The sequence below is a fragment of the Stegostoma tigrinum genome, unplaced genomic scaffold (genome assembly GCF_030684315.1).
Source record: "Stegostoma tigrinum isolate sSteTig4 unplaced genomic scaffold, sSteTig4.hap1 scaffold_67, whole genome shotgun sequence".
Classification (NCBI taxonomy): Eukaryota; Metazoa; Chordata; class Chondrichthyes; order Orectolobiformes; family Stegostomatidae; genus Stegostoma; species Stegostoma tigrinum.
This window is the reverse complement of record NW_026728611.1, coordinates 766,630-838,718: the sequence shown is the minus strand read 5'-3', so window position 1 is coordinate 838,718 and position 72,089 is coordinate 766,630. Positions and strand designations below refer to the sequence as shown.

Below are 72,089 nucleotides of genomic sequence, written 5' to 3'. Positions count from 1 at the left end.
AAAAGGCACCATCCCACTGACTGTACCTATCACTTCAATTTGTAATTGATAAATATGTACATTAAAGAGAGCCAAGCAGCAGAGTGAACTGTATTATTGTTGCTGTTCCTCCAGTTTCCGGGTGCCATCAATGTGACACTGGAGGAGGCCCAGGATGGGCATGTCGTCCGAGGAGTGGGAGGGAATGTTGAACTCGTTCGCTACTGGGACGTGCAGTCGTTTGTCACAAACCGAGCGTGGGTGTTTCACAAAAAGCGTTCTCTGGGCCTCCGTTTGGTTTCCCTGACATTGAGGAGCCCACATCGGGAACAGCGGATAAAATCGACCACATTTGGGGATGTGCAGGTGAACATCTGTTTAACGTGGACGGTATTTTGGGGCCTGGGATGGGGGTGAGGAGGGAGGTGCAGGGGCAGATGTAGCACCTCCTGCGGTTGCAGGGAAAGATGCCGGAGTTGGTGGGGTTAATGGGGGGTGTGGAGCGCACGAAGGAATCGCGGAGACAGCAGTTCCTCAAAAGGCAGATGGGGTGGAGAGGGAAGTATAACCCTCATATCCTCCACACTCCTCACCAGATCTCATCCCAAGACCAGCATCAACCCCCAATCCCTGTCTCCTTGACCGGTCCATCTTCCCTCCCACATATCCGCTCCTCCCACCTACCCGCTCCTCACAGCTATCCACTCCCTCCACCTCACTGACCATCCCCACCAACCACACTCACCTCCCCGGCTTCATCCACGCCTCTTTGACCTGTCCGTCTTCTCTCCCACCGTATCCCTCCACTATGTACCTTCTATCACCGCCGCCCCTCTATTTATTTTTCAGCCTAATTCCCCCTCCCCCATTTCTGGAGAAGGCTCCTGACCCGAAGCATCAGCTTTCCTGCTCCTCTGATGCTGCCGGCCAGCTGTGTCCCTCTTGCTCCACACTGTGTTATCTCAGACTCCAGCATCAGCAGTTCCTACTGCCTCTGAGTGAGTTATCTTCAATGTTCAGTGAAGTGATGGAAGGGAAGCGGACAGGGCTCTCAGGCATCACATTCTCAACAATAAGCTGCTCACAGACACTCAATATCTTCTAATGTTCGCTGTCTTAGTTTGTCCATCGTCCCATTTTGCTTCTCACATGAGATTTATCACCTTCCTTCCGTTCACTCACCATCACATCAAACATGAGCTTTCCTCATGGTGGGCCAAACTCGAAGGATCAGACAGAGAGAGAGAGAGGCAGAGAGAAAGGGAGGGAGGAGAGAGATGGAGTGAGAGAGCAGGAGAGGCAGAGAGAGGGGGGGCAAAGACAGAATGAGGTGGGGGATATATATATATATATATATAGAGAGAGAGAGAGAGAGAGAGAGAGAGGGGGATCTATGTCTCACTCCCGATTGCTCCAGAATCTGCAGTTCCCATGATCTCTGATACAATGTTAACCTCACTGTGAAGCCTTTTCTAACCTGAAGAAGTTACCCTCCTCCCTCCGGACCAACCTCAGGTGATCTCTCTCCCACTGCAAACCATCTTCGGTCCGCCTCCCCCCTCTCCCTATTTATTCCAGAACCCTCTCCCCATCCCACTTTTCTGATGAAGGGTCTAGGCCCGAAACGTCAGCTTTTGTGCTCCTGAGATGCTGCTTGTCCTGCTGTGTCCATCCAGCTCCACACTTTGTTATCTCCGATCCCGATTGCTCCCTTGTGTTTAAAGTGAAACAATACCCCCCTCTGCTGGCCTCGTCACGCCACTGCACAAGGATGATCGATGGTGAAAGCCAGCAGGGGCTCAGTCAAAGAGAGAGAGAGCAGCACACAGCAGCGTCAATACACACAGGCACACACACACACACACACACACACACACACACACACACAGAGACACAAACACACACACATATAGGCACAGACATGGAGACACACAGATACATTTTTACACACATATGTACATGCAGACCCAGTCATGCAAAGACAGAAGCACACAGATAGACACAGCCACACACAAACGCAGAAGCACACACCACAAACACACAGAAACACAGACACAAAGAAACAAAATGACACATACAGATTCCATGTGCAGTCGCAGGCACAGCCCTGACATTAACCAGCTTTAAGACAGTTCTTGTCAATCAGGTAATTCCCAGCTTTTACAAATGAAATGCCGATGAGAAAGTGGGACAGTGCTGTGATGCCCCTTGGCTACTGTCAGGGAGAAGGTGAATGTGTTTAAGAAACACATGATCATTTGTGCAATGTACATACGCCCAATGGTGCAACAGATCCATGGCATCACTTGATGTCCATCTGTGAAACTGATTGATGTTCATTCTCAGAAAATCATTAAAAGTAAACTCGCCAACTGTACTGGTTCAGTTCAATCCCACTCACATCTTGTGTTTGAGTGAAAGTATTGTGTTCCCCTGTGGGATAAATGTGGGTTCCCTGGCTGCAGAAAACTCTGTTCCCTTTTCTGAATGAAAGGGTGTTGTAGCTAGTTTTAAACTGCAGTTTTGTATCTGTGTGGATTTCAGGCCTGGTGTGTGTGTGTGTGTGTGTGTGTGTGTGTGTGTGTGTGTGTGTGTGTGTGTGAGAAAGAGAGAGAGAGAGAGAGAGAGAGTGTGAAGGAGTGTGAGAGAAAGGGAGTGACTGTTTAAGGGGGAGAAGGGAGAGACAGACAGGAGCCACTGGACAGAACTTTTGAGTTGTTGCTTTTTCTCACACCACCTCACATCCTGCTTTAATCTCACAAAGAAGCCTCTTACTCTGCTCTGTACCTGAGGGAGGTGTATGTCAGGTAGGGAGAGCTGGGAACTGACTGGAAGAACTGGGATCTGGGAGGACAGAAGGGATTGAGGCACGGGCCTGGGACAGAGACAGAGAGGGAGTAGAGAGCAAAAGAAACCAGCGAGAGAGACAAGACAAAACCCAAGGAAAGGAGCAGAGAGAGAACAATAAAGCCACGGGGTGAGAGAGAGAAGAGAGAGAAATGCCATTCAGAGCAAGGAAAAGGGCAGAGAGGTGGGAGTGGGGAATAAATCCAGCATACAGAGAGAAGGACTGACAGAGAGAGGGAGAGAAATCCCAGGGAGAGAACGAGAAAGGACAGGTACAGAGAGAAATCAAAGGAGAGGAGAGCAAATAGATACCATGGAGAGTGAGTGATGGAGATACAGAGTGGGGTGGTCACAGATAGGATGACCATCAGGCGGAGAGAAAGGTGTCGAGAGAGGTGGACTGGGAAGTTCAGAAATGGGAAAAGCTGGACGTTAAAACAGTTCCTGCAAAATCTGGGGAAAGGGGTGAGAGAGTTGCGGGAGAGACTTGAGGTGGGGTATTGGTGAACAGGGAGATGTGAAGGATGTGGGGGAGACAGAGATTTATAGAAAGCAGTGGGAGGTACAGGAAGCTGAGATTTGGAGGCAGAGAGAGAGGGAGGCAGTGAAATCTGTGGGATCAGACTGTGCAGCAGCCCCACATCATCTGGGGTTTCAGCTCCCAAGTCAAATCTCCTCGGGGGCAGGTGTGGAAAGACAGAGAAATGAAAATTGAATAAATAAATTATAGCATCTAAAGCACAGCAAGATCCCATTGCTGCTTGGACTTCACAACCTGACAGCTTCCCATTCCCCCAGCAGAGCCCCTGATGTTAAACTGAGAGAACGCCAAACAGGAAGGTGTCTCAACCTGTCTCAGGCCTGTCCCAGTGTTTCTGTTTGAGGGGAGGGGGCAGGAGAAATGTTTACTCCAGAGGCTGGGATTCACACCCCCATCCCCACTCCCAGACTCTGTTTGTCTCCCTCTGTCTGTGCCCAAGTTTCAGTCTCAGAAATCCCCCAGGGAGAGAGAGATGTAAATTGATCACATCAAAACCAATATATTTTGAAAAAAAAATAACAAGGATCAAAACGAGGTCCCATCACTGACTGAATTCCAAAAGCTCCCCAATTTCTCAGCACTTTCCCCTCATTTTAAATCCAGAGAATGGGAACAGATTTCATCTGGATTCGAGGGGCAAATGCTTTCTGACTGTCCCCAGGGTTGATTTTCTGAGAGGCTGGGCAATGACTCAGTGGTCGGAGTGACCCCACAGGGCCTGTGTCTCTCATTCCCTCCGTGTTTAACCTGCCCCCTCCAGCAGGTTCTCTGACATTATGGGGTGGGGGCGTGTTGAAAAACAAAACCAATCTCCCTGACCCAGGGTCCACTCCCATTCACCGGGATCAGCCCCCATGTCCATTCTGTCTGGGGTTGGTGCTGTTTCTATCTTAAATATTAGACGTGGATCTTCCACTGGTACAGTCACCTCTCTCTCTCTCTTTCCTTTCCACCCCTTCCCCTTTCTCCCTCTCTCTCTGTCCCTATCACTGTCTCTATCTCTGTTGAGCTTTCTCTTGCCCAATAATTGCTCAATGCCTCACTCTCTCCCTATTCCCTCTCTATTTGACAGCAGTGCTCTCTCCTGCCTCACATTTGCCACGTGTTCCCATCTCCCCGCTGGGTCTGGGAGGCATTTGACGAAAGGTGGTGGGGAGGGGCGTGTCTGACCTGGGGGGGCGGGGTGTGCAGTGAAAGGGACGGATGATACACCCCACCCACTATCAGACTGTCAGAAAACTCAGCCTGGGTCCCTGCAGACACCCTGAGGGTGACATGCTGCCAAAGGGGATACACAGCAAGATCCCACAGACTACAGTATGCAGGACCTCCAATGGATTCCCTTAACGACCTGTTGGAGACCATACCCCCACCACCACAGCGCCCCCACAAGGAGAGGAGCTGACATAGGAATGAAGGACATTCTGCACAGCAGGATCCCACCTGCTGTCCCCTGCAAAGCCCTAACCCCACACTGAAGAAGCCTGAACGTTTCTACATCATTACCACCCACTTTCGGAAGCCCTCCCTCCTCACCCGCCCCACCACATCTGAATTTGGAAAGTGTAGCCTCGCTACTGTAAAGAAACAGCTGCAGGCTGTCCCCACACAGCAAGATCCCACAGGCTGCAAAGTGCAAAAAGGGGCCTCCCCCACCAGCAAACACTGAACTCTCCCATTTCAACTTGGAGCTGGGCTCCGCCTGAACACTGGAGTAACCTCCTCTCCCCTATCCCCCCCACCCCAGATCCTGTACCTATCACCCCCCCACCACACCCACCTCTCCCTCTTTCAGCTGTTTCCCTTTTCCCTCCTGCATCCCCATCCTCCCCTTACCCTACTCAGCTCGGTGAGACCCCACAAGTAGCTCCCTTCAAATATGGCACCCCCTCGAGTTTACCTCGAACATAACACAGTACAGGCCCTTCGGCCCACGATGTTGTGCCAAACGTTTACCCTAAAACCAAGGCCTATCTAACCTCCACCCCTACCTGAGGTTATCATCCACATGACGATCTAATAGCCACTCAAATGTCCCTACTGAGGCCGACTCGACTCTCTGCTCCAGAAATGCATTCCACTCCCCAACCACTCTCCGAGTAAAGAACCTCCCTCTGACGTCTCCCCTCTATCTACCGCCACTCACTTTAAAACTATACCCCCTTGTAACAGCTACCTCCACCCTAGGAAAAAGTCTCTGGCAGCCCACACTATCTATATCGCTAATCATTTTGTACACCTCTATCAAGTCACCTCTCTTTGTTCTTCGTTCTAAAGAGAAAAGCCCTAGCTCTCTCAACCTTTCCTTGTAAGACCATCCTTCCATTCCAGGCAACATCCTGGTAAATCTCCTCTGCACCTTTTCCAATGATTCCACAACTTTCCTGTAATGAGGTGACCAGAACTGGACACAATACTCCAGATGTGGCCGGACCAGGCTTTTGTATAGCTGGAGCATAACTTCACGGCTCTTGAGCTCAATCCCTCTATTAATGAAAGCTAACACACCAAGTGCCTACTTAACAACTCTATCCACCTGGGTGGCAGCTCTCAGGGAGCTGTGGACATGAAGCCCAAGGTCCCTCTGCTCCTCCACACTGCCAAGAATCTTTCCGTTAACCCTTTATTCTGCTTTCAAATTTGTCCTTCCAAAATGAATCACCTCAGACTTTTCAGGGTTCAACACCATCTGTCACTTTTCTGCCCAGCTCTGCATCCTATCAATGTCCCTTTGTAACCTAGAACAGCCCTCCACACTATCCACAACTCAACGCCCCTTCATGTCGTCTGTGAACTTAATAATCCACCCTTTCACTCCTTCATCCAAATCATTCACAGCAATCACAAATAGAAGAGGACCCAGAACAGACCCTTGCGGTAAACCACTTGTAACGAGTACCATGTTGAATATTTTCCATCCACTACCATTCTTTGTCTTCTAAGGGTCAGCCAATTCTGAATCCAATCTGCCACATTTCCCCCGATCCCATGCCCCCTCACTTTCTGCATGAGCCTACCATGGGGAACCTTATCAAATGCCTTCCTGAAATGTATGCTTCCCAATACACTCCCCTGAAATGACCCCTGCCAAAATGACCCCTAGAATTTTGTGGCATGCAATTTTGAGCCATCCTCATTTCACACTCTCCTCTCCTCCATGTTCAGCCTCCTGCCCAAATCTTCCATCCAACATGTTTTACTGCCTCCACGTTTTGCCCCTTTTTACCTCCCCAGAAATGTGTCCTCCACTTTTTCCCGACCATCACAATATTGTACCCCATCTCCAAATCCTGTGTCTCCCCAAAACAGTGTTGCACTCCCCTCCGATAAGTAATTTGCCCCGACCTGTCAAATATTGTTCCCTCATATTGTTATTTCCCCATTTCAGTTACTCTCCACAATATTGCCCCCAAAGCTTGCCCTCCATCCCAATTTTGGGACTCCCCCACTTTGCATTCCTTCTGATATTGTCCCCTCAACAAATGTTTGCAACGCCTTTCAAAATTCCCCATCTTGAGTTTTACCCCACAAATATTTTGCCCTTGACAAAATGTTTCAACGCTCAGTTTGTAACTGCCACCCCCCCATAGAGCTTCTCTCCCCTCCCAGTTCCTTCGTGACCACAACTCCACTATATATAAATGGCCCTCTGCATTTCCTTCTGTGGACAATCCCCCCGCCACATCACCAAGTCATTGCCCCCACCCTGGGGGCAGAGGTCACAGGGCATAGGGCGAGACACTCAGGGGCCTTTTCACTGACTGCCTTACAGTCCAGCAAGATCCTGGTCCCTAGGCAGACCCTGCCCCCCTCATTGAGACAGGTAACCCCCACCCTTTCAGTTTAGAGAGAGCAGGCAAATGTGAAACTCAGGTGGGGCAGGGAACAGGAAGATCAGAGGGTGAGACAAGTGATGGAGAGAGAGGGCCATAGACAGAGAGGGGCAGAGCGAACCCAAGAGGAGAAAAAAGGTGCCGTTAGGCGAAGGGGCCTCTGGGGAGTGAGAGGTGGGAACCGACAGAGGGAGGGAGAGGAGTGAGAGAGAGAGAAAATCCAAGAAGAGAAAAGAGGCATAGAGTGACAGAAGAATAGTGAAGTGATGGGGAGAGGGGGACAGATAAAGAGAGAGGGACAGACGGAGAGAGAGAGGGAGAGAGGAAAACAGGGAGGACCCCACTCCAATAACTACTCACCCCTCTCCACTGTGGCTCAAGGTACAAATCCACCCTAGGGAGAGAGACAGAGAGATACAGGCAGACAGAGTGGCACACCCCGCCGGGAGGGAGAGAGACCAATGGGCAGGCAGGCAGAAAAACCCAGGGAGGGAGGGACAGTGAGGGTGGGTGGGGAGAGGGAAGGAGAGAGAGACAGAGAAAGACCCCTGGGAGTGGAAAGGGCAGGACGGAGACAGAGGGAGATGAAAAGATAGGGAGAGAGAACCAGAGGGTCAGATAGAAAGGGACAGAATGACCCCAGAGAAAGATAGAAGGACAGACAAGTGAGAAAAACACATGGACTGAGGCTGGGAAATAGACGACAGACAAAGAAAGATTGAGGAGAGAGACAGTGAAATAGAAAGGGAGAGAGACAGAGGGAGTAGAGAGAGAAAGATCCCAGGGAGAGAGACATGAAGAGAAAACCCAGGGGCAGAGGCAGAGCAAGGATACCACAGGGAGAGACAGAAGGGCAGACAGGACAGAGAGAGAAATCCCATTGAGAACAAGAAAAAGGGCAGACAGAGAGTAGGAGAGAGGGGAGAAATAAACTCAGGGAGAGAAACAGAAAGCAGCTTAGAGTGAGAGAAAACCCAGGGATAGAATGGAAAAGGACAGATAGAGAGGGGGAAATCCGAGGGAGAGAAATCCCTGGGAAAAAATAGGAAAGGATAGGGAAAGAGAGAGAGACAGAGGGACAGAGAGAAATCAAGTGAAAGTAGAGCCGGCAGAGAGATACCATCGAGAGTAGGTAACAGACAGATAGTGAGGGGTGGCATGCAGATAGAATGACCGTCAGGGAGGAACAGCAAGATCCCACAGGACAGCGAGAGAGTGAACGTGTATAGAGAGGTGAATGGGGAAGGTCAGAGTTCAGAAAGACTGTACCATGGAACAGTTCCTGAAAATCCCAGGAAGGGAGCAAGTGATTTGAAGGGGAGAGTGGATAGTGGGAGATTTGAAGGATGTGGGGGAGATGGAGATTTATAGAAAGCTGTGAGAGAGACAAGAAGATGGGAATATGGGGGCAGAGAGGAAGGCAGTGAAATCTGTGGGATCAGACTGTGCAGCAGCCCCATTTTTGCCCCTTTGTCTCCCCCAAGCCCCAGCCCAGGGCTCAGCCCCTTGTGGTCCAAACTCCAGAGACTGCCTGAGCCCCATAATTCATTTCCCCTGTGAGCATGTGTTTGTGTAAGTGAATGACAAGGACACAGGATGGTTTATTATGATTCTCTCGGTCTCTCTCTCTCTGGTCCCAGCTCCTGTCTGACGATTCCTCACTGCAGAATGATTTGATTCTCTCTGTCTCTGCATGATCCCGAGTTTCAGCTCCCCAATAAAATCTCCTTGGGGGTGGAGGTAAGACAGAGAGAAATGAAAATGGATTAACATTTTTAAAAAGCACCGAAAGCACAGCAAAATCTCACCGCTTGCTGCCTTCAGCAATCTGAGACATTCCCCACCCAGCACAGCAAGATCCCACTGCTGAACATGCCTGAACACCCACAATCTCACACTCTCCTCACCTCATCCCACCCCACCCTCCCCACCCAACCAACAGCACAGCTCCTGATTTTAAACCCAGAGAACGGGGAACAGGAAGATGTCTCAAACTGCCTCAGGGCTGTCCCAGTGTTTCTGTTTGAGGGGAAGGGCAGGAGAGATATTTACTCCAGGGCTGGGATTCACACCCCCTCACACATCCCCCATCCCCACTGCCAGAATCTGTGTGCCTCACTCTGTCAAGCTTCAGTGTCAGATATCTCCTCGCCTGCCCCAGCACAGAAAGAAAGAGACAGAGTCAGAGATGGGTGAGTGTGGGGTGCGGTGGGGGGGACGGAGAGAGAGTTGGAGGGGGGAGAGAGAGAGAAACAAACAGACAGAAATTGATCAAATCAAAGCCAAGATGTTTTGAAACAAAATAAACAGAAACAAAGGCAATCCCACCACTGACTGACCTCCAACATTTCCCCATTTTATCAGTACTTTCCCCTGGTTTTGAACCCAGAGAAATGGAAGAGATTTTGACTGGGAACAAGGGGCAGATGCTTTCTGACTGCCCCCAGGGTTTATTTCCTGAGAGGCTGGGCAGTGGCTCAGTGGTGGGGAGTCACTCCCCAGAGCCTGTGTCTCTGTCCCTCTCCATCTCCCCACTCAGTGTTTAACCTGTCCCCACCAGCTTGTTCTCTGACACTCTGGCGAGGCAGTAAAAAAACACAAAGAAATGACCAATCTTCCCCTCTGCCCACTCCCATTCACCAGGCACAAACCCCATGCACATTCCACCTGGGATTGGTGCTGTTTCTACATGAAATATTAATGATGAACCTTCCAAAGTGTCCAGTCGCCTGTCTCTCTCCCTCCCCGTCTCTGTCCCTATCCATGGATCCATCTCTGTTGACTTTCTCCTGCTCGAGAATCGATCAATGTCCCTCACTCTCTCCATTTCCTCCATGCTTCAGTAGCAATGCCCTCTCCTGCCTCACGTTTGCCATGTGTTCCCATCTCCCCACTGTGCCTTGTGGGCATTTGCAATGTCAGTGTCACATTTTGGAGGTTGCAGGGGTGAGGGGACGTGGATTGGCTCTGGGTTGCGGGAGTGGTGGGGAAAGGAAGGATGACATACCAACTGAGTACACTCACTATCAGGCCATCAGCAGACTCAGCCCAGGGCCCTTTGGACAGCCTCGCGTTGCACGTGAGGGTGACCTGCAGGCTGCAGTGGTGCACAGTAAGATCCCACCGGCAGCTATGTGTGGGACTGCTGAGGGACTCCCTCTATACCTTGTCAGAATCTGGTCCAATGCCTCCACAGGCTGCAATGTGTAAACAGGCCCCTCCCCCACTCAACCCGCCTGCAAATATTACACTCCCCCATTTCAACTTTTGAGCAGAGTCGGACTGAACACGGGAATTAGCCTCTCACCACCACCTCCCTACATCCTGTACCAAGCCCCCTCAAATATGCCCACCTCTACCTGTTCAGCTGTATTCCTTTTCGTCCCAACACTCCCATCATCACCCCAACCCCACCCCCACACTCCCTGCTGTGCAGGGTCCCACAAACAGGAAAATGTGAAAATGGCCACACGTTGATGGAGGAACTTAACTCATCCTGAACACTGGCATAGAGGGAGTTGGGGGGTGGTGTGGGGGTGTGGGATGTCAAACCCTGCAGTTTCTGCCCCTTTGTAATACTGAGCCCCTCCCCTGACCCAGAGCCTGCACTGACACTCCAACTCTCTCTCCCCCACTCCTCCCAGAGATCAGAATAAGGTCCCACTCAACGGGAACAATTCCCTCCATTCACCCCCAAACCGCACAGACAGGCTGAGAGGGGCCAAGAGTTGGGATTGGGACTTGGTGTGGTGTGGGGAGGTCATGGGATCCTAGTCTTCCTTTCCCACATCCTGGCATCCCCATCCTACCCACCCACCTCTCCATTAAAATGACAATAAGGCCCAGCGGAGTTTCTCCCAGATATTCCAAGATGAAATGCAAGAGAGAAAACAGTTTGATGGATGGACAGGATATCCAGCTCACCCCTCCCCTCCCCTCCCCTCCCCTATTGCCTTCAGCTCGCCAATACACTTCATTCGAGTGGTGCCTGTGAGATGTTATTGGGATAACATCCCATTGATGTCTATACTCCTATGAATTAAAGTATTTTATCTACCTACACATTGCTATGCAGACACTGCCCTGAAGCTTACTGCCCAGCTCGGAATTCAGTGTAATGCTTTTGTAACTCCTTATCTTCTCACACATCGGTATGCAGGCACTGTGTTAAGCTTTCTGACTGAATTAAAATCCAAATCAAACTGTTTGAAATAGGGTTAGGTGGGGAAATTTTGTAAAGGTGTGAAACCTCTGAAGCATGTAACTTCTGTAGCTGGCAAAGGGGCCAGGGCACTGATTTGGATCCAGCCAGACACACTGGCAACTAGAAATCAGAATCTGTCCCAGACAACAACTCAAAATCGCCTCCTGCCATTAGCAGCCACTTCACCAGCAATCGTTACTATATCCTGGTCTTTTATGTTGTAGATGTAATAACTGTTTGGTATCCTGTCTTTGTCTGTTGTAGTAATTGTTTCATGTATAATGTCATTGTAAGTTGTGAAATCGTTTTCTGTATCAGGGTAACAAAGTGTGAAGCTGGATGAACACAGTAGGCCAAGCAGCTCCCATTACATCTGTTTTATGTATCATGTCTTTGTAAAGTATAAAAAGCGGGGACTGTCCGCTGCTCGGGGAGAATTACTTGTGAGGCTCTGCACTCTGTGCTGGGTTGAGTACAGTAATTCTCCACAGCTTACTTGCTTGGTAATAAAAGGATTTGTGTTTTTCTAAACAGGTCAGTGTCTTGTTATTGCAGCAAGTCCGTGAGGGTCTCCGAAAACGAACCTGACACCCGCATCTTCCATTGATTGCTTGCTGCCATGTGGCCCCATCTGAAACACAGATATGACTCACAAAGCTTCACGTAGGGTTAGGATTCCTGATCTCCCCCAGCCCTCCCCTCTCCCCATCTTCATATACAACACCCAGAAGGGGCTAAAGTTGGAATGAACAAACAACTGCACAGCAAGATCCCAATGACTAGCGATCCCCACCCACAGCCCTTGTATCTATTCCCTGCCTCCCATACATCCCCACCTCCCACTCCTACAGCCCTCCGATCTCACTCCCATCCACACCTTTCTAAGCTTTTCCTCTCTGTCTCCATCTCCCTTTCCCCCCAACACTGTCTCTGAATTATACCTCTGTGACTGAAATGTTGTCACCCCTGCCATTTAGTAACGCTGGCCTGTCACACTGCAGCATTGACAGTCTAAAATGGTGGGACGGTCTGGAGAGAGTGGTGGGAATGGGGAAGGCCTAAACTGAGGAATGGCAATGGCGAGAGGGAACGGGGAAAGAGATAAAGTAAGAGAGAAAGAAAGAGCTGGAATATGATCAGAGAGAAAGGGAGGAAGACCCCAGTCTGAGGAAGGTGTGTGGAGAAGGAGATGGACAGAGTGAGACAGAGAGACAAATAAAATGTAATAGCGAAGGCTCTGTAAACAACGTTTGGACACTGGGCATCTTGTTGCAATGTAGGCCACACTGCAGGTAATTTGACACACAGCAAGATCCCACAAGCAGCAGTGTGGCTGCAGACAGATTGTGTGTCTCACTGATGCTGGTTAAGGGCTCAATTCTGGCTCCAGGCTGACAAAGAGGGACCAATCCTGCTACTTCAAAATACTTGCTTCTTTCTCTCTTCTCTCTGTGTCTCTCCCCCCTCCACCTCTTTTCATGCCGCTCTCTCTCACTCCCTTCTAAATCTCATCTTTCTGTATTTCTTCCTCTCTCACTTGTTCCTCCCCACTCCCCTCATGCCTGATCCTTTCTCTCTCTCTCTCTCTGTCCCAGATTGAATCTTGTGCATTGCAATCTTTATCATTAAAAAAGTTTTTGACCTTGATATTTAAGAATATTCTGTTTTGGCTAAACCGGGGCACTGTTTCCCAGCATTCTGTGCCAGTAATGCTGCAGGTCATTGATACACAGTGTGATCCTACAGGTCACCCCTTCCTGCTCCAAAATGTGCTGAAATTGCGATTTCCATTCAGGGAAGAGGCTATCAGTTTCTTCGGGACAAAAATCACCCCCTCCATCCCAGGATGTAATTTGGTGGATGGCACTTTCTAGAACAAAGTGATTGGAGCTGGGCAGTGAAGAGATATTGGAGACCCCAGTTCTCTCCCCCACAACATGCCCCCTCCCCCAGACCCTGTCTCCCTTTTCCAGCACAGCCACAAAGACACATCTTGTCCCTTTATCGCTCGCTCCCGCGCACTCACTGTTTTTTGTCTACATCTGTGTTTTTTGTGAAAAATATCACCTTGTATTGCACAATATTTCTAACTCCCCCATTTCAAATAATGATGGGTCATGTTGCTGTGTGTGAGATGTTTCTATTTGTTTGTCAAAAAAAAGAACAATGAGAGGAAGCTGGAGAGGTTTCAGGAGAGGAGACAGAGAGAGAAAGACAGAGATGCCTTCGCAGTTACTCAGGGGAATGAAGTAAAATAGCCAAACAATATTTTGTTTATGTCATTGTCAGTTTTGTTTCATCCTGACCTGCACACATCACACATTACTCTGACGTGAGAATGAGTCTTAGGAGAGAGTTTCACATTTATGGTTTTAATTTCCTCCGTGGGGAGTCCTGTCTGTCAGACACTCACTGGGAGGAGAAGTAACATGTTTTTGTCAAATCCCAAAGCTCCAGTTACTTTAACCCCAGGCTTCAAACTTGTTTTTAAAAGTTACCTGGAGGCTCCTAAAAGAAAACCAGGGTACACCAGAGGAATTCAGATCTTGAAGTAATAAATAAATACACCTCACATGGGCCCCGCGGTGTGCAGCCTGTTGAACAGGCCTCTGGCCAAGACCTGACCCCCTTGCCGCTCCTCACACTGGAGGAAGCTTGTGTACAAGAGGATTTCTTGTCCCATTGTAGTTTCAAAAGAAATGGACAGAGCAAGAGGGGAAAAAATATTGCAACCGGGAAGGAAGGACACTGCTAAAGAAATCGCATAGCAAGAGGCTAGGATTTGATGTCTCTCCTTCACACAAGCCATCCCTCATCAATGCCAGGCTCTGCTCAAATTGGGGAAAACTTTGGGAAATTTCAATCCCTGACCCATGAGGCAAGGTTACAAGGAGGAAATTATCGAGACAGTCACATTGCTGCAGGCCAATGAGGCACAGAAAGATCCCACTGCCAGCAATGTGTCATGAACAAGATGATGTTGGTTAAAGGGTAAATGTTTTCTGTATCCCCAGGCACGACGATGACAGATACTTAGGAATCTCAAATGCCTCTCCCTCCCTCTCTCTTCTCTCGTGCCCTTCTCCCTGTTGCAAGCCTGTCTCTCACTCACAATGTCGACTTCACATTCACACATTATTACCCTGACATCAGAACAATTTTTTTGTGAGGTTTCACATTTACAGTTTTAATTTCCTCCTTGGGGAGCCATGTTTGTGTCAAATTCCAAGGCCCCGATTAATTTAACCCCAAGCTTCAAACCCTGGGGCACAGCCTGCCCAATAAGCCTCAGGATGATGTTCCCGCTTTGGAGAAAGCCCTTGTTCAATGTTTTGTGGGCCCAAAACGCTTCCCCTTTGGATCTACGAATCACTTTGGAGAAAAAAAGAGACAGGAATGGTTGAAAGGCAAAGCAGACACAGTGCAACAAGATCCTGGGATTTCCTCTCTGTCACACGGCCAGTCTCTCGGCAACATCTGAATACAAACACATCGGGTGATGCGTTGAGTTTCCATGCCGGTCCCTTTGTAAAGCTTTGAAATGGTGAGTTACCCGATTAAAACAGTCACAGCCTGTAACAATGGAACTGGGACAATAATACACAACAAGATCCCACATGCAGCAGTGTCCCAGCAGTCAGATAATCTGATTTTATTCCCTTCTGTGATGCTGGCTCAGTTTAATTATTTCCTGTGACCCCAGAATCTGACATTACAGTTAATTCACAATCTCAAATACTCTCCCTGGCTCTCCTGTTTGTCCTACTCTTTCCATTCTTCAAATCTTTCTCTCATTGTCACATTTTATCATGTTGCCCTCCTGCATAACCCACATTAAACCTCAGGGTCAGACAGAGATATGGCTCATGCAGGCCCCTCATGGGATGCAGTGGGAACAGGCATCTGGCCAATGTTGTCCCCCTCTGGAAGCAAAGGGGGCGGCCGTGCGTATCCGCTTTGGCCAAGCTACGTCTGCCTCTCTGTCGGTTACGTGGAACAATCCCTCTCCCGAAGCTACACTGGCCCTAAACCTCACCTCTTCCTCTGTTACATTGATGATTGTATCAGCGCCACCGCATGCTCCCACGAGGTGCACGGACAGTTCATCCACTTCACCAACATCTTCCACCCCAAACTTAAGTTCACCTGCACCATCTCTAATACTTTTCTCTCCTTTCTGGGCCTCTCTGTCTCCATCTCGGGCAGCCACCTAGAAACTGATATCCATTTCAAGCCCACTGACTCCCACAGCTACCTAGAATAACCTCCTCCCCCCCCACCTTCCTGCAAAAATGCCACACCCTATTCCCAATTCCTTCACCTCTACCACAACTGCTCCGGATGAGGCATTCCACTCTCATACATCTCAGATGTCCTTGTCTTTCAAGGACAGCAACTCCCCCCACCACAGTAGTTGAGAATGCCCTCGACCGTATATCTCACATTTCCTGCGCCTCATCGCGTCCCCGCAATAACTACCAAAAGAGAAGCCCCCTCTTCCTCACATACCACCCCACCAACCTCTCGATCCAACGTATCATCCTCCGACACTTCTGCCATCTGCAATCAGAACCCACCACCAAAGACATTTTTCCATCTCCACCCTTATCTGCCTTCCGGAGGGACCACTCTCTCTGTGACTTCCTTGTCTGCTCCACACTCCCCACCACACCCAGCACCTTACCCTGCAACCGCAGGAAGTGCTACACCTGCCCCAACACATCCTCCCTCACCCCCATCCCAGGCCCCAAGAAGACTCTCCACATCACCAGGTGTTCACCTGCACATCTGCCAATGTGGTGTACTGTATCCGCTGTTCCCATTGTGGCCTCCTCTACATTGGGGAAATCAAACGGAGGCTTGGGGACCGCTTTGCAGAACACCATCTCTCAGTTCACAATAAAACAATTGCACCTCCCAGTCGTGAACCATTTCAACTCCCCCTCACATTCCGCAGACAACATGTCCATCCTGGGCCTCCTGCAGTGCCACAAAGATGGCACCCGAAGGGTGCAAGAACAGCAACTCATATTCCGCTTGGGAACCCTGCAGCCCAATGGTATCAATGTGAATTTGACAAGCTTCAAAATTTCCTCTCCCCCACTGCACCCCAAAACCAGCCCAGCTCCTTCCCTCCTCCCTAACCTGTCTTTCAACATATCTCCTCCTCCCACCTCAAGCCCCACCCCATCTCCTACATACTAACCTCATCCCACCCCCTTGACCTGTCTGTCCTCCCTGGAATGACCTATCCCCTCCCTAGCTCTCCAACTACACTCACCTTTACTGGGTCCATCCCCTCTTCTTTGACCAGTCTGTCTCCTCTCCACCGATCTTCTCCTCTATCCATCTTCTGTCTATCTCCCCCGCTTCCCTATTTATTTCAGAACGTCCTCCCCCTCCCCCATTTTTGAAGAAAGGTCTCGGCCCGAAACTTCAGCTTTCCTGCTCCTCTGATGCTGCTTGGCCTGCTGTGTTCATCCAGCTCCACATTATGTTATCTCTTAATCCCTCAGGAAGTTGTTCTTTTTAAAAGCTTTCCTGGCCCCAGACATTTTGGATCTTCACATTGTAGCTTTCCAAACCAGAAATTCCTGGGGATAAAAGAGAAAAGGTTAGTTGAAAGGGCGAACTAAAGCATTTTGCAGCAAAATTACACAACCAGAGGCCAGGCCTATCTGCACTACCCCACCTCCACGGCGCTACAAAACATCATAGCAACATCAAACTACCAAACAAATCATAAGCTGGTAATAAAACAAAGGTTTAAAAATATTAATAAACACACATACACACGCACAATCTCAACCAAACAGGGAGAGCTGCTCACTACACAGTGTAGAGAGATAATGGGAACTGTAGATGCTGGAGAATTCCAAGATAATAAAATGTGAGGCTGGATGAACACAGCAGGCCAAGCAGCATCTCAGGAGCACAAAAGCTGACGTTTCGGGCCTAGACCCTTCATCAGAGAGGGGGATGGGGAGAGGGAACTGGAATAAATAGGGAGAGAGGGGGAGGCGGACCGAAGATGGAGAGTAAAGAAGATAGGTGGAGAGGTAGGGAGGGGACTGACCTATCCCCTCCCTACCTCCCCATCTACACTCTCTCCACCTATCTTCTTTACTCTCCATCTTCGGTCCGCCTCCCCCTCTCTCCCTATTTATTCCAGTTCCCTCTCCCCATCCCCCTCTCTGATGAAGGGTCTAGGCCCGAAACGTCAGCTTTTGTGCTCCTGAGATGCTGCTTGGCCTGCTGTGTTCATCCAGCCTCACATTTTATTATCACTACACAGTGTAAACCTGATACATTTCTCAGTGAATGGTTTGCAGACTCCACCTCTGACACATTGCAATGTCCCTCAGGCTGCTCATTAGGGAGGCCTCTGTGTGATAGAGATGGTAATTCCCAGGACTGGAGTCTTTTGTTGGATTTTCCTGGTCATTGAGATGTTAATTCTAGGGCAGCAAAGCTTTACCATTCCTTGTTCTTCGAAACCTTTTTAAAGCCCTGTTGGTTCTGTCAGTGCAGTTTGAAAATATTTAACACTGGTCTCATAATAGCATCGAAGAGCCTGACTGCAGACGCCCCAAAAGGCAGGAATGGAAATATAGTGGGGATATTTGCTGAGGATCTCTCGGGATTTTCCTGCCATCAGTGTGGCTCCCAGAATCAAACTCTCTTTCTCTCTCTCTTCTGCCCCTGTCTCTCCCTGGCCTGCACCACATGCAGTTATTTCTAACATGGCTTTCAAAATTTTGTTTCTTTTCCGCCTCTTAGAGAGGAAGACGATGAGGAGGTGACCTAACAGAGACGTACAAGATGATCAGAGGATTAGATAGGGTGGACAGTGAGAGCCTTTATCCTCAGATGATGATGGCTAGCACGAGGAGACATAGCTTTAAATTGAGTGGTGATGGATGTAGGACAGAGGATGGAGGTAGGTTCTTTACTCAGAGAGTAATAAGGGCATGGAATGCCCTGCCTGCGACAGTAGTAGACTCACCAACTTTAAAGGCGTTTAATTGGTCGTTGGAAAAACATACGGACGATAACGGAATAGTGTTACAAAGTGTGGAGCTGGATGAACACAGCAGGCCAAGTAGCATCTTAGGAGCACAAAAGCTGGGTTTTTGACGTGCTTCTATTGTAAAGCAGTGAGACTGTGTTGGGATCTTGCTGTGCAGTTGTTTGTTCATCCCAATTTTAACCCCTTCTGGATGTTGTGTATGGTGATGGGGAGAGGGGAGGGCTGGGGGAGAGCAGGAATCCTAACCCTATGTGATGCTTTATGAGTCATTTCTGTGTATCAGATGGGGCCACGAGGCAGCAAGCAATAAATGGAAGGTACAGGCACCACTCGAATGAAGTGTATCGGTGAGCTGAAGGCAATAGGAGAGGGGAGGGAAGGGGTGAGCTGGATACTCCTGTCCATCCATCAAACTGTTTTCTCTCCTGCATTTCATCTTGGAATATCTGGGAGAAACTCTGCTGGGACTTATTATCATTTTAATGGAGAGGTGGGTGGGTAGGGTGGGGATGCCAGGATGTGGGAAAGCAAGAGTAGGATCCCATGACCTCGCCCCACTGCCCCATATCCCAATCCCACCTCTTGGCCCCTCTTGGCCTGTCTGTGAGGTTTGGGGGTGAATGGAGGGAATTGTTCCCATTGACTGGGACCTTATTCTGATCTCTGGTAGGGGTGGCGGGGGGTCACTCAGTGCAGGGTCTGGGACAGGGGAGAGGCTCAGCATTTGAAAGGGGCAGAAACTGCAGGTTCTAATGAACCACCCCCACTCCCTCTACATCAGTGTTCAGGATGAGTTAAGCTCCTCCATCAACGCGTGGCCATTTTCACATTTGGCTGTTTGTGGGACATTGCACAGCAGGGAGTGTGTTGGTGGGGGTGGGGTGAAGACGGGAGTGTTGGAGGGAAAAGGAATACAGCTGAAACAGAGAATATGGGAACTGCAGATGCTGGAGAATCCGAGATAACAAAGTGTAGGGTGGATGAACACAGCAGGCCAAGCAGCATCTTAGGAGCATAAAACATTGATGTTCCAGGCCTAGACCCTTCATCAGAAAAGGGAGTAGGCTCGAAACAGCAGCTTTTATGCTCCTAAGATGCTGCTTGGCCTGCTGTCTTCATCCAGGCCCACACTTTGTTATCACAGCTGAAACAGATAGAAAAGGTGGGCATGTTTAGGAGGGCTAGGTACAGGATCGAGGGAGGTGGTGGTGAGGAGTTAACTCCCATGTTCAGTCCGAGCCCAGCTCCAAGTTGAAATGGGAGAGCTTAGTATTTGCTGGTGGGGGAGGCCCTTTTTTCACACTATGCAGCCTGTGGGATCTTGCTGTGTGGGAACAGCCTGCAGCCGTTTGCTGTACAGTAGCGAGGCTACACTTTCCAAATTCAGATGAGACGGGGCGGTGGGGGAAAGGGTTTCTGAAAGTGGGTGGTAATGATACTGAAACTTTCAGGCTTCTTCAGTCTGCGGGGGGCGGTGCAGGGGCACTGCAGGGGACAGCAGGTGGGATCCTGCTGTACAGAATGTCCTTCATTCCTATGTCTGCTCCTCCTTTTGTGGGGGTGCTGTGGTGGTGGTGGGGTGGGCTCCCGCAGGTTGTTAAGGGAATCCATCAGAGATCCGGCATACCGTAGTCTGTGGGATCTTGCTGTGTATCCCTTTGGGCTCCATGTCTCCCTCAGGCTGTCTGCAGGGACATGTGGCGAATGTGAAGCAGGAGAGAGCATTACTATCAAATAGAGAGGGAATAGAGAGAGAGTGAGGCATTGAGCAATTATCGAGCAAGAGAAAGCTCAACAGAGACAGAGACAGTGATAGGGACAGAGAGAGAAAGCACAGGGCAGAAGGGAAAGAGAGAAAGAGAAACAGAGAGGTGACTGTACCAGTGGAAGGCTCATTTTTAATATTTCACGTAGAAACAGCACTAATCTGGGACAGAATAGACACGGGGCCTGAGCCCGGTGAATGGGTGTAGAGTCGGGGGGAGGGGGCATTGGTTTTGTTTTACAACACGCCCCCACCCCATAATGTCAGAGAACCAGCTGGAGGGGGCAGGTTAAACACGGAGGGAATGAGAGACACAGGCCCTGTGGGTTCACTCCTCCCACTGAGTTATAGCCCAGGCTGTCAGAAAACCAACCCTGGGGGCAGTCAGAAAGCATTTGCCCCTTGAATCCAGTTGAAATCTGTTCCCATTCTCTGGATTTAAAATGGGGATAAAGTGCTGAGAAACTGGGGAGATTTTGGAAGACAGTCAGTGATGGGTCCTTGTTTTGATCCTCTTTATTTTCGTTTTAAAAGCTATTGGCTTTGATGTGATCAATTTCCCCCTCTCTCTCTCCCTGGGGGATTTCAGAGAGACTGAAGCTTGGGCACAGACAGAGGAAGACAAACAGAGTCTGGGAGTGGGGATGGGGGTGTGAATCCCAGCCTCTGGAGTAAACATTTCTCCCGCCCCCCAACCAGAAACACTGGGACAGGCCTGAGACAGGTTGAGACACCTTCCTGTTCGCCGTTCTCTCAGTTTAACATCAGGGGCTCTGCTGGGGGACTGGGAAGCTGTCAGGTTGTGAAGTCCAACCTTCTGTGGGATCTTGCTGTGCTTTTGATGCTTTTATTTATTTGCTCAATTTTCATTTCTCTGTCTTTCCACACCTGCCCCCGAGGAGATTTGATTTTGGAGCTGAAACCTGGGATGATGTGGGGCTGCTGCACAGTCTGGTCCCACAGATCCCACTGTCTCCCTCTCTCTCTCTGCCTCCATATTCCCAGTTGCCTGTCCTTCCCACAGCTTTCTCTAAATCTCTGTCTCCCCACAGAATTCACAGCTCAGCATTCACCATCATCCCACCCCTCAGATCCCTCCCCCAACTCTCTCACCCCTTCCCCCAGTTTTTGCAGGAACTGTTTTAACGTTCAGCTTCTCCCGTTTCCGACTTTTCTTCTTCACCTCCCTCCACACCTTTCTCTCTGCCCAATGGGATCTTACTGTTTCTGCCTGATGCTCTTTCTATCTGTGACCATCCCCCTCCCCTCTCTCCATCACTCGCTGCCCGCGGTATCTATTCGCTCTCCTCTCCTTCGATTTCTCTCTGTACCTGTCCTTTCTTGTTCTCTCCCTGGGATTTCTCCTTCTCTGTCAGCCCTTCTCTTTCTACTTTTTTTTTTGAGTGCGAGCAGCAGCGGAGGCAAGACGGACCCGGAAGACTGCAACTAAGGTAAAGCAGTTTATTTTTAAAATTACTTACCAATAGCGGGCAGCGGTGTTTTTTTCCTCTTTCAGAGAAGGAGCGGGAGCACCAGAGGAAGTGACGAGGACCAGAGGGGCAGCCGGGAAGGAAAGCAGTGACCAGATATATCAGCAAGGCGGAGCTGGATGAACTACGGATCATTCGGGAGGCAGAGGGGGTAATTGAGAGGCGTTATCGGGAGTTGGTCACTCCTAAGGCTCAGGACGAGGATAGATGGGTTACAGTTAGGGGGAGGAAAGGGGACAGACAGACAGACAGTGCAGAGATCCCCTGTGGGCATTCCCCTCAGCAATAAGTATACCGTTTTGGATACTGCTGGGGGGGATGACCTACCAGAGGAAAGCCATAGTAGTCAGTTCTCTGGCACTGAGCCTGACACTGTGGCAAAGAAGGGAAGGGGGCAGAATAGAAAAGTACTCATGGTAGGGGACTCGATAGTTAGGGGAATCGACAGGAGACTTTGTGGGCAAGATCGGGATTCCCGGAAGGTATGTTGCCTCCCTGGTGCCAGGGTCCGGGACGTCTCCGATCGGGTGTATAAAGTTCTGAAAGGGGAGGGCGAACAGCCAGAAATCGTGTTACATATTGGCACAAATGATATAGCCAGAAATAGGTTTGAGGATATAAAAAGTGATTTCAGGGAGTTAGGATGGAAGCTGCAGAGCAGGACGAACAGAGTAGTGTTCTCTGGTTTACTACCGGTGCCACGAGATAGCGAGGTGAGGAACAGGGAGCGGGCGCAGCTGAACACGTGGCTACGCAGCTGGTGTAGGAGGGAGGGCTTCAGATATGTTGATAATTGGGATGCCTTCTGGGGAAGGTGGGACCTGTACAAGAAGGACGGGTTGCATCTGAACTGGAAGGGGACCAATGTCCTGGGTGGAAGGTTTGCTCGAGTAGTTCGAGAGGGTTTAAACTAGTATGGCAGGGGGGTGGGAACCTGAGCTGTATACCAGAGGTGAGCGTTGATGCAGGTGAGGCAGTAGCAAGAGGTAGACCAGCTAGTGGGAAGGATTTTCCTGGGAAGGAACCAAGGGATCGGTTAAAGTGTGTTTGCTTTAATGCAAGGAGTATCAGGAATAAAAGTGATGAACTTAGAGCATGGATCAGTACCTGGTGCTATGATGTTGTGGCCATAACAGAGACATGGGTTTCTCATGGGCAGGAATGGTTGCTGGATGTTCCAGGGTTTAGAACATTTAAAAAGAATAGGGAGGGGGGAAAAAGAGGAAGGGGTGTAGCACTACTAATCAGAGAGGGTATCACAGCTACAGAAGCTTCCTTTGTCGAGGAAGATCTGCCTACTGAGTCAGTATGGGTGGAAATTAGGAACAGCAAGGGAGTAGTCACCTCGTTAGGGGTTTACTACAGGCCCCCCAATAGCAGCAGGGAGATTGAAGAAAGCATAGGTCGACAGATTTTGGAAAAGTGTGCACGCAGTAGGGTTGTTGTAATGGGTGACTTTAACTTTCCTAATATTGATTGGAACCTCCTTCGAGCAGAAGATTTGAATGAAACTGTTTTTGTAAGGTGTGTTCAGGAGGGTTTCCTAACGCAGTACGTTGACAGGCCGACGAGGGGAGAGGCCATTCTAGACTTGGTGCTCGGAAACGAGCCGGGGCAGGTATCAGATCTTGTGGTGGGAGAGCATTTTGGTGATAGTGACCATAACTGCCTCACATTTTACATAGCTATGGAGAAGGAGAGGATTAGGCAGAATGGGAGGATATTTAATTGGGGAAGAGGAAACTATGATGCGATTAGACATGAGTTAGGAAGCATGGACTGGGAGCAGTTGTTCCATGGTAAGGGAACTATAGACATGTGGAGATGGTTTAAGGGACAGTTGTTGGGAGTGATGAGTAAATATGTCCCTCTGAGGCAGGCAAGAAGGGGTAAGATTAAGGAACCTTGGATGACGAGAGCGGTGGAGCTTCTAGTGAAAAGGAAGAAGGTAGCTTACATAAGGTGGAGGAAGCTAGGGTCAAGTTCAGCTAGAGAGGATTACATGCAGGCAAGGAAGGAGCTCAAAAATGGTCTGAGGAGAGCCAGGAGGGGGCACGAGAAAGGCTTGGCAGAAGGAATCCGGGAAAACACAAAGGCATTTTACACTTACGTGAGGAATAAGAGAATGGTCAAAGAAAGAGTAGGGCCGATCAGGGATAGCATAGGGAACTTGTGTGTGGAGCCTGAGGAGGTAGGGGAAGCCCTAAATGAGTTTTTTGCTTCTGTCTTTACGAAAGAAACCAACTTTGTAGTGAATGAAACCTTTGAAGAGCAGGTGTGCATGCTGGAATGGATAGAGTTTGAGGAAGCTGATGTGCTGAAAATTTTGTCAAACATTAAGATTGACAAGTCGCCAGGCCCGGATCAGATTTGTCCTCGGCTGCTTTGGGAAGCGAGAAATGCAATTGCTTCGCCACTTGCGAAGATCTTTGCATCCTCGCTCTCCACTGGAGTCGTACCTGAGGACTGGAGAGAGGCAAATGTAATTCCTCTCTTCAAGAAAGGAAATAGGGAAATCCCCGGCAATTATAGACCGGTAAGTCTCACGTCTGTCGTCTGCAAGGTGTTAGAAAGGATTCTGAGGGATAAGATTTATGACCATCTGGAAGAGCATGGCTTGATCAAATACAGTCAACACGGCTTTGTGAGGGGTAGGTCATGCCTTACAAACCTTATCGAGTTTTTTGAGGATGTGACTAGAAAGGTTGATGAGGGTCGAGCTGTGGATGTGGTGTATATGGACTTCAGTAAGGCATTTGATAAGGTTCCCCATGGAAGGCTCATTCAGAAGGTCAGGAGGAATGGGATACAGGGGAACTTAGCTGCTTGGATACAGAATTGGCTGGCCAACAGAAGACAGCGAGTGGTAGTAGAAGGAAAATATTCTGCCTGGAAGTCAGTGGTGAGTGGGGTTCCACAGGGCTCTGTCCTTGGGCCTCTACTGTTTGTAATTTTTATTAATGACTTGGACGAGGGAATTGAAGGATGGGTCAGCAAGTTTGCAGTCGACACAAAGGTCGAAGGTGTCGTTGACAGTGTAGAGGGCTGTTGTAGGCTGCAGCGGGACATTGACAGGATGCAGAGATGGGCTGAGAGGTGGCAGATGGAGTTCAACCTGGATAAATGCGAGGTGATGCATTTTGGAAGGTCGAATTTGAAAGCTGAGTACAGGATTAAGGATAGGATTCTTGGCAGCGTGGAGGAACAGAGGGATCTTGGTGTGCAGATACATAGATCCCTTTAAATGGCCACCCAAGTGGACAGGGTTGTTAAGAAAGCATATGGTGTTTTGGCTTTCATTAACAGGGGGATTGAGTTTAAGAGTCGTGAGATCTTGTTGCAGCTCTATAAAACTTTGGTTAGACCGCACTTGGAATACTGCGTCCAGTTCTGGGCGCCCTATTATAGGAAAGATGTGGATGCTTTGGAGAGGGTTCAGAGGAGGTTTACCAGGATGCTGCCTGGACTGGAGGGCTTATCTTATGAAGAGAGGTTGACTGAGCTCGGTCTCTTTTCATTGGAGAAAAGGAGGAGGAGAGGTGACCTAATTGAGGTATACAAGATAATGAGAGGCATGGATAGAGTTGATAGCCAGAGACTATTTCCCAGGGCAGAAATGGCTAGCACGAGGGGTCATAGTTTTAAGCTGGTTGGTGGAAAGTATAGAGGGGATGTCAGAGGCAGGTTCTTTACGCAGAGAGTTGTGAGAGCATGGAATGCGTTGCCAGCAGCAGTTGTGGAAGCAAGGTCATTGGGGTCATTTAAGAGACTGCTGGACATGCATATGGTCACAGAAATTTGAGGGTGCATACATGAGGATCAATGGTCCGCACAACATTGTGGGCTGAAGGGCCTGTTCTGTGCTGTACTGTTCTATGTTCTATGTTCTATGTTCTACATGATTTCGCAAAAGCGGATCACGAAGCAAAGACACGATCTTTTCGGTCGCGTTCTCTGGTGGACTAATGGTTAGCATTCAGCACTTTCGCCGCTGCGGCCTGAGACCGATTCCCCGTAAGGGAGTAGAAGCTCTGTAGTACTACTCTGTGTTGGTGATGGCGCTTCTGACTGATTTTTCAGGAGCTGACACCCGATCTGTTTTGTCCCAAAAGTTATCAATTAAGATAAAACAAAGAACTGCGAAAATCTGACACAAAAACAGGAGCTCAAAGAGAAACTCAGCAAGCATGGTAATATCTGCCGACGGAAACAGAGTTAACATTTCGGATCCACTGACCATTCGTCACTGCCAGGTTAACTTTGTGTTTCTATAGTATAATGCAGGGACACATTGTTAACTTTATCTTTTGAATCAGCCTATTTATCAAAACCACACTCGCTCCTTAGCTTACCAGCATTAACCTTTGAAATTTAAAGGGACTTGAACAGCACTAATGCTCTGTCTGTCGCCCTGAGGTGGTGAAATTCTCTGTTCGTTTTTTCTTTTCTTTTCTTTTCTGTCATTTAGCAGCCATGTCGAGTGGAGAATTAGTCCTTCCAGTGTAAACCACAGTATGTGCTTCTAATTATCTCTCCTTGTCTCTGTGTAACCAACTGGCCGTCTTTCACATTATTTGACAGTCCATCTGTATATACCGCTCATTTCCTGTTTCTGCTCTGTGTAAAGCCTGACATTCGGAGACACTCTGAGAATGGAATGTTTTGTACTGGACTGACATTCCTCGGATAATGTGTCTTTCGTTATGACTGAGGTAAGGAGACATTTCTTGTCTCAAAAGATTACGAATCTCCAGAACTCAAATTGGAATTCCTAATCCAACAGGAAAAAAAAACAATGCTGCCACAATTACAGGATTATAGTGACGTCTTTACTGTTGGTGTAAAATGTTTGAACGATGACACTAGAAAATGAGAGTGATCAGCTTGTGGTCTCTGTGCCAAGATCACCACATTCCCTGGTAAGGCTGCAGTTTATTCTGCCTCACCTCGTTATTCCTGCCAAACTGGGAATGAAGGGATGAGAATACAAGTAAAGGAGAAGCAGAAGTGCTTGTGGAAGAGCAGAAAGGAACTTCATGATGAATCCAACAGTAAAAGAGGAGACCCTGAAGCAGACTCAGGATGTCAAATGTGTTTTCTTTGCCAATAAAACTCACCGCCTCACAAAGCAGGGACCATTGAATTGGAGCAGTGACAGTGAGTATCTTTGTTGGTTGTTCACACTGTGCATGTTACCATTGTTGCTCATGTTCATGCTAACTCCACCACTCTAATGCATGTAAGCATCACACATAAACTGGAGATAGGAGCTGAAAACTGTGAGACGTCCAGGTGTGCAACGAGACTGGCTCCCTGCATTAGGAGCTTCGGCAAAGCCTTATGCCAATAGCTTCGGTTTTGCAATTAGTCAGTGCATTCAGTTATTGAGAGAAAGAATTGTGTTTCAAGACTGCCCAAGAGCGCAGCTTCCTTTGTTTTACTACTCTATGATGTTTCCGGTGATACAGAAGATTGTCAATCGGGATTGTGCCTTCAGAAGATAGTTTTGAAACTTTGTCAGCTCCACTGTTTTCCAGTCAGACCTCAGACATCCAGGTTTTAATGCAGTTATTCTCAACATTGTGTTCCGACAATTAAACCAAGTATGTACCTACATTTAATTAATAGAGGTTTATGAAGACTTTGGAATCAGACAAACCCATCAATGAATGTGCCTTCCCCAATTCCACTCTCAGTGAGACAGGGACAAGCAGCAGGATTTTGTCACCACACTGTCCAATCTTCCCCCATGCAGAACATGGCCACTGCATCTTCAATCAGCCGCTTTCTGCACATCCCTGGAAGGCAAGATCCTACAACCAGGGCCAATCTTCTCCATCCACCAAGGACAGGATCAAGAACAAACAGGAAGATTTCTTCCGCTCAATAAATCCCAGAGCACCTTTGACACAATCTCCGAGTGAGTGGAATTTTCTCTTAGCTCCACGTGGGAAAACTCAACTGACACTCCCTATGAACGGTTCTTCTCCTGTGAAAAATGGCATTGCACAAGCAATGCAGCAAATTCTTCTTGATCTCTGAATATTTTTTGACTGAACTGTGAAAATCAAGCCCCCAAATAAGAAGCTGCAGAAGTTGCTGATGTACTGATCAAACAAAGTGCTGAAAGTATTGAGTGAGACTGGGCAGATAGATACACATCTCACACAGTCTGTAGCAGAAATGACTGGGTTTATTGAAGCAGATTCACCCTCCCAGAGTGACTGACAGTCGTATGGGTAGCTGATGGATGAGGGCACCGACATTTAAATATGAATTTTGAATGTTAAATGAAAATGGATTATTATGGTCTGAAGGAGTAACAACTGAAAATTGGAAGATGTCAATGATATTATTTGTGATCGAGAGGAATGAACTTGGAACGTGTGATTTTCGAGGTGAATCATCTTTGGCACATTGAAATGAGGTTGCATGGGCTTTGATGGTGTGAAAAGGGAAAATAAAGATTTTAGATAAAAATAAGACAAGCAAGTCAAGCCTGGCTAGGTCAGTTGGTAGAGCATGAGACTCTTAATCTCAGGGTCGTGGTTTCGAGCCCCACGCTGGGCGTCGTAGCTTCTTACTGCTTTGCTTTCTGTGGTGAAGCTTAGCTTTCCAACATTATCAGCGAAACGAGCAGCTGTAGCTGTGCTGAAAGCATGATTGTACTTCTGCTGCTGTGATGAAAATCCTGGTTTCCAGTTTAGCAGTGAAAAGAAATTCCACTTCACTGGAAATCGCAGAGATCATTTTGGACGTGCAGCCGCTTGTGTAATAAATGACAGGACTTGCAAAGGCGCTAACCCAACTCCAACCCTGCACCAATACGAATGTTCAGAGTCAGAAACTGACAATGGTCACGTCCTGGGCAGCTCCATGTTAAATGGAGCTGAAACAGAACTAACTAACTCTGGGGGTACCACGGAAAACTTCAATGACTTCTACTTGAACTCCATTGACTGGTAAAATTATTGTCTTTTATGACCACATGGGTTTATTCATTAAAATTTTCATTGTCGGTAAAAGAGGGGGAATGTTGTGCGTTTTCACTGTGTGACAGAAATGATCTTGGTGAACCCGGAAATATGGTAAAGTCGTGTGTTCTCTATCAAAGTATAAACAAAAAATACTTTCTCACAGGCACATGACATTTTTTGCACGTTGGAATCTGGCACGATGAGTTTCAGCTTTCTGTTGGTATTTGTTTTGATTGAAGAACTATCAGCATTTGGTGTGAAATTAATATTGTCGCGGGGCACTGCCGAGCAGCCAAGAAAATGGACGAGGAGGATAGCGATCGACCAAACATTCCCCTGTACCTTGGCTTGACTTCTGTGCAGTAGCAACATTGGGAAACGTCACATTGCAGTTGTCTGGTTGTGTGACCTAGCGGTCGAAGATATTGAAATAAAGTTCAAATTTCTCAGGAAATGTGGGTTCAAATCCCTCCACTACCAGCTGTTATATCAAAGCTATGTAGGATGGGCTGTGTTTAGCTTGTCTCTGCTTTGTCCAATGTAACCTTTGATTTGGGAGAGCACAAATAATTCATCAGGTTAGCGTCCATAGTGTGTTTCCATGATGCAATAGTTAACATGTACAGAAATCCCCTCGCATGACAACAGGAAAAAGCAGGCTGCACTGCTACTAAACATTCCAGGCAAGTTGCATTGCTCACCCCTTTGCTGCAAGTGAATGCAAATCCTCATTTCGCTGCTGCTGTGAAACCAAATCTTGCATTGAACCTACTCGCACTTATTTGCTATTTTTTGGTGAAAATGAGGGTAATTGAGATGTAAAATTTATTTCACTTCCTTCAAGAAAGGAACATGATGAGCTACTTTTTCAATACGCTGAATTCGTTGTGGTGCAGGCACATCCACATTTACTCTTTTATTTCCTGACTTGAGCAGTTTCTAGTAAGTCATGTTGCACTAAACATCCAGCTCATTTGGAGGAACAGTTTGGAATTACCCCGATGCCAGTCGTTTCAGTAGTTCATAACCCAGCAAACTGGAGGTGTTTCACAGAAAGCATTCATGCTTCTGTTGTGTGTTAAGATGTCTCTGTTTGGGGATTCACTTGAGACATGAGGTTGTGAGTTATTTTCCCGAATCCAAAATTCTCACTGAGAACCTGGGAAGGTGTAACAAAGAATGGTCATTTTTGGAAAAAGTAAACAAACACTTTGCCTGTGGGAGGCTCTCATTCCTCTTAGCCCAACCAATTCATACACGCATTCAGGTGCCTTTGAAATGTTGTAATTTTTATGAGCCTCCGCCACTTCCCCTGGCAGTTGCCTCCATACACACACCGCATTCAGCATGAAAAATGGCCCTCAGAACTCTTTTAATTTATTCCCCTCTTATCTTAAATATATGCCCCCTCATTTTGCGCTTGGAGTCATACTTGTAAAATGACATTGACTATTCCCGCTGTCCAGATCCCTCATGATTTTATAAATTTTGCTCTGATGTTGCACGAAAAATTGCCCCAGCTGGTTCAGCCTCGCCCAACAGTCCATACCCTGCAACTCTGGCAACATCCTCGTTAATATTTTTTGGGCAATTTTACGTGGTATCTTTTACTTTTAACAACGTTAATAACGCTGGGCAGCATCGATCTATTGGAAACAGAGAAATCAAACGTTGAATGGCTGCAAATTTCAATGGTGTTTGAAGGACAGCGGGGAGACAACTTGTCCAGAGTGTTTCTGTAGTGTAGCGGTTATCACATTCACTTAACATGCGCAAGGTCCCTAGTTTGAAACCAGGCAGAAGTAGTGGTGCTCCATTTATGACAATGACAGGTTTCTGCATTTCTGCAAACAGAGCTACCTTACCTTGCTCTTGTTGTCAGTGAGCCTTTCGTTCTGATCAGCCGCTCCAAATTGCTGTTGTCATAACACTTTCGTTGTGGAAAGGAGGGAAATTCCAATGCATTGCTGTGGAAAACTTCTCTCCTTCCTGCTGCCGAATATGGATGGATTTGTAGAGCTCACGTGCTCAAGTTTTTTGTGAGTGCATTGGGCGTGCCCGTGTTTTTTTTTCTGTAGTGCAGTCGTGTCATTTTTGACTTAGGTGCAAGAGCGTCCCAGTTCAAAAACAAGGAGATTTCTGATGTGCTGGTGTCGCAGTGCAGCATTCATTCATGATTTACCCTCTCTGTCAAATGCAGCTCAAAGTAGTCTCTGAGAGGCCGAATTCCGTTATTGTCTGCCCTGTCACAACGTGTGTGAATCAAAACCAGAAGTCCTCATTCATATTTTGGAGTAGAGAAACATGGTCGCATCTCTAAGCACCGGGACACAATATTAGCAGCTTATCGAGACAACAACACGAACGAATGGATTTACAGGCTCGCGCTCTCGTACAGAAACTGAAATTAAAGTGTATTCTTGAATTGAACTCATGTTGGGTTTGAAACTGAAGAAATGACATGACAAGCTGCTAAATAAGATTGCATCCATTATGTTTTTCTTTTCATTGCAAAGGAGCAAGAAATTCTAAACAAGGAGGGATAGGATAGCGCGGCCAATGCAGCTCCGGGGAAATTTTTTGCAGAAATGCAGAAACCTGTCATTGTCAAAGCTACCATATTCAGTCAGCAGCAAGAGACGTGAAGGTGACTCAGGCGCGATAGCTTTTCACTTCATGAACAAAAAACAATCATGTGCTGTTAGCACCTCTTCGGCATCTCTGATCGCCTTTTACGTTCTGTCAATATATTTACAAAGTGCCTTTTGTGCACCTCTGAGCAAGTGCCGTGGAATTTAGCAAAATGTAGTGAGTCGCTTTTCTTCATTTCCCATGCAGGTTTCCAAACCAGCTGGCTGCCGTCTGACATTTACTCATGTCCAGGCCTGGAAGGTTCTGCAGGAAATTGGACGGTTTCAGAGATGGACAAGAAAGGTAGCAACTCATACTTACACCGAGGTTTGAACATCTGTCATTCTGGAATTCTCATGCCAACTCGTATTTATTAGATGGAGGGCTTTCTTTCCGTCACTGGGTCTGCTAAACCAGCATGGTAACTGTAAGTAAGCTGTACGGCATCATCTTGCACACAGCCTGCTCAGCTTGGTGCATTTCGCTGCAGTCCAATGCTTTTCATTAGAATGCGAAAGTCGTTCTGCTTCGTACAATGAGTGAAATCATTGACCAAAGCTTAAATCCAAATTCCAGAAACCTGATGCAGTCATGTGTTTGTTGTCAAAGTATCATAGTATCACCGAATATACTTTCTCACAGGCACATTACATTTTTTTGCTGAACTGAATCTCACAAGATGCATTCAGCTTTCCATTGGCATTTGTTTTGATTGAAGAGCTATCAACTTCTGGTGTGAAATTAATATTGTAACTGAGCATGGCTGAGCAGCTAAGAAAATGGATGAGGAGGACAGTGCTCCTCCGAGCATTTCTCTGAGCCTTCGCTTTAGTTGTGAGAAGTAACAGCGTTGGTAAATATCTCCTGTCACCTGGCTGGTAGTGTGGCTGAGCAGTCTACGGCGCTGGAATGACTTTCCGGTTACTGTGAAGGCGTGGGTTCAAATCCCACCAATGCCAACTGTTGTACTGGATCTGTGGAAGATGGGCGGCATTTAGATTGCCTTTGTTTCGCCCAATGGAACCGTTGAGGTGGGAGAGTTCATCAGATCAGCTTCCACAGTGCAGTACTCAACGCATGTGGAATCTCCCCAGTATGACAGTGGGAATAAGCAGGTTGTGCTTCAAAAGAATGCTGTTTGTTATTTCACTGCTCTTGTTTAACAAAATCCTGCATTGGACCACCTCACAGTTATTTGCCTTTTTTTTGGTGAAAAGGAGGGTATTTGAGATGTGAAATTTCTTTCACTTCCTTCAAGTAGCGAGCTGATGAGTCACTTTCTTGATATTTTGAACTCGTTGCGGTGCAGGCACACCCACATTGTTCACCAGAACGGAAATCTAATCTAATCGAGACCGTGATTGCTTGGATTGACTTTTAGTGTGCCATTCTTATGCTATTCTTTTATTTCCTGACGTGAGCAGTTTCCATTAAGTGTCATTGCACGAAGCATCCAGCGCATTTGGAGAAGCAGTTTGGGATTGCCCTGACGCCAGTTGTGTGAGTCGTTCGTGATGCATAAAACTGGAAGTGTTTCACAGAAAGCATTCATTCTTCAGTGTGTCTGGAAATACGTTTGAATTGTCATTTTTGCTTCAGTTGCGCGTTAAGAGCTGTCTGTTTGGGGATTCACTCGATACCTGTGAGGTGCTAACACGGTTTCTAAGGTATCTTCCTGCATCCAATATCCTCATTGTGAACCTGGGGAGATGTCACAGAGAATGGTTCTTGGGGGCAAAAGTGAATGAACACTTCACCTCTGGGAGGCTCTCATCCCTCTAAGCCAAAGTAATTCAGCTGCGTTTAAAATGTTGTAATTTTTGTGAGCCTCCACCATTTCTTCTGGTAGTTCATCACAGGCACGCAACACCTACAGCATGAAAAAAATGCCCCTTAGGTCCCTATTAATTTATTCCCTTCTCACCATAAATATATGCCCCGTCGTTTTGTGTTCGGACCCACTCTGGCAAAATGACATATACTGTTCCCCCAATCCATATCTCACATGATTTTACAGACTTCTATCAGGTCGTTCCTCAGCATCAGAAGCTCCAGGAAACATTGCCCCAGTTGCTTCAGCCTCACCCAACAGTCCAAACCCTCCAACTCTGGCAACATCCTCCTGAACATTTTCTGCGCAATTTTACAGAGTATCTTTTATTTTTAACAATGCCAATAACGCTGGACACCATCGATCTGCTTGAAACTGTAACTAACGCGGCGAGAATTTCAGGAAAGTGGTTCATCACCTGCACCTATGGAGTAATTAGAAACGGGCAATGATATTTCAGATTGAAATTGCGATTTGACAAGAAGAGCAATTGTCCATTGTTATTTTTAGTTTTCCAAAATAAAGTCTGGGACATTCATTGTGGAGGCCCAGAAATAGTCTGATCCCAGCCACTGCAGAGACATCCGTGTCACCAGGAACAGTCTCCTCTGCACCCAGAGCCACCTCCCTTTGAGCCTTTCTGCTTTTTGTCTGTTCCCAAGTACCTGATGGGGCCAATCCCCAGATTTCTGCATTGAATTTTTGTCATTTCAATGTTTCAGCTCAGGGAATGACACCGAGAACATAAGGTTCAATGTCCCAGCATAATAAAGAAGGGAAAGATTCTTTGACTGACTGCTCAATCAGAAATGTTACCCCTCACTCTCCCCTGAGTCTGGTTCGCAGTGTGTTTTGAAAGATTTAAGAAGCTGCAAACTGGGCTATCTGTTTTATTTCCTTTCCATGTTCCACCTACCAAGTGACAATGTTGGTGCTGTTTATAATGTTGGAGATGGGTAGCAGTTTGTTTGGGAATATTGATTAAGCTGATAGCAAGAAGTTTTATCTACTGACCAGAGTCATTAAACAGATTAGATGGATTTAAAGAGACTTAAAGGAGATGTATTTGCATTTATGCAGCGCTTATCAACACCAGTGAGGAAAACAGTTTACCGATGACAGACATTGTTTAAAACTCGATTTTTTTTTGTCTGAATATGATGTAAAATCAGAATTCACACGACATTAGGTGAGAGTCCAACAGGTTTATCTGCAATCACAAACCTTCAGAGCATGGCTCCTTCATCAGGTGAAGTGGATGGGTGCAATATATTCACAGCAAAGTCTCTTAGCGATCATACACCAAAATTGATTTCATTAAGAAACGCCTCCAAATTCTCTCGAAGATTAAAGAAAACACGTCAAAGGCAACAAGGGCTCACGTAGAATTCAAACTTGCAGCTTCTCGCACACCTGGCATCCCCCTGAACGTAAACTCAGACCATGAGACCAGCAATCTAGCCTGGTGAAGTCCGACTTAACAACAAATCAGGTACTACTCAGGCAGTGACAATGTCCATGCCTCGGACGTAAGAGACCAGAGCTCATTTGCTTTCTGTTCCAGAGGTGTGCATTAATATATATCAACAAGTTGATTAGACAGAAATATGAATTTCCATTGCTTCAGGCAGCGAAAACTGTAATAAACAACTTCTCGTTCCATCTCCTCGTTCCCGGGATGGTGCTATTTGTCCCTTCCGCTGGGACTATCTCCATTGGCAGATGCATTAAACCATTTCCATCCACGGGCAGGCATTGCCAGGAGATAGTGTACGCTGTGCAGCTCCCCTCAATCGCTGGAAGAGGGAAGGAGCAGAAGGGGTGGAATCAGTTTTGTTCAGCAAATCACAAACTGCAATTTGGAACTTTCATCAAATGACATTCATCCAACACAGATAGAAGGATGGACAGCTGCTGGGAGAGGGACAGAGGAAACAGGAAATTAGTCCCTTCTTCAACTTATAGTAGGATCATTCTGTGTAACCTATTTGGCGTTCAGGATTCATCTGCACGCAGCATCCTGCAAGAAACACAGGAGCAATGCGGGTTTACGTCCATTTGCTGCCACCGGAGCAGGAGTTATTATGTGACACTAACTTTTTCAGATGAAGAGAATCCCCCATGGCCCTGAGTTTCAGAGCGACAGACATTACAATGCAGAAGGGAGGTTTAAAAATGAGCCATTGTTTCTCCCTCACCCGCTCCGTCAGTGAGTGGGAAATGAAGTCATCAACCTATGATAGCATTCCTGCGCAGAATGAAGCCATTCAGCAAATCGCGCTCTCGCGACTCACTGTCACTTGTATTTCTCTGCTGTTATTTTCATTCATTGATATTTGTCCTCATGATGGTGAACTGTGCATGTGCTGAGATGCTGTCTGTGACATGATGCTCCTCTTATTATTCATGTTTGAAACAACGAGGGCATTGAACCGGAAGGTTCATTTTCAGACATTTGATCACCTTTTTTTATTTGAAAAATATACTTTATTCATAGGATGTACAAAAAATAAAACGTATTTATACACCTACCCAATCATGCACGCTGCTCCGGGTTACCCAGGGGTTACACACACCGAATAAAGGAAAAAAAAAACAAAACAATGAAGTAACAAAAAACAAAGAAAATCCCCCAGCAGTCGTCTCCCCGCACAGTCCCCATTGGCCCCCTGACCAGTTGGGGAAGGCGCCACCTGGGCCCACTTCCCCGATAGGGCCCTTATTTTATATTCTGGACGAGGGGTTTCATACCGTGGTCTTTCCCCACCGCGCCTTGGCGGCGGCTGCCCCAAGCTTTCGCGCGTCCCTCAGCACATAGTCCTGGACCTTGGAGTGCGCCAGTCTGCAACACTCGGTCGGGGTCAGTTCTTCCAGCCGGCAGACCAGCAAATTGTGAGCAGACCAAAGAGCGTCTTTCACTGCACTGATGGTCCTCCAGGCGCAGTTGATGTTGGTCTCGGTGCGCGTCCCAGGAAACAGCCAGCAGAGCACGGAGCCCCGCGGGAAGGATCTGCTCGGGATGAACCTTGACAAATACCATTGCATCGCCCTCCAGGCCTCCTGCACATAGGCAGACTCCAGAAGGAGGTGATCGACAATCTTGTCCCCCCGCCCACTGTAGCCACCTCGAGGGCAACGTGTGGTGGCGCAGAGATTCCAGGCATGCATAAAGGTTCTCACTGGCAGAGCCTCTCTCACCACCAGCCAAGCAATATACTTATGCTTGTTTGAACGTTGTGGCTATGAGGCATTCTGCCAAATGACTTTGGCAGTCTGCACGGGGAACCTCACGACGGGATCCACCCTGTCCATTCGCGAAGGGTCTCGAGGATGCTACATGCTGACCACTGCCTGACGGCCTTGTGGTCAAATGTGTTTCCTTTCAAAAATTTCTCCACGAAGGGCAGGTGGTACGGGATGATCCAACTACTCAGAGCATTCCGCGGCAATGAGGCCAGGCCCATCCTTCGCAGCACCGGGGACAGGTAGAAGCTCAGTAAGTAGTGACACTTGGTGTTTGCGTACTGAGGATCTATGCACAGCTTGATGCAGCTGCACACAAACGTAGCCATCAGGGCGAGGGTGGCATTCGGTACGCCCTTTCTCCCATTTTCCAGGTCTTTGTACATGGTGTGCCTGCGGACCCGTTCTATCCTCGACCCCAAATGAGGTGGCAGATGGCCCGGGTGACTGCAGCGGCGCAGGTCCAGGGAACAGGCCAAGGGTGCGCCAAATACAACAGAACCGAAAGCCCCTCGCACCTGACAACCACGTTCTTACCCACGATGTAGCGGCACTGGAGCGTCCAACTGCCCAGCCTCTGCTTCAGTTTGGTGATACGCTCCTCCCAAGTCTTAGTGCACACCCCAGCTCCACCGAAACAAACACCCAGCACGTTCAGTTAGCCTGTCCTGACGGTGAAGGTGATGAAGGAGCAGTCGTTCCAGTTCCCGAAGAACATGGCCTCGCTCTTAACCCTATTGACTTTGGGGCCCGAGGTCAGTTCAAACTGGTCACAGATGTCCAACAGCCTACTCACCAACCGACGATCGGTGCAGAAGTCGACGACGTTGAACATGTACAGGAAGGTCTTGACCTGAAGTCCTACGCTGCCTGGGATAGTCACGCCCTTCAGGCTCACGTCCTTCCTGATGGATGCGGCAAAGGGCTCCACACAGCACACAAACAAGGAAGGAGAGAGCGGGCAGCCCTGCCTGACTCCAGATCTGACGGCAAAACTGTCCAATTCCCACCCGTTGATCAAGACTGTGCTAACGATGTTGGTGTAGAGCTGCCGGATCCAATTGCGGATGCCCTCCCCAGAACCCAATCTGGAGAGGACGTCCCTCATGTAAGCGTGAGAGACCCTGTTGAAGGCGTTCTTCTGGTCCTGGCTGACGAGGTATGTGTCCACCCGCCTGTCCTGCACGTAGGCATTCGTATCCCTGATAAGCGCGCGGCTCTCAGCGATCTTCCTGCCCAGCACAGCACAGGTTTGGTCAGGGTGAATCACCGACTCCAGGACAGACCTGACCCGGTTGGCTATGACCTTGGCCATGATTTTGTAGTCCACAGTCAATCGTGAAATGGGACGCCAATTCTTAATTTCTTCCCTCTCCCCCTTCCTCCTGTAAATGAGGGTGATGAGGCCCTCCCTCATGGACTTGCATATTTCCCCTGACCAAAGCGCACTATCGTACACCTCCAGCAGGTCCTGACCAATCAGGTCCCACAGAGCGGAATACAGCCCGACCGGTAAGCAGTCGCTGCCGGGAGTCTTTTTCCTCTCCAAGGACTTGAGGGCTCTGGTCAGCTCATCCAGGGATATCAGCCGGCCCAGCCACTCCTTCGTGCCATCGTCTAAGACCTCCGTGATAGATGACAGGAACGACTCAGAGGCCGGGCTGTCCGTGGGCTTCGCGTCGTAGAATCTGGCATAGAAGGCTCTGCCGATTCTCAAAATGCCAGGCCGAGACGACGTCACTGAGCCGTCGTCCTCCTTCAGCTGGCTAAGCATAGAGCACTCTTTGTGCACCTTCTGAAAGAAGAAACGTGAGCACGTCTCGTCCTGCTCCACGGAGCAGAGCCTGGACCGGAAGATTATCCTGGAGGCTTCAGCGGCGAAGAGCGGGGCTTGCTGGCCCATCACCTCACGGAGGTCCTCCGTGACATCGACCCCCATCAACTGCAGAAGGAGCAGGTTCTGCACCCTTTTCTCGAGTCGCGACAGCTTTCCCCGCCCCTCTCTCGCCTTCCGAACACCCTTGAGGACAAAGAACCTCTTGATGTTCTACTTCACCGTCTCCCACCAGTCACAGGGAGACTCAAAGAGGGGTTTCACGGTTCTGCAACCAGCATACTCCCTCTTAAGCTCCTCAACATTTTCTGGGGTCAACAGAATCGTGGTGAGCTTCCACGTCCGCTTGCTGGCCGGCTGGTCATCCTGTAAGTGACAGTCGGCCAGCAGGTGGCAGTGGTCAGAGAAGAACACCGGTTCGACGCTGGTGGACTTGACTGAGAACACCCGTGTCACAAACAGCAAGTCTATTCTTGAGCGGGTAGACCCGTCTGGCTGTGACCAGGTGTATCTCCGCTCCGCTCCATCTGCTGGGCTGCTGAAGACGTCGAGCAGTTTGACATCCTTCACCGTGTCCATCAGGAATCTGGATGTGACGTCCAGTTGACTCCCGCCACCCGCTGTCACCACCCCGGATCTTCCATCTGCATCAATGATGCAGGTGAAGTCTCCACCTAGGATGATTGGCCTGGAAGCAGCCAGCAGGGGTGGAAGCTGCTGCAGGGCGGCCAACTGCTCACTCCATACCGCTAGGGTGTACACGTTGATCAGCCTCAGGGGAGCTTCCCTGTAGGCGACATCAGCCACCCGGAGGCGCACCCCCACCACCTGCTGAACTTGAGAGATGGTGAAGTTGCGCCCCCGCAGCAGAATAGCCAGGCCCAAGGAGCGACAGTCATTACCCCCTGACCAGAACGAAGGCCCACAGGCCCAGGTGCTGGACCAATTCCCATATCTGTTGATGTGCGGTATCCCGCACTCCTGCAGAAACAGGAGGTCCGCCTTGACGGTGGTCAGGTCGGCCAACGTGGACACACATCTTGCATTAGACTTGACGCTGCACACATTAATGTTCGCAACTCGTATCCCCATTGTGGGCAGTGACCGCAGTACCCTCCCCAAGTCCAAGGTCCTGGCCCTCCATCTGTCCCTTCATGCCCATTGCCCGGGCTAACTGCTGGACACTCTGCAGGCTCAGGAAACCGTCCATGCTGCCTTCCAGGTGGCATCCCCCCGTCGGTGGTATGGAGGCAGGAGAGTCCGGCTCTGGGTCAGGCTGGGGACGAGCTGTTTCCAGCTTCCCACCTGGACGTTCCGGGGGTCCCTTCAGGTCCCCAGTGGCACGTGCCTGGGTGCTGGAGAGAGCCCCAGGATGCCTCCCGTCACCTGGAAGCTGGGTGCTGCTTTCCTTCTCCCTTGAAATCTTTAGCTTCTGCTTTGGGCGGGCCTCCTCCGAATCTCCCTTGTCAGAGGAGCTCTTATAGCTCCCCTGTAGATGCCTCTTCCCGCCTGATGGTTGCGGTGCCTGCGCCCACCAGCGCGTCTTCCTCCTCGGTTTCCGGACCATCGTCCACTCCCCTGGGTCACCTGTCGCCGCCTCCATCGACTCCGGGTTGTAGCGGGTGGGGAGTGGAGCCTGCAGGGGCGCTTTGCTGCCCTCGGGTCCATCCTGCAGGGCTGGGCCCTCCTGCATGACCTGGCGCTCCTGCATATTACTGGGGTCCTTGCATGGCCCTGGTGCCTTCCTCCCCTCTGGGGGTCTGGCGCCGCATTGCCTCTGCCGGTGACATGCGCTTAGGTGGCCCCCCCGGCGTGGGTACGCCCTATAGAGGTGGTCCACTTCCCCGCAAAGGTTGCAGCTTTTTATCCTTGTGGGAAATCCTTTGCAAGGTGTCCCTCCTCCATGCAGTTCCATCAGATGGTGGCTTTGCTGTCGGCCGCCACGTGACCTGACCTACCACAGGCATGGCAGACTTTTGGTTGCCCTGCGTAGGTCAGGTAGCCCTTGCTCCCGCTGATCGCGAAGTTGGACGGTGGGTGTACAATGTTCCCGTCCGCGCCCATCCTCAGTGTCACCTTGACCTGCCTCTTCCTTGTTCAGATGCCGAAGAGGTCCATGATGTTAATTAGGTTCCCTTCCACCTTTACGTACCTTCCAAGTAAGATCAGGACATCAACTGCTGGCACATGCGGGTTGTACATGTGTACAGTCACCATACGGCTCCTCTGCACTGGCATCATGGACAGCGGGGCAGCGGTCAATACAGAGAGGGGGCCCTCACTGCCTTTCTCCTTGAAAACCTCCAGGAAGCGCTCGCAAAGCTTGGAACTCCTGAAGGTTACAGCGTAAAAATCTCCTCCTGGAAAATCCTGCAGGCAGTAAATGTCCGCAGCAGCGAACCCACAACAGTCCAACAGGACCCTCTTCACGAAGAAGGTGTGGTCCACAGGTGCACTTCATCCACCTTCTTTATGGAACCGCAGATCGTGTTCCGAACCCCCTGACCTGGGCCACGAGCAACAGCCATCGTTGCAGGATGGCTGCTCCCCTGAACCAGCGTTAGGCCGAAGCCAGCATTAAGATCCACCAGTTGCAAGGGTGCACAGCCAACCCGACGTCTGCCTTCCACCTCCAACACAGCACTCTTCTCCTGTCGGTCCACAAAAGACTGGGTCTTTATTTTGTTCCAGATGGAAGCTGGTTCACTGAGCTGTAAGGTTTGTTCCCAGATGTTTCGTCACCATTCTAGGTAACATCAACAGTGAGCCTCCGATGAAGCGCTGGTGTTATGTCCCGTTTTCTATTTATCTGTTTATGTTTCCTTGGGTTGGTGATGTCGTTTCCTGCGTTAGTGATGTCATTTCCTGTTTTTTTTTTCTCAGTGCATGGTAGATGGGCTCCAAATCAATGTGTTTGTTGATGGAGTTCCGGTTGGAATGCAATGCTTCTCGGAACTCTCGTGCATGTCTCTGTTTGGCTTGTCCTAGGATGGATGTGCAGTCCCAATCAAATTGTTGTCCTTCTTCATCTTCATGTAAGGACACTGGTGATAGTGGACCATTTCGTTTTGTGGCTAGTTGATGTTCTTTTGCGATTGTCTTTCCGAATGAAAACAAATTCCTGGTTACTCACAGAAGGCACACCCTGAATGTATCAGAATCAGTCTAGTTGTTTCTGTCTAGCAGGACAATGGCAGCAGATACGTGGGAAAGCTACCACCACAAATCCCAAGCCAAGCCTTTCACCATTCTGAATTGGAAATATATCACTGACTCTTCAGTGTCCCTGGGTCCAAATCATTGAACACTGTCTGTCATGGAATCATGGCTATACTTCAATTCCATGTTGTTCAACGGTTTGATAAAATAACTCCATTCCTTGGGTAATTAGGGATTTACATTGTGAATCCCACTTCCACCTCTGTCCCTTTTAGCATCGCAACTCGGCAGGATGTCTGCAGTAACCATTAGCTCTGGGCAGTGCTGAAACAGATTAGATTAGATTATATTAGATTCCCTACAGTGTGGAAACAAGCCCTTTGGAGAATCCCACCCAGACTCACCCCCCCTATAACCTACACACTCCTAAACACTACAGGCAATTTATCATGGCCAATACACCTGCCTGCACATCTTTGAACTGTGGGGTGAAACCGGAGCACCCGGAGAAAATCCACACAGGCATGGGGAGAATGTGCAAACTCCACACGAATAGTTACCCGAGGCTGGAATCGAACCCAGGTCCCTAGATCTGTGAGGGTGCAGTGCGAACCACTGAGCGACCGTGCCGCCCCAATAATGCCTCTGTTTTTCCGATTAGAAGTCTGGAGGTTCGAATTCATGATGGCAGCTGGTAATCCGCAGATTTTCTACTATTGCAACTGTCAATTTATGTGTCAGATTCCCAGGAGCTGAAGTGTTTGTGTGGCTGCGTTTTAGATATTGACATTTGTGCGTGTCCAGCGTGTTGTGACTGTTTCAGCTCACTGACCATTTCGGACCCCTGTTCACAGCAACAGTTCTCGTTGCCTGGACATGTTGCTTGCTTTCAACATAAAACCGTCTTCTGTCAGATCATCTTGTCTGTAGGGACGGAGAGCGGATGTCAAGTACATGGATCGGGTTTGATCCTGAGGCCTCTGTCAGTCTCAGGGGATGTGTTTACGTGTCTCCGTCTGTGGCTCAAAAACTGGCACTGTGTTTTACCATCCCTGACTTTAGTCCCATTCATTGAATACAGGAATAATCTAATGGACATTTGCCCTCGAAATGTCATAATGCACAAGATGTTGGGCCAAATGGTGGAAACTAGGCCTGGAAGAGATGGATGTCTGATTACTCTGATACACTGATACGATCGACCAAATGACCTTTCCACGCAAAAAGAAAACAAAAGGTAGGGAGAAACTGATGCTCAGCCAAAATGATCACAACTGAAAGAGCAAAAACAGTGACATTGATAAAAGATATGAGCACCTCGGGTGCATTCCCTGGACATCTAATGGTTAGGATTCAGCATGTTCAATGCTGTGGCCCGGAATTGACCCTGGCCAGGAAATTTAGCATGATGACAGCCTTGCTGATTGATTTTAAGAAGCAGGGAAGGCACTGCCCGCACGTTGCTTTTATCCCAATCTTTATTCAAGTTAAAGTGTAACAAATGCAGATGCTGGGAATTTGAAACAGAAACAAAAATTAATAAAGAAACACAGCAGGCTTGGCAACGCCTGCAGAGAGAAACAGAATTAACGTTTCAGATCTACTGACGCTTCATCAGAACAAGGTTATTTATGAACTTCTATATTATAATGCCGGGGAAATTATCACTTTTGTCTGTCGAATCAGCACATTTAGCAAAGTAACTGATTAGCTTCGTCCCATCAACTTTTCAAATTTAAAAGGACTTTTATCAGCTCCACTGTGGCTTCCGTTGCCCTGAGCTGGCCTAATGGCTCCAATCAAATGTTTGGCTTTTTATTGCCCTTTCTGTCAGTTAGCAGTCGTGTGGAATAGCGAATTGATCCTTTCAGTGTCTACTTCAATAAGTATCTCTACTTTTCTCCCTTTGTCTCTGTGTATCCACCTTACCCTCTTTAACTTGCTCCAACTCTGCGTTCGTCAATATCTCTCAATTCCCATTTCTGCTCTTTGAAATGTCTGAAATTCGGAGACAGTTTAAGAGTGATGCTGAGAGACATCCTCCAATTCACTTCCCACCACAGGGTGGAATGACAAGAGCTAAGCTCACATTCTCTGGATAATGTAACTGTCACTTAAGCTTGTGTTAAGGACACATTTCTTCCCTCAAAATATGATGAGCCTTGAGACTTCGAGATAGAATTCCTAATTCACCTTAAAATAAAAACACTGTCGCCACTATTGTACGACTACAGTAATGTCTGTACTACCAGTCTAACATGAATGAAGGATGAAAGCAGAGATTGAGGATGTTCAGCTCGTCATTTTTGTGCACATTACTGCAACATTTCCTGGTAATTCCACGGTTTATCTTGTCTCACCTCGATATTCCTGCCAAACTAGGAATAAAGAAGTGAGACTAATAAAAGCGGGGAAGAAAAATGCTTGTGGATCAGAGGAAAAAAACTTCATGATAAATTAAGTGCTAGCACGAAACAACATTCCCTGATGGTGGCTAAACAGGGACAGGAGGAAGATGCACTGAATAATATCAAGGCTGAGCTCAAAAGCAATAAGTATGCACTTTTTCCCCCAAGGACGTTGCTGGCTGGATCACCAATATGACTCGTGAAAGAAGTTTAAATGAAGAGCTTTCAAAGTATATCACAGGGGCCACTAGGATTTGAACACAGGGCTTCCTGTTCCTTAGGCAATCACTTTAACCAACTAAGTCACAGCACCACAGCCCAAGTACCTTCTCCCACCTATATGTGCATTTCCTTAAGCATGCAATCAGCTCTACTATCTCAGTGACACAGTGTGTTTTGTTTTCTTTTCCAATATTGCTCCATGAAAATTTCAATCAACACCCGCTTTTGCAAACGGACAATTCAGAACTGAACATTTGCTTTTGAAAATCCACAGAAAGAGACAATATCTTCTTACACTGATAGTTTCATCTGTTTAAACTGATGGGAAAAGAGGATTGGTTCATCCTATCAGGCCCTGCGTTAACACACAGAGGGAACCTCTGAATGATAATTTTGATGAATTGATCAGGAGTGACGTGTGAGTTTGGATAAATGTTGGGCAGTAATGTCTGACAAATTGGCACCGATACAGAGCCTTGCATCACCAACTCCACACTCATTGCCTGCCTCAGGCCACCCAGCCATTATCGCCTCTCACTTTTATTTCACTCCCCCTCTTTGCCTCTGAATTCGTTCCAGAGCCATTGAAGGAGTCTGATTGTGAACTGCAACTTTTAGTCATGGATGCCTGAGAAATGGATATCACTCACCTGCGTAGGATTTAGTGCCCATCCTCAATTACCCCAGAGGTGGAAATGACGAGTTATTTTCTTGAACACTTGAAATCCTTTGCATGCAAGTGCATTTTTTTTTCGTTGTCAGTGAGAGTTTCAGTCAAGCACTGTTTTTGCAAAGGTGGTCAGTTCACAGCTGAACATTGTCCATTGGATATACAAAGAACGAGACAATCTCCTTTTACACTGTTTTAAAATTGTTACTTTCACAAGTTTAAACTGACAGGATAAAGAGGATACATTCATCCTCTGTATACTCATGAACTGTGTTAGTGCACAAGAAGGGAATCTCGCATACTGTATTCAATTCTATTCTCCCTGCTCGAGAAAGGATTTAGAAAAGGAGTACAATAAAGTTGCCAGGGTTGGAGCAGTTGAGTTTTAGGAAGAGGCTGAATAAACTGGGTCTAAACACTGGATTGTTGTAGAATAAGGGGTGATTTCATAAAAGTTAATAAAATCATGACGAGCAGGGATAGGGTGAACAGCCAAAGTCTATTTACTCAGCGTACGAAAGTCTGAAACCTGAAGGTACAGGTTTAATGTTTGAGGGGAAAGGTTTTAAAGGTATCTACAGGGCAACGTTTTCACACACAACGTGGTGTGTGTATCGAATGAACCGACATAGTAAGTGGTGGAAGCTGGTAAAAATACAGCATTTAAAAGGCATCTAGAAGGGTACAGGTAAAGGAAGGGTTTGGACGGATATAGGCCAAATGTTGGCAAACAGGACTAGATTAATTTCTGGTATCTGGTGGGCATGGGCAAGTTGCATTGAAGGGTTTGTTTCAGGACTGTAAATGCGTATGAATCTTAGATTACTTTAAGTGTAGATACACAGAGAGATATAGACAGAGATCTAGCTCTCATTCTCAGGCACAATCTCACTGCCTCTGTCTCACACATGCATATTCTCATTCTTTCTCATTGATAATTTACGTCTCTATCCCAGACAATCTCGTTATCTCTCGTAAAATCTCACTCTCTCTCCCTGATGCACATTCTAAGTATTTCTCATGCACAACCTCACGATTTATCTCTCTCTCTCACATACAATCTCACTACCTTCTTCTCTCACTCACAGCCTTACTACCCCTCTTTCTGGCACAATCTCTCTCTTGCACAATTTCATTCTCTTTCATGTACAATATCATTATCTCTCGTACTCAATCATGTAATCAGTCAGACACAATCTCTCTGTATCTCTCATGTAAAATGTCTCTCTCATACACAATCTCCTGTTTCTCTCTCACTGATATACAATATCACTCTCTGTCTCTTTCATCAACAATTTCACGTACTCTCTCAGATTCAAAGAAAAAAGCACAAGTCGATTTGGCTGTTGGCTATGAAAGACAGCAAATTGACATGTGGGTGCAGTAAGTAACTAGGTTGATTCACTAAGATTCTTGAAAGGAAATGGTTGACTTATGACAGACTGCTAAACATGTTACGCCTACATTCTTGATAGATTAGGTGAATGGATGCATGGGAATGCATGGCAATTGCTGTCTTCTTGCAAAATTCCACCGACTGTGGTGCAATTCCTGCAGATTGGACGATGGGAAATTTCACCATTTGACACCAAACGGGAGGAAAGGAAAACACTGAAGGACAGACTAACCAGCCTAACATTAGTATAGGGAGAAATGTTAGGGTCTACTATTGAAGATGTGCTAGCAGAGCCCTTGGAAAACATTGTGAAATACAAGAAGTAATGCAGGTCTGAAGAGATTGTATGCAACGGGGATGATTTCCTTAGTTAGATAGTCTATAAGTTGCTTTTAATGTCGCGTGAGAAGGGAAAGGGCTTGTAAATAAAAGCCAAAACACTGAATATATTAAAGCAGGAAATAATCTTTTTAAATAGGTATTTAAATTGATCAAGGTGAATGGAAAGAAAGCGGGAACATGGTCTTTCCATAGAGGGTCACCAATGATCATTTTGAATGTTTGAGCAAGATCAAGCTAATTAATGCTGAATTTTTCCATCTTGTCTCGAGAATTCTGTATTCGAATTCAGTGGGATCACGACTTCATTTCTTGTCCCACTCCTCCACCAGTCACTACAATTTTAAATAAAGCTAGGCCAGTGAAATGAAAGAAATGATTATGCAACTCACAGACTTTATCTTGTTCAGTGTTAAGAGGTTTCTCTCGTTTAGGTATTCAGCAAAATAACGTGGTTATTACCAAGACAAGTTTCCACAAACAAAGATACAAAGGGGAAATTTAAAGTCCTTCAGAATATTAAATTGAAAACACTTTGGCTGAGTGATCGTTAAGCTCATGATCAAAGACGCAATAACAAATTGTACCAGATGGTGCTCCGAAGCTGTTCTCTTCACACAAGCTGCTGGTGTTGTTCTGTTATTCTCAACTAGTTGTATTTGCCTGATTTGCATTTGCTTCAGCTGGTTAATTAACTCTGCTTATTTGTTTTTTTCTATGTTTTACTCAAGATTTGGCATCTTGGCGACTTTTTATGTAAAATGGCACCAGGAATGGCGACTTGTACACTGTTCACTGCTGTCCTGTATCTCTGTACTTGTGTAAACAAGACAATAAATTTAATCTAATTTTAATCATAAATTCTACGTTTTACATTTTAAATTATAGCTCATCTACCTGAATAGCTGCCAGAACACATTCCTGTATTTATACATGATTCCCTTTAGAAAATGTGTTAACATTCCAACTGTACACCTCTTCGGGTGGTAAAAGGTTTGTCTGAACAGAATAGCCTCCTCTTAGCCCCTTGTAACAAGCACAGGGTGACAGAATGGCTGCCATACATTGCTGTGAAGCAGCCTCAACATTCAAAATAATGTATCAAGGGCTCAAAAGGGGCCTGAGAAAAGAATACTTTAACATTCTCGCAGTATTAAGCATTTACCCACCAGTAGCTTCACGCAACTGGTCTGTCTTTCAAGGTTTTATCATTGTTTCCTTTAATAAACAAAGTGGAATACTTACAACAGTCCTGTGGTACTATTCGCATATAAAATGAGGATTGCAATATTATCATCAAACACTCTGCCATTTCCACCATTTCTTCCTTCATCAATCCTTGTTTCCTCCATTTGTTTTCATTTATTACCATATGTAAAGTCTTGGATTGGAAGGGGTTAAATGAATCTGTTTGTTCAGTGACTGTGATTAAACTCAGTCTCGGTGGATCTGAACTGTTTCACTCGAGGGGTTCCCTCTTCTAATAATGAAAGGGTCCTTTCAATGTATTATCCCATTGTATCTGCAGAAGCGTTATCTCCACCATTAACAGAAATTGGCAGCACCAGAAAAAGAGAAAGAGAGTGAGAGGAGAGATCCGAACCCGATCAATTTACAAGAATGTTCCAAGAATTAATCAGAATCTAAGAACAATGGACTGGAATGTTACAACAATGGACAGGAGTTTATCATTTTATGTTTACTATCTGTTTACATTTTTTGAATGGTGGTCATTGTCAACGCGGATCAGATATTCACTTTATATTATTCAATGTTTTTATTATCCTATCCTGGCTATTGTTGGTGCCCCTGGTAAGTCTCACTGTCGAGTTACTATTTATGTAAAGCTTACCTACTTTACAGATTCCCCTTATCAGTTACTGCTCTCCTTGTTGCTGTCACTGTTTTTACTCAGACATTGAATCCCGTTTATCGTGCATCAACTGCCGCTAACTATATTAGTGAACTTGGTCATCACTCGCTCCCTCTCTGCTTCTGTTTCTCTGGGATCTCAAAGCCAAGCTGCTCGTTTTCAGCTGTAAACCACGATACATTGTATTACTGTCATTGTTATTTAAATATTGATAACATGGAGGCCATTATGGTTTGTTGTCACAAATTCCATTCCCTTTCCCTGACTCAAGAGGCTGAATATGTTGGGGTATGTGTTTTTTTTCCCCTTGGAACTTGGCGACTGAAGAATGACCTTAGGGAGATTTACAAAATGATGAGGGACATAGGTGTCTCTTTCCCAGAGTTGGGCAGTCCAAATCTAAAAAGTGTAAATTTAAGCTGGGGAGAGGAGATTTAAGGGGCAATCTGAGAGCAACTTGTTCACACACAGTGTGGTGCCTGTAACGAATGAGCTGTCAAATGAAGTGATAGAGATGGTGCACTTATAATATTTAAAAGTCCATCTGGATAGGTACAGGAATAGGAAGAGTTCAGAGGAACTTGGGCGACATTCAGGTAGGTGAGACTAGTTCAGTTTGGGACACTCGGTGGCCGTGGATGATTTGGACTGAAGGGTGAGTTTCTGTGCAGTATGACTTGACGACTCCATCCCATCCATTGCCAATATTTGCTGAAGCAGACGGTGAAGTCGCAACCATGGTGGTCCCTTTGGCCATGAATTGATTTCTAACCGCCCCACCTGACTATTCTTGATCATATTTACAGTCACCTCCAGAATATAATTTACCAGATAAACCCATTTGCTATTTAAGCTATCAACTGTAAAATACAGTTTTGTAACACCAAGTATCTGCTGACCAAACTGTCAGTAACAGAATGCATTCTGCTTAAGCACGTTATCACATCTATCCAAGAGCTGGTCCACAGCCTCTCGCTCTCTATTTTATGACCCAAACACGCTCCATTTGTTCATACGTAAACTGATTCCCACTGCCAATCTTTATTTAGGACAGTGATTCTCACATTTTCAAACCACATCACCACCCCAGTCTCCAATCGCTCTTCTTGTACTGATTTTCTCCAGGTTAGATGGTTATGCAAAGCAGCTGTACTGAGTGAAGTTCAGTACAGATTCTCATATGAGGCAGATAGTCCGGTTTACTGAGGAATGAGCTGGCATGATCTATGCAGCTCCCTATGCTGGAGTTTTATCTTCATTGTCGAAGGAGCAGCGCTAAGAAAGTTTGTGATTTCAAATAAACCTGCTGTACTATAACCGGGTGTCATGTGACTTCTGATTTTGTCCATCTAGTCCAACGCTGGCACATGCATGTCAGGGCTTTAAACCTATGGTGTTTGATCTGGCTCTGTGAAGTGGGTTCAGAATGTGATCAAAAGCATTTATTTATTTTCATTCTTGCAATTGGACACTCCCAGCTCTCAGTACCTCAGTTAGTCCCATTTCCCGCCTATTCACCATATTTCTTTTTGTCCTGAGTTAAGTAATGTGGCTTTCTGGCCCTCTGTTTCATTCCCTGGCCTTGGCTTTTGACTGCTTGGACAGTTGAGACCTTGTATTATGAAGATCAGATGCAATGAAATGATGTGTACCACACTATTGTTTCCTTTGCAATCTCTATCGTGGAGCTCCACAATGGACAGGGGCTTTCAGCAGCTTTAACACACCTTTTTGAAATTTGATAAAAAATCGGAAGAACTGTGGCTGCTGTAAATCAGGAACAAAAACATATGTTGCTGGAAAAGCTCAGCCAGTCTGTCAGCATCTGTGAAGAAAAAAAAAATCAGAGTAAACATTTCAGGTCCAGTGACTCTTCACCACAACTTTCTTCAGAGATGCTGACTCACCGTCTGAGCTTTTCCAAAAAAATCTGGTTTTTTTTGTTGTTGTCTTTGAAATTTGCAATATATCTGTCCATTCAATGCCTGTGTTAGTCAATTTCAGCTGATCATGTCTTCAGAAACAATAGAAAGTCTTTCAGGGGTTATATGAAATGTTCAGGCTTCCAACATTGAGTTGAGGGGATTTTTTCTGACTTCTGTCAATGGAATATTCGTGGAGGTACTGTGGATGTTTCGTTGGTGATAGGTCTTATGAATGCAGTGTCTACAGGAGTAGTTCAGGATCTCGGAATACTTCAGTGAGCTTCTCTTCTCTGGGCTCTCCAAAAACTGTCTTTTCATCTGCGATACTCAGGTCGGTAATTTGATTGAATACTTCTTATTTCCCTGCATAAGGGCAGCTCCAAAAACTCCAAAGAAACTTGACACCACCCTGACCAAAGCAATGCTCTGGTTTGGCACAATATCCAAAAGCATCCGTTCGCTCCACCAATGTTCAGATGCATTACTGTGTACCATGTACCAGATGCACTGCAAATAGTCACGAAGGCATCTTGAACAGCACATTCCATAACTGGTACCAATGCCATTCATTACACCGAAGTCAGTAGATACATGGAACTCCACCACTTGCAGTTTACTCTCCTAGGCATCCACCATCCCACTTTGGGACTAACCTATCGTTCTTTCAGTGCCACTGATTCAAATCCTACAATTTCCTCTCTAAAAACATTTTGAGTTAATCACAGCACATAAATTGCAGTGGTTCAAGAAGGCAGCTCACTACCACCTTCTGCACAGCAACTATGCTGAGCAATAGATGCGCGGTCATATAGTAAAGTCAATATCCCAGAAGTGTACTTTGAAATAGATATAGAAAAAGTAAAGACCTACTGCATCATTCAGTTAGACTCAAAAATCTTTTCTCCTTACTCCGGGTGGAGTATGAGAACTGTTCTTTTGAACCTGAGCCTGCAACAAGAACAACAGATGGAGCATAGGCTGCATAGAGGGCGACATCTGAAAACGGAGTGTGTGTATGTGGAGAAAAAGGTATTCCCAACCAATCATGTATTTTCCAAAAAAAGCTTAATAATATACACTTAACTCAGGAGTGGTGTGAGGTGACCCTGATTCAACAGAGAGCTCATTGCAGAGTGGTGTCACTTTCTTCAACACGACATGCAGCCTCACACCAGGGTGGTTGAGGTGAATCCAGCATGTTCCCCTCATATCTTCCCACTGTCGATCATTCATACCAAAGAATCTCATGTGGACTACTAGGAATATCGGGGAGTGGACCATCAGGGAGATGGAATAACATTTTTGATGTTTGAACTAGTCAAAGTAAACCCGCCAGTACACTTGCGAGGAGATTTGCTATAAATTAGTAAGGAGATGAGGGTGTTTGTGGGAGATAGTGAGAAAAGTGATCAATCTGAGGCTGGTGCAATTGCATAGTCAGAGATGGTGAGATTTGTGATTTCTCAGAGTGCTTTGAATCTTTGGAACTCTTTTGCCCAGAGAACAGTGGAGGCAGAGCCATTGAATAACTTTGAGGCACAGACAGGTAGATTCATGAATAACAATTGAGTTAATGTTTATTGGGGTTTGGGTGGGGATGTGGAGCTCAGGAAACAATCAGATCAGGCATTATTGTATTAGATGATGGAGCAGTTTTGAAGTGTAGAATGACCTTTTGATCCACCAGAATCTTATGTTCTCATGTTTCGAATAAAAAGAAACCTTCCTCATGTGCTCAGAGACAATGGGAACTGCAGAAGCTGGAGAATCCAAGATAACAAAGTATGAAGCTGGATGAACACAGCAGGCCAAGCAGCATCTCAGGAGCACCAAAGCTGAAGTTTCGGGCCTAGAGCCTTCATCAGAGAGGGGCATGGGGAGAGGGTTCTGAAATAAATAAGGAGGGAGAGGGAGGCGGACTGAAGATAGACAGAGGAGAAGATAGGTGGAGAGGAGAATATAGGTCGGGAGGTAGGGAGGGGATAGGTCAGCCCAAGGAGGACAGACAGGTCAAGGATGCACATGAGGTTGGTAGGTGGGAAATGGAGGAGTGGCTAGAGGTGGGAGGAGGGGATAGATGATAGGAAGAACAGGGTGGGGAGGCGGGAACGAGCAGTGCTGGGTTTGTGATGCAGTGGGGGGAGGGCACGAGCTAGGCTGGTTTTGTGTTGCAGTGGGGGAAGGGGAGATTTTGACGCTTGTGAAGTCCACAATGATAGCATTGGGCTGCGGGGTTCCCAAGCGGAATATGAGTTGTTGTTCCTGCAACCTTCGGGTGGCATTATTGTGACACTGCAGGAGGCCCATGATGGACATGTCATCTGAGGAATGGGAGGGGGAGTTAAAATGGTTTGTGACTGGGAGGTGCAGTTGTTTATTGCGAACCGAGCGGAGGTGTTCTGCAAAGCGGTCCCCAAGCCTCTGCTTGGTTTCCCCAATGTAGAGGTAGCCACACCTGGTACAGTAGATACAGTATACCACATTGGCAGGTGTGCAGGTGAACATCAGCTTAATGTGGTAAGTCATATTAGGGCCTGAGATGAGTGGTGAGGGAGGAGGTCTGGGGCCAAGTGTAGCAATTCCTGCGGTTGCAGGGGAAGGTGTCGGGTGTGGTGGGGTTGGAGGGCAGTGTGGAGCGTACAAGGGAGTCACGGAGAGAGTGTTCTTAACGGAATGAGGACAAGGGTGGGGATGGTAAAATGTCTTGGATGTTGGGATCGGATTGTGGATGGCAAAAGTGTCAGAGGATGATGCGTTGTATCCGAAGGTTGGTGGGGTGGTGTGTGAGAACGAGGGGGATTCTTTTTAGTGCGGTGGTTGCGGGGGCGGGGTGTGTTGTGAGAAATGCAGGAGACAAGTTCAAGGGTATTCTGGACCACTGCGGGGGGAGGGGGGAGCGGGGGGAAGTTGTGGTGCTTGAAGAACACGGACATCTTTGATGTGCGGTAGTGGAATGCTTCATCCTAGGAGCAGATGCGGTGGAGACGAAGGAATTGGGAAGCGTGAATGCAATTTTTGCCGGGGGCGGGGTGGGAGGACGTGTATTCTAGTTCGCTGTGGGAGTCAGTGGGCTTGAAGTGGACATCAGTTTCTCGCTGGTTGCCTGAGATGGAGGCAGAGAGTTCCAGGAAGATGAGAAATGTGCTTGAGTTGGCCCAGATAAACTTAAGGTCGGGGTGGAAGGTGTTGGTAAAGTGGATGAATCGTTCAAGCTCCTCTTGGGAGCATTCCTCATGTGCTATCTACTGAGGGAATTTCCAGATCCTGGATGTAGTTTGGAACATGGTTAGATGGTTGTTTTGGGTGGGCACAAATTGATGGGTAGAATGGCCTTTTCTGTGATGCAGATCTCTATGGTTCTACAGCATTCCATAAACAACATTCCCAGGAACATTTGATAAGTGATATTCCCTGGAGTACTAAATTCCTGTAACATTCTGTGGCTGACATTTGCCTGAACATTTGAGATCAACAATTTCCAAACCATTCTATAATTATATTATCTGGAACATTTTATGGTGGATATTATTTTTGAATGGCAGGATTAAAATTAATTAAACTAAAGATAATATCTCAAGGAAGAGATCCAGATCGGGGCAAAAGGAAACACTTTTTTCAGAGCCCCCTCAGGCATTTAAAGGAATGAATATGTTTTCCCTGTGTTGAGAGTTTTTCTCTATCGAGGATTGATCAAAATTTGGACTAAAAGACAAAAAGAAAAATTCAAATCTATGCTTAACTTCAAGGAATTGGGAGAGAAACCTTCAGGATGACAACATTTTCGTTTTAGTAATTGTAAAAAAAAAAGTTATTGGTGCTCGTTGTTGACTGTTAAATGCATTGGAATGCTCTGGAAATCATCTGTTCTTAAGGATGCATGTCTGTGTGTTTGGAGGAGGTATGTTTATTCTATTTCACGTCACATTTTCTGAAATATTTAAGACTATCCTCTTTGTCAGTTCAGTTCCAATTATTTCACTGAATTCTGAATTCAGTGACACATTTGAAAACCTCATTGGGTCCTCAATGAAACTGGTTACTTTGCTTCCTGGCTGATATATTATGTATTATCATGTATATGGTATAAATAGATTATATATTTTCTTTTGCTCCCTTTCCTCACAGTTAATATAGTGACGATTTTCGTCCTGCTTTATAAAGATTGTGGATTGTCTCCATGTGTCAGACGTTACCTGGAGGCCATGGCAGTGGCGGATCTACTGGTCATTATCCTCGACCTGATATTGAGACACATTCCGATTGTTTACTGGGAGCAGTTTAATTTCCTGAAGGTCATCCTTGTGTGTAATATCCACGCCGTCCTGCTTTATGCAGCCACTGACTGTTCTGTCTGGTTCACTGTCACTTTCACCTTTGATCGATTTGTGGCCATTTGTTGCCAGAAGCTGAAAATTAAATATTGCAGTGAGAAAACGGCGGCTGTGGTTCTGGGAACAGTGACTGTGCTGAGCTGTTTAAAGAACATTTTCTGGTATTTTATGTTCTCGGGTCGGTATATGCTTTCGAATTTTCCATCTTTTTGCTTTGTCGCAACCAACTTTTATTCCTCACGAGTCTGGACTGCAATTGAGTTCCTCCACAACATTATTACCCCGACTCTCCCATTTCTCCTGATTCTGCTGCTCAATTTTTTCACTGTCAGACACATTTTAGTGTCCAGTAGTTCTCGCAGGAGACTTCGGGCTCACTGTAGTGGGGGAAAGCAGAATGACACAGAAATGCAGAGTCGAAAAAAGTCCATCGTTTTACTGTTTGTGATTTCGGCTAATTTCATCTTTTTATGGTTTATGTTAATGGTGTATTCTATATGGAATCGGATGTATCGCTTTGGGTATCAGTCTGTGTACCTGGAGTATTTTGTGCAGGAACTGGGCTTCATGATGCAGCTCCTCAGTTGCTGCACAAACACAGTGATTTATGCGGTAACCCAGACTAAGTTTAGACAACAGCTGAAGAATCTGTTGAAATATTCCTTTGGTAAATTTAATCAATGAATCAAATGTACAAATTAATCAATCACCGCCCCACATCATATTTTCACTCATGAAGCAACTTATAACTATGGTGGCAGACTGGGTGCAGTGCTGATATGTCCAAACCAATCACACAGATTACAGCAGGACACTACAATTCTTCTCAACTCAGGGGCCAGTGGAAAGAGGTACCATTCCCATTTGTGCATGCATAACCTGATCATGAAAACAATATGTGTTCATTAAAGAGAGAAAAGCAGCTGAGTTAACCCTTCTTTGCCTTCTTGTTGATACGCTGAGTTGGTGAAAGACGGACTCAGCCCAAAGCATTAGTCCTCGGAGAAGGGGAGGGGACCGTGGTTGAGCTCTGGAGTTGAGATTAATAACCATGTTCTTGCTTCTTCCTCTGGTTCATGTATCCCTATATTTCTGCCTCCCACCCATTCCCCTCCCTACTCTGATGTTCTTACAATTTATTTATTTTTTCTCTCTCTTTAGAACCTCCCTTTAAAGTTCTTATTCTTTTCATTCTCTCCTGCTCTCCCACTCTCTTTCATTCTCGCTCCCTCCAGCACTCTCTTTCGACGTACTCCTCTCCCACTTCCGTCGATCTATCCAATTCTTAGTTTTTTCTGAACCTCTTCAATCTTCCTTCCTTTCATTTTCATGGCTCGTTTTCTCTCAGACCCCATCTCTCTTGAGTTCTCTACCTCCATCTGCCTCGATTTCGGTTTTTCTCTCTCCTCTTCTATCTCTCTTGATCCATCCTCAGTTCCTCCATCTCATTTTCCCTCTGTCCCATTTTTCCTGTCTCTTCCTCACTCACTTTCTTCCTCTCTCTGCCCCTCAGTCACACAGACACAATCCTCACAGCTCTCTGGGTTGGGTATCTCACTCTTCTATCTAGATTCTGTCTTTGCAGAGGCTCCTGTCTGGAAAGGACAGAAACTTAAGTTCTACATGCCTCAATCACTGATGCCGAGCCTTACAGCATACACCCTCTTAGCCTTTCTACGCAGCACGGACAATTAAATATTCCATTCCTGGCTTGGGCTGTGTAGAAACCTTCGGCTGGAATGCTGTTAGACTTGGACGGACGGAGAGGAGCATTGGTCAAACCAGAGAGAAATATTGGCTGGCTGGATCGGGCCTTTGTCGACGAGGGAGGACCATTTCGTAATCCAGATATTAATCTGGATGGGCCAAATGGGAAGCTTTAACAGACAACATAGGGAACATTGCCCGTTCATATCATGACATTTGACAGAGGGGATTAGGATGTTTGTCATGGAAGCGTGGAAGATAGGAGCATCAGTCTGCTATTCAAACTCTCAAGCCGTTTCCGCCATTCATCATAACTTCAACATCTTAATTCTGTCCTCCCCCACACCAATTTATAACTTTATCTACAAGCTATATCTGCATGCTTCGACAAAATACAATGGTCTTGCCTTAATGACTTTCTGTGGTTTGAATTCAACCCATTCATCACCCTCTAGATGAAGGAGTTTCTCTTTGTCTTACCCCTAAACGGATTCCCCCTTATCCTTAAACTATGACCCCTAGTTCTAGGCTCCCTGCCATCGGGAACATTCTTCCTGCATCTACCTGTCTAGTCTTTTTTTTCAAACTTTATAAGTTTCTCTGAGATCGTCCTTCATTCTTCTAAATTCCAGTGATTATAAGCCTAATGACGCAATCTCTCCCCAGTTCGACCTTCCTGGGAATCAATTTGGTAAAGCTACGCTGCACTATCTCGATGGAAATGGCATTCTTCCTGTGATAAAGAGTCCAGACCGGTTGTGGCCTCACGAGCGCCTTGTACAGTTGCAATAAGGCATCCCTGCTCCTGTAATTAAAACATCAATATCAAGGCGAGCAGACAGTTTGAATTCTTTACTATATGTTACACCTAATCCCTGAACCAGGGCTCTTTGAACATTCTACTAAGTAAATTTACAGAGATTCAAATAATAATCCATCTTCATTTTTGTGCAGCAATGTAGATAAACTCACATTGTACTGTATCTGTCACGCGTTTCCTACTCAGTGGTTTCCACCCTCTGTCACCACTTACACAGTTCCTTAATTATAAAGCAGATGTCAGCACTGTACTGTCATCAAATGGCTACAGTGAAAAAACCTAAAATAACTGAATGCCCCATTAGAAACCAGTCATTCCACCTTACAGATTACAACACAGTTCTCAGTTTGCACATTATCATCTCTCAGCCTCCTCCACATCAAATAAATTGAGATGTGAAATGGTGTGTTTTGGATTTTATACTCAGGTCCATTATTAAACACACACACACACACACACACACACACACACACACACACACACACACACACACACACACACACAAACACACAGTGAATCATCACGTGAAGGTGGTTATTGAGTATTTTATGTTTTTTTTAGACAACACACAATTTGAAGCCATGGTGGGGCAGTGTGACATTAGATAAATTCTTACTTTCACGATAAAACAAGCGTGAATCAAGTTTATAACTCTGCAAAAGATTTTTTGCAAGGTTTTACCTCGTAAATCAGTTGATGATCTGACATATCTCTTTGTGTACATTACATTCCACCTTCCAACTACTTGACATCCCCGTGAACCTTTTCCTATCTGTTAACAGCCTCTTTGGTTATATGTATAGTTTTCACTCGCACTCACCGTAGTATTGAAAGTCAAATTGAAGACATTACAATTGTTGCATTTGCCTATGTTATTGATATCAATTATCAAGTGTCTTTCGCAGTAACTTTTCTGGCATCCAACCATACTTGCTTGCACAGCTGTTAATGACTTTGATTATGATCCACCAATCGACCCTTCATCCTCCAAGAAACAGAAATCACTGATGCACCGATTATGCTGTGTGCCTTAAAACTACATATTTATAACATGCAGGCAGAGTACTGCCGGAGTTGGCGACGGGGGGAATGGAAAGAGCAGCAATGTAGCACTCACAGAGAGGTGGGGTTTGGAGGGGATGAGGGAGAGAGATTGAGACAGGTGGACAGGAACTGCGACTGAGAATTTTGATTCGATTTTGATTTGGTTGAATTTATTATTATCACATGCAGCGAGATGCAGTAAAATTATTGTTTTCCATACTGTGCAGGTCGTCATAACCATGCAAATATGCCAGAGTGATAGAACAGAGTATCGAGTGCTGTGTTACAGATGCAGAAAATGTGCAGAGAGAGGTCAAAGTGAGAATTTGAGGGGTTCGTTCAGAAATCTGATTACAGCAGTGAAGAAGTCGTTCCTGAATGTTTTCGTGAAACGTTTTTTTTTCATTTTCGGCACAACAGGAAAAGGTTTAAGAAAGTATGAGTGCTGCTGGAGGAGTCTTTGATGATGCTGGTTGTATTCCCGAAGTGTAGATGGAGTCAATGAATGGAAGCCTGGTTTGTTTGATGGCCAGAGCTGTGTTTATGACTCTGTAATTTATTGAGGTCTTGGTCAGAGCAGGTACCGTACAAAGTTGTTTTTGTCCGTGCATTTCGCGATCTGAAAATGTTATTTTCCCTTGCAGAAGTCGTATACAATTAGATGGAGAATTGAAGTGGTTCGCAGGATTCCTGACTTTGTGCAAAAAAAATTCAAAACTGCTGTTTGTCTTTACTCTTGATAGTCAGTCCGCTTACAGTAAAGGCTGATACTTCATGGACATTGCTAATTGCTAGTTGTCCCTGTATGTTATCGTTCAATTTACAAGGATTTCCACAAACTTCTGAAAAGAAATTCAGTGAGTGATATTCAAAAAGATAGTGGATAATTATTCATTAGATTAGATTAGATTCCCTACAATGTGGAAACAGAACCTTTGGCCCAACAAACCCACACTGCCCCTTGAAGCATCTCACCCAGAACCATTAACCAATAACCCACACACCCCTGAACACTACGTGAGATTTAGCATGGCCAATCCACCTAACCTGCACATCTTTGGGCTGTGGAAGGAAACTGGAGCACCATGGGGAGAATGTGCGAACTTCACACAGACAGTTGCCCGAGGTGTGAATCGAACCAGGGTCTCTGTCACTTTGAGGCAGCAATGCTAACCACTAAGACACCGTGCCACCTTTTTTTCTAAATTGGAAAATTACACTTTATTTCAAGATAGCTTTAAAACAACCATTTCCTTCACATATTGCACATTAAAACTGATAGGTGCTGCATTACATTCGGACATGAAAGGCGTAGTCCCCAGAACTAAGTCACTTATACAGTTACTTACAAAGGGAAGCTGCGATCGGATTTTTCTACCAGACCTGCTAGTATGACTTTGTATTCCTTTATAAAAAGAGTTTCGCTTGAGAGAGACACCTGCTCTTTAATCCGCAATGCAGGCATTATTTCGCACTTTAGATACCAAAGAGAGAGCCACAAGTCAACAAAAAGAAAATAAAGTGAAGGTGAGGTAAGTTTTAAAAATAGGCTAGTTTTAGTTATCTACCAGGAAAAAAATAAACCAGAGGCAAGAAAACTGTTGATAATGAAACTCCTTTGGATCTTTCCAGGAATTAACTGGAAGTCACACTAGGTATTCAAAACATTCCCCTGCACTCACAATGTTCGATGTATATTTTAATCCCAACTATCCTCCATTCCTGATCCCAACTCCCTCCTGACCACCCATCCTAGCAGCTATTTAAAAAAGCATGCTCAGCACTATTTGCATATGGAAGTAACAATTATGTGGCAGAAAACAGGGAAAGATTTCCATTTTACAAATGGAGTTTTAAAAAAATAAAAGAAAATTGCCTTCAAAATCAAACAAGCAAATTTCCAAATCAGAGGAGTTAGATATATATTTTGATTGTAGAACGGATTAATGGAAATGTCTGTTTTGATATACTGTAAAAAAAATCACATCCCCAATATGTAAAAACTCCAGACCTTAGAAAAATAGGGGAATTACAGTCGGACACACTTGTTTGTTCTTACAAAATCCTACATACCTTCTTTGGTTGAATAACCGTCTCCAGTGCTGAATATTTATTGATTCTATTTCTGACCCCTTTCTGCTCTTTAATGTTCACATCTGCAAACATTTGTTCTGTGTATTGTTTGCGAATTAAAGCGCACCCTGATCATCACAATTCCTTTAGCCTTTTCGCTCTGCTCTTTCCAGACCAAATGGACTATAAGTCAGCAAGAGGTGAACAAGGAAAACAAATCACAAGAGAAAAGTTTCACCTGATCTTTCTGTCGTTGGATTCTCCTCCACTGGAGAGGAGTTTGTATACCCTACATCTTGGCATAAGCATTTAATAGAATGTGTGCAAATCGAGCACAAGACACCCAAGAGACGTGGGAGCTTTTTGCTTGTCATAAAAAGCGAGTTGATCACCAAATTCTTGGCAGAGTGGTTTGTTCTGAATTTAACACAAACCAGTCTGAACACTGGCGCTGAACGGCCTAATAGCTCTGAATCTAACTCCATGCAGCCCCTACCCATGGAGTGATCATGAGAACAGTAAGGAGAAAGCTTTAATTTAGGTTAAAATACTAGAAACATATTTATTCTATATAGAATTTTGTGGTGCGCTTGTCCTTGGAGTATTTGATGGGAACATTGTAGGGGGATCTTTACCTTTGAACATAGGGACAGAGTGGGGAATTACGGTCCTCAAGATTGTTATGTTATACAATGGATTGTGCTTGACATGTGGCCGAACTCCACACCCGTCCTATGGCCCATATCTCATGATACCTTTGCTTACCAAAAAAAATACAAGTAGGGTCAGATTTAATCTCACCCAACATCCGTTACCATTTGTGGCAGAGAGTTTCAAACATCTACTGCCCTTGTGTCTCGGCGTGCTTCCTCACGTCTCTAAAGAACCATCTGACCTAATTCTCATACCGACCCCCTGGTTCTATAATATCTATCCAGTGGAAATGGTTTACCTATTATCAACATTGCCTTATTCTGTTCATATCTTGATGACTTCGATTGGGACAGCCTTTAACCTTCAAAATTCTCGAGAAATCAGGCTTAATTTGTAAAATCCTTCCTGAAGTCCAAATGTCATTCTTCATATTACGTGATACACTTTCCAACACTCAGAAATCATTCCTAAGTTGTAATATCCAAGTCTGCTCACAATACCTCAAGTGGGGTCAAGCCAGCTTTCTAAAATATAACTGCAGCATAATGCCTACGTTCTCATACTCCACTCTTCTTGATCTAAAGTTCAGCGTAACTTTAGGTTCCTTAATGACTTTCTGCATTTGTTTCCTGCATTTTCAAGTTCTATTGTTCCGCTGGCTCACAAGTAAGAGCAACAACTGCGAGAATCGAGCTGTAAAGCTTTCCCACTAGCAGGGTAGCAGTGAGACATTCGCTTTTGTGAACTTGACTTTTTCCAAGGATGTGTTTATGGGAAGCTACAGTTTTGAAGCAGTTAATTCTTAATAGTTACTGTATCTATTGTTCTACTGATCTTCCCATCAGAATTAAGATAATTCAATTCCTTCATTCTTTCGTTGTATTTTAACTATTGTGGATAAATAAAATGTCTTTTCCTTTAAGCCCAGTGCTTTAATCAATTGAATTGCACCTGGAATGTAACACCTTACGTTTACCTTTTAAATAAGAAACTGTGAAGGCCTAGACTATCTTCTGAGTATCTTCAGGGGAGTTGATCTGGTCCGTAACGACAAAGAGTAACGAATGTTATCGATTTGAACGCTGAAAACACGGAAATATCTGTTTGCAGATTTGCAATGTTATAAATGATTACATTTTCAATAAGAGATAAAATGTCGTTTAATATTACATGCGTTTGGATCAAAATTGAACTGTCTGACATTGTGCTGAGGCCAAGTTTCATCTGAAGCAGGGAAGTAAGCAATAGAATAGGAAGAAACATGCAGAGCAGTGAAGAGGATAGAGTATTCTTTTTGATCAGATTTGCATCAGGCATAGGTGATGTGACCGTCAAACAAGTCACACAAGTGACCACGCATTTCATGAACTATTGTGATTCCACAATTTTATTGACGTCGGGCACCTTTTCACTTCTATTCGGAGGAGAATCAGTGAAAACAGTTTATATTAGTGATTAATCGCCTGGCCATGTACGGTCTTGACAATGGTTTGATCATTCACGTTACGCTATGGTAAATATTGCACTTTGACACCATGAAAGAAGCGAAATAACAAAAAAAAACTACACAGTGCCATTGTACGCAGACTGGGCATTAGGTCCATCTCGGGTAAGACCTATTTTCCTTCTCCACAGGAGACCCTATATATTCCTGTGCAGCTCACCTCAACTGAGTGCATTTTACTTCCTTCCTTCTACATTTACATTGTCACTTCCTCTTACATATTTTCCATCTCAATGGCACCACACAGTAGGGTTTTCCATTTAACACCAGTCTCAGTGGGATTTGTTCTGTCAATTTCTTCTGATTTCTAACTGGGAATATATTAGTGATTGCCTTTTTGATGAATGTATTCCGCCCCGCCCCCCGCCTGCCCCAAGTCACCACCACCATTTGTAAATACTGTGCTCTTCTAAAGCCAGCCAGAAGTTTAAAAATAAAAACTGTACTCAAACAGCAACTTTCAACTTTCCCGATACAGTAACTATTAAGAACTAACTGCTTCAATACAATAGTTTCTGATGCTGCTTCTCCCACTGTGCTCCTCCCGCTCCACACTGTGTTATCTCTAACTCCAGCATCAGCAGTTCTTACAAATCTATGCAATAAACTCTGTCGAGTCTTAAGCTTAAAATCGAATCAAATTCCATTGAATATTCTCAAATAGTTGCAAGCTCCCAGTATTTCTATAAAGCTATATACTATGTAACCTGATCCAGTGACTCGCTCTCGCTTTTATGAACGTCATCAGTATGCACAGCATGCAAAATTTTGTGTAACTGCACTTTAACGTAGACTTAAGAAATATATCTTCGCTTCATTTAATAAAGTCAATGTCGCAATGAAACCCGTGCATTGATTACATTTACATAACGTATTAAACGTTTAATTCATGTAAAATGTTTATGGCTTCTATCATTAAGTACAAAAATCATAGTCTGACATATGAGGTTTCCCCTTCTTAAAGACTGTTTCAATGTTGGGATCTGAATTATAAATCTGGGGATTTATTCCTGCCCTTCATTGTTTCAAAACCTGGGAGTGGGCAGAATCTGTTGCCAGACTTCTGAAAAATCACTTTCTAGCTTTTTCTCATTAAAGCATGAAATCAGCCAAACACATTCCTGTAGTTTAAATTGCACGTCCCCAACACCAAGTCTGATATATGTGCAAGATGCAGAAAGGAACAAGTTAGAAGCGGCTGTTGAGATTGTTTTTGCTAAAAGTAATCGAAGTAATTCCAAAATGTAGCCTCAAATGCCGTCTCAGAAATGGAGAGCCATTACTCTTAATATTCTGTTGACCTGACCATCTTTCTCTTACAGTTAATGTAATGGCTTTAATAATTCTGTCCCAACGAAAATATGGACTCTCGGCCTACACCACTGTCTATCTGGTGGCGAAGGCAACGGCCGATCTCCTAGCAATTATCAGTGAGTTAATACTCCGTCGATTCAATGATTGTCATTTCCATCTATAAATTTCTTTATATCGCTCCTACATGTAGTGTTCGTTATGCCCTTGGTCGTATTGCTATCAACTGTTCTGTTTGATTCAACATCGTCTTCCGTTTGGATGGATTTGTCTCCATATGTTGCCAAGATCTCAAATCAAAACATAGCAACAAGAAAACTGCTGATGCAGGTCTGGCAACAATCGGCATCCTGCTTTGTTTAAAAATCTCTCCAATCTACTTGAGACTTCGAACAAGGAAGATTATGAACAAAGTTCCACTTTACTGTTCTAATAAGCCAAGTATTTTTTCAGACCAAAGGTGGATTGGATTTATAAACTTTGAGAAGGTGCTGGCTCCAATATTTCCATTTGGTCTTATTGTGCTGCTGAATGCTCTGACAGTTAGACACATTGTCTTGTTTAGTCGACTCCGTAAGGGACTGAGGAGTCACACAAAGTTGGAAAATCACAATGACTCCGAGATTGAAAGCAGAAAGAAGTCTATGATTTTATTCATCAGCATGTCAGAAAGTTTCATACTTTTGTGTTTTGTGTATACTTTATATGTTCTTTGACATTTAAGAATACTTAGATGATGATTCTGCATATGTATTTGAAAAAAGGAACCTATCCGCTGTGCAATTTAAGCTGCTGCAAAAACACATTTATTTAGCGACTCAGAGCAAGTACAGTGAGTACGTCAAAAACACACTGAAACATCCAGTTACATCAATTATAAATCAATCAACAAACTGACCAATTGGTGTCATCCTAAACATCCTGTCGTGTGCTACAGGAGGGGAGGGTGGAGAAATATAAAGGGAGAGAAAGAGATTCAAATGGCTGTACGCAATGTTCACAAGAGGACAAAAAGCAGGAGCATTTCAAATATATTATGAGTAGGTATCACACACAACAGATAGCGGCATTTCGAACACAAGAAAAACTTTCAGAACTTCACAACAACACAATATGAATAATCAGCACACCAGGAGAAATTAAAACGGAACCTATCTCAGACCCAGAATAACTGGGAAGAATAATCAAACACAATTTTAAGCGCAGAGGGACAGGGATATGAGCAGACAACCATGAATACGTTGAGTGTGGTTGGGGAGGGGCGGTGGTGGAAGGGAAGGCACGACTTGGCGTTAAAAAATCATTGGAGGACGCTCAACACACCCATGAAGGGTAAAAAGAGAAATAATGGCCGCACTGCTAACTGCATCATATTTGCTTCAATTCTCAGCTCCTCGTAACAGGGCATTGATAAAACAGAACGATTTTTTTCCAAAACAAAATATAGTTTTCACTACCGGTACGGGAAAACTTCTTTGAATGCACCGTGATTGTTTATTCATTAACTGACCGAAAATTTTCCATGATCTTGTGGCCCGTGCTTGGAATATTACCGAAGAACTCCAGTAAAATTCTGAAGTGTTATTTGCCTTTCAACAAATGTTGCTCACTTATTTTGACTACATTAGCCTTTTCTAATCGTTATCTATTTCTACTCTTACAATTGTCTCGAGCATTTTTTTTCAAATGACAGAATAGGCATTGGAACAGATGAAAGTCATTTGGCCCATCAGGTCAAGTACACATTTAAATGAGATCGTGGCTGATTTGATAATCCCCAACTCCAATTTTCTGCCTTATCAAAGTGGCCCTGCAATCCCTAAATGACTAAATATATGTCTATCTCAGTCTTGATTGTACCCAGCCTTGACAGGATTCTGTTGGAAGAATTCCACAAGTTTGTTACCTCCTGAGCAGGGGAATATCTTTCTCATCTCTGTCTTAAATGAGCAACCTCTTCCCCTGAGATTAGGCACCTGTGTGTAAATCAGAGCACAGAAAACCCTTAAAGTTGAGTATGAACTCACTAGCATACCCAGCAGCAATTGTGAGTATTTGAAACATTCTCATTTTTGACCCCTGTTTAAGCAACCTGCCCTTATTTGGATATTAGATTGGCCAATGCCGGATCTGCTTCAAAAGTACTTCATTGATTGTCATTTGGATAGTGACGAAAAGCACTTCCAAAATACAAACTTTTTTTTCTTTCTCGATCCATTGACATGACCCTTATCGCTCTCCTCATGGAAATGGATTCTTCCCAGTCACTCTATTTCTCATAAATATGGTTCAATTCAATCTCCCAGCAGCCTCCTCCATTCTGATCAAATATTGGGTGATAAGAAATATGAGGATCGTGGCAATACAAGCCGAATGTTCCTCTTTTCTGCTCAAACCATTCCATGAGAAATATTAAGCTGCAAGCATTGCCCATGTAGTTGTGGCTGAGTGGTTGAGGTGATGCGTTAGAAAAACTTTTAGGGTTTACCCACGCAAGTTCAAATCCTGCTGACACCGCCTCCCCCATGTGCATTGTTTTTAGTAACTTCCTGATGGATGAGTTATTGCTCAAACTTGAGAAAGCTCGAATCTCACAAACTCACGTGAGTGTCTGGTCATTTATTGGATATACAGGAACCATGAGTTCTAAGCAAAAATCTTATCATACTCAAAATCTTATCTCTCTTTCTCCTTCCACAGATACCACCCGATGTGTTGAGTTTTTGCGTTTAAGTTTCAGTGTTTAATTTACATAAATGGTTTTGTATTAAATATCTTGAATTGCAGTCGTCTGGTAACTGACCCTGGTCAGTGGCTAGAGTTTCTCCCAAACATCACCCCGCCTATTCCGACCACTCCATCTCCAACTATTATAAACAGCCTCAGGAAATCTCCAGTTAAAATTATTTGCTTCAGGGAGAACATTTCCGACGCCGGGAATGCCTCCACTCATCAGGATTTCCTCATCCCAGATATGTGACAAGGAGGAGGATTGTGAAGAGATTTTGGGAAATATTGTCACATCACGGGGGAGGAGGTTGGAAATGTTAAGGAAGCGAAATAGAAAACCCTGTCTCTAGTTTTAGGGATCTTTAGAAACCCTTTGGAAACCAGAATGAGAGGAGAATGAAGGGTGAACTTTCTGACTGAGCATAACCTGTCCAGACACTTGCCACTTCTTTAAGAGCCCAAGACATTGACTCGGACGTTATCGGGACACTAAATGATCTGAGACATTGAAAGAATTCTCATTTCTGCACATCAGGAGTTCAAATCTCATCTCGGCTCTGTGACAATGAGAAAACTGGGGAATAGACAAAAATATAAAAGTGTCGAAGGCCAACAACTCTAGTAGTAGGAGAGTTGGTTCCCAGTGACATGAATGTGTCTGCAGATGGTGGGATCAGACTGTTCCCATTTCTCCGCAATGAATGTCCCAGCCTTTATTTTGGAAAAGTAAAACTGATAGAAGGCATTTCTCGTTCCAAGAGTGGCAGCCTGAAGCTTGCATTCACTCACAGCCTGCTTTAAGGGATCGAGCAAGTTGCAGGTAGTTAGACTCTGCAATGTCAGTGGTCAGTGCGCTCGGCTATCCAGCAAGAGGTCGATAGTTTGAGGCTCAAGGAAGGAATGAATGTAGTTTTCTTTGCAATGCAGTTCCGGGTTTTAAATACAGTTGTAAAAGTTAAAGCAACTATTTGTGAAAGTAACATCAAAGGTTTTTTGATGTTACTTTACTGGCTAACGTAAAGATCTGTGAATGCTGGGAATCTGAAACAAACAAAAAACTGGAACTGCTTGAGAAACTCAGCAGATCTGGCAGTTCCTGTGGGAGAAAACAGAGTTATGAAACATTGACATTGATTGTCTGCCGGATCTGCTGAGCTTTCCCTAAAGTTTATGTTGTTGTTTTTTAAACGAATGTTTATCCCATCTTTCTGGATGAAACAATCAGACACATCATGTATTGAATTTATCCCTTTAGCAATCTGAGAAGTGACTGGATTCAAAAACAAGTATCATATAGATTCAGTCTTCCTCAGCTCCAGAGGAAGAGACACTTAGAAAGGCAAGCATCTACCTACCAGGCTGTAGTCATAGCCGAGTAGTTAAAGTGATAGGCTTGATATCTATTGGGAAGTTCCTGCGTTGGCTCAAATCCAGCTGGTTATGTTAGATAGCGGAAGGGAATTTTCTCCCCCTCTTCTTTATGAGAGGAAATGCAGGTGGCTGGAAAAGAAAACATTTCACCCAGATAATAAAAAGTGGTTGTATACATCTCACCACCTGTGAGAGTGGAAGAAGCAACAACACTCGTACAAGGGAAGTTGCATTTTGTTGAACTCTTACTATCTTGGCGAGGCTGGAAGCCATTTGTTGGGAAAATAGACTACAACATTCAGAGAATGGAGTTCAGCCGGCACAGACCTGATAGGCATAAAGGTCTTTTTTTTTCTCTGTGCTAGGCAGCTCTATGACCAGCTGTGGTCAGTTCAGTTTGTGAAGTGACAACATTTGTAAAATGTACCCGAACCAGGAAGAGGTCGAACAGACTCTACCCTGCTCAGTTTGTCAGACACGTCATCTATTGAGACAGTGGAATTGTGGATAACTGGCACTGTGCATATTCCTGGAATCACTATCTGTGAGAATGAGGAAGATGCGATCATGGTGTCTCTTTACCCAGACGTGTGCAAACCCATCTCTTCTTAATCCCTTCCTTGTTTCTTTCATTCCCTGGCCTTGCTTTCCAGGTAAGGATTTGCTTCGCAATCTGCCTGAGTTTGTACCAAGTAGCTCATTGACGTGGCAGCTGGAGGTGGAACAGGCACGAAGACAAAAAGACATATGGCATGAAAGTGTTTAGAGTTTGTCATGTGTCACTTGTTTCTAGTGAGGGATGTCTGCCGCTCGCTATCCTGTCAGATTCCCAAGAGCTGCAGTGATTGGATCGGTGAGTTTTTGATATTGAAAGTTGCACAATCAGTCTTTGGGACTATTTCAGCTCACTATCTATTTTATGTCCCAGCTCACAGAAACAGTTCTCGTTGACTGGAGAAGTCACTTATGATCCACCTAAAACCGTTTTTTACCTCAGAAATAATTTCGGAAATGCCCCTCCCCCACCATGCACCCACCACCATTAACCATGAGGCCACGGCCGGACACCCCACCAATGACCAATCAAATTTGGACACAGAGCAGTTTTTCTGCCACCTTCGCCTCCATGCTTACTTCTTCAACGGGGAACCTAACCCCCTCCACTGACCCCTTCACCCACTTCCAACACAAGTACCGGTCCATCTTCTCTGGACTGACCTATCCCCTCCCTACCTCCCCACCTATACTCTACTCTGCACCTATCTTATTTTCTCTCCATCTTCGGTCTGCCTCCCCCTCTCTCCCTATTTATTCCAGAACCATCACCCCACCCGCTTCTCTGATGAAGGGTCGAGGCCCGTAACGTCAGCTTTTGTGCTCCTGAGATGCTGCTTGGCCTGCTGTGTTCATCCAGCTTCACACTTTATTATCTTTTATCTCCAAAACTTGTGTGTGGAGTCGGAAAGTGGCTGTGAAGCATATGGACCAGGTATAATTCTGACGTCTCTGTCACTTTCTGCAATGTATCTGAGTATCTCCCTTTGTGGGTGAAAATAAGGATAAGTTCCCCAAAGGGATATTAACATGATTTTACCACATCAAACTTCAGTCCCACTCATTGAGTTATTTGAGATGACACGGATAAATTCATTAATATTTGCCTTCGTAATGTCTGAGCACATAAGGAAATGGGCCAAATGCTGGAAACTAAGACTAGAATATATGGAGGTTCCATGACCTGCACTGGAACGATGGGACGAATGATCCCCCTCCAATCTGTTAAAGAAAATGGAAATGGAGAAACAAATCTGCAGCGAAAGAGATCACAAATGAAAATGCAAAAGCAGCGTCATTAAGAAAAGGCACAAATGTCTTCATAGTGTTCACTGGTGGTTCAATGGTTCCCTGGCAGGGAATAGAAGCTCTGTTGTACTAATCTATCATGGTGCCAGTGCTTTTGATACATTACCCAGGAGCTGGTGCCTCAGCTGCTTCTTCCGAGAAGTTATCAATTAACAGGAAACAAAGAACTGTGGCAGTCTGACCTAACAACAGGGATTGAGAGAGGAAACTCAGCAGGCATGGTAGCATCTGCAGAGAGAAACAGAGCTAATGTTTCAGATCCACAGACCATTTGTTACTAGCAGGCTAATTATGCATTTCTATAGTACAATGCCAGGAGAAATTATCTGCTGAATCAGTGGATTTATCAAACTCACTCTCGATCATTCGCTTACAAATGTCAAATTTTCAATTTTAAAGGGACTTAATCAGCTGTAACATTGCTGCCGTTTCCCTGAGGCGGTGAAATGCTCTGCATTTTTTTTTCTACTCTGTCAGTTAGCAGTCGTGTAGAATGGAGAATTGTTCATTTCACTGTCTACCACAGTATGTGCCTCTATGTTTATTCCTCATTGTCTCTGTGTATTCACCTTGCCCCCTTTCACGTTCTCCAACACTCCATATGTAAATTTCCCTCATTTCTCATTTATGTGTAAAGTCTGAAATTCGGAGACACCTTGAGAGCGGAGTGTTTAATACTGGGCTCACATTCCCTGCACAATGTGTCTGTCAGTAATGACTGAGGTAAAGAGACATTTCTTACCTCTTAAGGTTGTGAATCTTCAGATTTCAAAATGGAATTTCTAATCCTCCGGGGGAAAAATAAGAAGCAATGCTACCACAATCATAACATTGTAGCGATGTTTTTACTATTGGTGTAAAGATGAATGTTTGATGACAACAGAGAATGGGGGCGTCAGCTCGTGGTGTCTGTGCTGTCACCACAACATCCCCGGTAAGGCTGCAGTTTATCCAACCTCACCTTGTTATTCTGACCAAACTGGGAAGGAACGGATGAGAATACAAGAAAAGGAGAAGCAGAAGTGCTTGTGGAACAGCAGAAAGGAACATCATGATGAAACCAGCAATAAAAGAGGCTCCAGATGACAAATGTGTTTTCTTTGCCAGTAAAAATCACCGCCTTAGAAAGTAGGGAACATTGAAGTGAAGCAGTGACGGTGATTATCCTTGTTGGTTGTTCACACTGTGAATGTTACCGTTTTTGCTCATATCCATGCGAACACCACAACTCTACGGCATGTGAGCATCACACATAAACTGGTAATGGGTCCTGAAAACTGAGAGACTTTCAATGAGGCTGACCTCTGTGTTAGGAGCTATTCCAGAGCCAAATAGTAACAGTTTCTGTTTTGCAATTGGTCAGTGCATTCGGTTATTGAGAGAAAGGTTGGTGTTTCGAGAGTGCCCAGGAGCGTGGCCTGTTTTATTTTACTCCTCTTTGATGTTTCCAGTGACATGCTCACTGCCATCTCCATTTCTGGTTGTATCTTCACAGCTGGGCCACTGAGTTTCTCTGATTCTGGGCCTGGCAACTGGGAATACATGGTCTCTGCAGTAGTGGGAATTTCCTTATGTGAGGGAACTCGTGAAGTAACCGATGTTAAACTGCATTGCCATTGAAAAATACTTTGCAACACTCGCCTGCACTATTGTCTGAGTCAATCTCAGTCTTCAAAGTACTCATTGACGCAATCTCCACAGTCTCTAGTGGCATCGTAATTACAGATTCCAGCACTCTGTGAATCCCCACATTACAGTGCCCTGCTCAAGAAGAATTTCTATTGTGTATCTGGTGCTGTTCCTAACATATTATATGCCACTGCAGTTATTTCTCTTTCGAAGCAAGCTATTCTGTCTGATACCGTGATTGTATAGTGGTAAGTACTCTGCGTTGCGGCCGCAGTAATCTTGGTTTGAATCTGAGTCACGGCAGTAGATGTTTGCTGCAATGTCTTTTTATTCCTTGTGACACGGGCTATAGAAATGCGGCAAGTATCAAATATTTTTACATGAAAATATTCTTTGCCGTGGTGACAATCATCTCTCTAACCCCGGCTCTCTCACATATCTGCATTTGATGCATCAGATTTCAAATCGACCACTCGGAGACGTCTCTCCTTCCCACAATCACTAACTCTCCTTTTGAGTCATTCCTTCCGCTTCATTGAAGCACTGCACAATCTAACATCCATTTTCACATTGACATCGTTCATTCTGTCTTGTTGCTGTTACTGTTACTGTGTGAACGTGCCCTGTCTCACCACCAGGAACTTTAAACCAGTCGATCCAATCAGATACTGCGGTTGTGAGATCAAAACTCATGTCGCAGCTTTTAAGGGCGGGGACCAGTGATTATTGGAATATCAGACATAGGAATTCGACAGAGGGCAGTACTGAGCAAAATAGGCTTCATCGGAAAAGATCAGTTTCTGTGGGTTTCATTTATTTCATTTGTTCATTCTGCAATAGCGAGAGTATTGTGTG

The 72,089-nt window shown here is 45.7% G+C and overlaps 1 long non-coding RNA gene and 1 other non-coding gene across 3 annotated transcripts; one reads left to right on the top strand and one right to left on the bottom strand.

Annotated features, from left to right (window-relative positions):
* Positions 1-11,885: 11,885 nt before the first annotated feature.
* LOC132209122 (uncharacterized) lies at positions 11,886-21,733 on the bottom strand. Of its 2 annotated transcripts, none has more exons than XR_009445216.1 (3): positions 21,681-21,733; positions 16,686-16,998; positions 11,886-12,035 (listed from the first exon to the last, which is right to left on the bottom strand). It is a non-coding gene; the product is annotated as an uncharacterized LOC132209122 (long non-coding RNA). The 2 variants fall into 2 exon arrangements; XR_009445215.1 differs by lacking the exon at positions 11,886-12,035 and adding an exon at positions 14,435-14,776.
* Positions 21,734-28,186: 6,453 nt separating this feature from the next.
* Positions 28,187-28,259, top strand: trnak-cuu (transfer RNA lysine (anticodon CUU)). Its single transcript has one exon. It is a non-coding gene; the product is annotated as a tRNA-Lys (tRNA).
* The last annotated feature ends 43,830 nt before the right edge of the window (positions 28,260-72,089 follow it).